Raw genomic sequence first — 72089 nt, forward strand, 5'->3', positions numbered from 1 at the left:
TCAGTAATTAGGCTATTTCTTAAGAATATACTCTTTGGTGATAACAAAGTCAATGTGTCATATAAAGTTTGGTAATGTAGCTTTTAATTGCAATGACCTATTTGCATAATTAATGGTTTGCAGTAATTAAGCTACATCTTCAAAATGTATACTTCAAATCTATATAACTTGGTACATACTTGGAACAACTAGCTTCAAATTGAATTAAATTTGGTACATACTTTTTTATAGTCACCAGTTCGTCAGCCATGTCCTGGCCTATCGAATAATGGAAACTGTGTGGAAAAATGTCCGGATCTGTTTATTTACGATCCAGTTACGTCCCAGAATGTTCCAAATCCAATTGGCAAATATGAGCATGGTTTAGAATGTGTCAAGAACTGTCCAGGTAAGAGATCTCATCAATAGTTACTTTCTTTAAATTTGATAATATTTCCTTGAAATTGACAAAAATAATCAGAAAAGTTATTACACTGCAAAGTAAATATCTACTATTTTCGTATCGCAACAGTCTTATATAATAATTGTCCAATCAGTTCTATAATTGGAACCTAGTAGCACAGAGGTTGCAATGTCATTGCTTTAATCCTATGTGCTTACAAAGCCGGAAATGGATTGTATTCTCCTCGGGGAGTAATTTTCTAACTGTCTGGTATACTTGGCTAGCATGAATCGTAACTTGAGGTTGCATACGGGGAATGTCCATTTTCATGGGGTGTGAGGTTCAGAGTGGTGACATTACGCTATGGCAAGGATTATTTAAAATTTCTTTCTTTCTACTAGTGGATATACTGATGATATTTCTTCCCTTCTCACTATTAGTCATGGATGGAATGATTCATAACTTGAGGTCACATAATTAGGAGCTTGTCCATTTTTTATGGGGAGGGGCCAGAATGCAGACACTACAATGTGACAGAATTTGTTTCCTTCGTGCATAGAGTTGAAGTCATAGAGAATGCTAATTTTTATAGGGGGTTCAGAATGCTGACATTTAATAATGGCTAGATTGTTTGCTTGCAACCTTAACAATCCTTACCGCTGTGCAATGTCAGCGCTCAAAATGGTCACTCTCAATTTTGTAGGAAATATAAAGAAATATAAAGTGCTACGAAACAAATGACCCTTGCAGTAGTACAAGGTCCATATTAGTTACTAATAGACAATAAGGTTTCGGGTCTGTGACTGACTATTGAAATTTCATTTTTCAAGAGCCCTTCCCATCCCAACAGCCCAGCCACCTGTTGCAGTATATGTCAACGGCATTATAGCTCTAAGAGTTACTGATTGTTGTTAATTTTCTATTTCAAAACGCCATAAATTATGTTAATGTGGAAGCGCTACTTACTGTTGGAAACTGTTATTGATGTCAATCTAAGCATACAGAGGGTGAGCCAACAATTCATGAGTAGGGTTAGCTATGTTTCAATCCGGGTCTTCGCATTATAATTAGTGTTTAATATCTTAATGAGGATATTACATGGGATTATCCTTTTGCTCTGGGTCAACCTTTCCCTAAAGCTCTTTCAAACAACCGGTGTTTACACATAGGAATTCATCCTAATTCAAGGTGCGCCTGTATGACTATATAGCTATGGCTATATGGCAGTTATTTACAGCAATTTTCTTCTGAATCGCTTAATTTACCTACCAAACATTTAATTGTAAGGCAGTCAAGTGAATGTGTGTATCTGCCAACATATCTCTTTATAAGTAAAGTGTAGACAGTATCAATTGCATATTGAGGGTAAAATTTTGCAATTGAAGACAATTTTCAAGTACTCTATGGCTTTCGATAATGTGTATAGTTTGAAATTGTATGCCACTAAATGGCCTCATACAAGTCCTTATTTTCACAAAAAGTGTTCAACGTGTGAGGGGGACACCCCTCGCACACCTTTCCCACTAGCTATCATGGGGAAACCCTGCTGGCTCATTATCTCCAAGTACTGGTTACAACCCAGTGTGAGACCTTTTTTGCAAAGCCCACATATATTTGTAAAGAAATCTTATTGTTATGTATGCATGGACGCCGAAGTTGATTGCCACTGTTATTGCAATGTAGTATACCATACAATTGTACATATCTAGAAAGCGTTAAGTGTATAATTGCCTTGGGCTGCGAGCACTCTTGGGTTCATTTCGGGTGGCCATGAAATGTTTTGAGAGCACGAAGGGGGGGGGGGGTTGACAAAAGCAATACTCCCCCCCCACAAACACACACTCCCGTAAATTCTTACCGCAGTCTTACAACAACCAGTCATGGCACACAGAATTAAGAAGATAAGACATTTTTCTTTTCTTTATAGAACATTTATTTGTGAACAGGAACAGATGTGTGAAGTCATGTCCACGGGGAAAAATTGCCAATAGCGAAAGAAAGTGCGTAGAATGCGAAGGACCTTGTCCTAAAAGTAAGTACTAGGGTTCATTTGTACCCAACTACCTACCAATCGACCTATATACACACGTTTGAAATGTTGATGTTGATGTTGATGTTGATAAAGTTAAATCTGTCTCGGAAATCATACAAATTATTGTGCAGACAAAATTGTAAGGTTTGTCTCTTTCTGTACAGCTTGCCCCGGATTCGGAAGTGAAGAACTCCAACGTTTTGATTATGTAGATGAACGTAATATTGAAATGTTTAGAGATTGTACAATAATAGATGGCAACGTCATTATCACATCCAATACTTTTGACGGGTAAGTATGTTTAACAACTTTGTCAATCTTATGAATTATTGTATAAATGAGCATTCTGAGGATTCACATTAGTGTCATAGATATGACAATGTGCCCATGTAGGCAGATGTTTAAATCTTGGGTTACCAGTGTGTGTGTGTGTGTGTGTGTGTGTGTGTGTGTGTGTGCCAAATTTCAAAACAACCGCTAGTGAGGTTTAATTTAGTTCAAATCAAGAGAAACCTATTCCGTTCTAATGGTTCCAAACCATCAGAATTTCCATGTCTCTCCCCATTCACACCCCATTTTCATCATGCCCTCCACTTTCCTCCTCCCATCCCCCTGCCGTAAATTGTGACCACAGCCTTACATAAGAACGTTAACAACAGACTCTGAGATAGCTGAACATTCTAAAAAATGAAAATACATGGCATTGCTTAGCATCAAGAACACGCCAGTATCACCAGCAAGATGATGTATATTGCAATGGTAAAATTTGGGATCGATTGGGATATGGAGAAAGACTTTTTTTCAATAACGAAAACTGTACAGTTATGCTACAACGCCATTGGCGCTATGTTTCCTGTGTCTGGTGAGATATCCATCTAACTGATTCCGTTTTGAATTGACCATTTCCAGTTCTATTTGACTCACTTAAAAATGGGCTATATTAGCAAATTTACTGCGGATTATACCTGTTTTACATGCCTGAAATGTGAAACTTGAAGCTTGAAGCTGAATGTGCTGGATAGCCAGTCGCAGAATACTATACAGTGGCTTAGTGTAGTGTAGGGTTGAAATTCAAGCCCAACCACAGAATGCTACACACTGGCTTTAGTGTAGACTTGAAATTCAAGTCTCTTACATGTTACATGCTGGCTTTAATTTCAGTGTAGGGTTGAAATTCAAGTCTCTCACAGAAAGTTACATGCTATCTTTAAATTCAGTGTAGGGTTGAAATTCAAGCCCAACTACAGAATGCTACACACTGACTTGAAATTTAGTGTAGACTTGAAATTCAAGTCTCTCACACAATGTTAGATGCTGGCTTTAAATTCAGTGTAGGGTTGAAATTCAAGTCTCTCACAGAAAGTTACATGCTATCTTTAAATTCAGTGTAGGGTTGAAATTCAAGCCCAACCACAGAATGCTACACACTGACTTTAAATTCAGTGTAGGGTTGAAATTCAAGTCCAACCACAGAATGCTACACACTGACTTTAAATTCAGTGTAGGGTTGAAATTTAATACAACGTTTGGCAGATTAACACGATGTTGGTGAAGCTAGATCATTGTAGGATCACACCCATAGCAAGAGATTAACAAGGGAATTGGAGCCGAAATAAACACGATGAGGGATATACTAGTTATACCGAGAAGCTGTCTAGTAATTATTAAGATTATTAATGTAAACTGATGATTAAAATGCTTCATGACAACTTTTTTCAGACATATTTCGACACGGACAACCAAAACTCTTTAGCAAATCTCGATCGGTTATCATCTCGTTCGATATATAGGTCTTAAATAAGATGTTCAATTTAATAGGATGAATCTCACTAGTTTTAGACGTTCATGTCTGTGTGCAGAAATCTTTGAATGGTGTCGTATATAAACAACACAGTCACAATTTATTTATTTTTAACATAATGTGCAAAATAAAAAGTCACAATCATTTTTGGGTTTTTTCAGGGACACGGCCACTGGTGTTAATGGTATACTTCCCACCGACTTGGAGGTATTTAGCACTGTAAAACAAATAACTGGATATGTATCCATCCTTTCTTCGGGGGAAGAGCAATTCGATCTGAGTGCATTTAGGAACTTGGAAATAATATCAGGACGAGACTTATACACGTGAGTAGGCATATTAACAATTCTCTTCATTTACATTTTTTTTCTGCTAGAGTGTATTTTGTTGTTCATACATATACAGTTACCTTTAGCACGCAAAGATATAATACCTGAGTGGTCTCGTGAATTGAAACACTCCTAAAAAGAAACAAATATTCCTAGTAACGAAGACAACCTCCATACCGACACAAAGTGCCAGTGTATTCTAAGAAGGTATTTCAGGTATGTGATATGAATCAGACATATACATCATAGACTATGCAAACACAGCCTTGCATGTATGAAAGGCTGATGTCATATTTCGTACATTTGATTGCAAGAGTTTTACTTCTCAATGCTAATGTACTTTAGGGAATTCGACCTTCTCTTAGATCATGTTTACAAGTAATATCATAGTAAATATTTATACACAAACATTAGTTTTGGTGCTCGTATCACTTTTACTAAATGACAGCAATAATTGTAGTATAACTCAAAAACTAGAATACATAGAGACTATTTTTTGAAATCTTGACCTTTAACCTTTACCTTCAGGGTTACTTATCAAAATCAAGCCAATTCCTGCCTATCACAGACACATTGTAGTGTCAATTTCTTTTAAATCATGTTACAAGTCATATGGAAGAAAAGAAGTATATACAAGCGTTATTGTTGTATTGCTGCTCATGTACTTTTTACTGAATAGCAGCCATATTTGTCGTAAAAAATCACTGTATTTAATGCTACATAACTAAACAACTTCATTCATAGACTCTATTTATAGACCATCAAAATTAAGCTATTACTTACATATTACAGACACTTTATAAAACGTATGTGTGACAAATGCCTTTTAGATCATGTCTATAGATAATGCAGAACGAGATAAATGTCATACATTACTTTTGATGTTCATATAACTTTTTATTCGATGGCAGCCATACTTTTGGTGAGCAATCATGATTTACAAATTAACTCAAAATACATGGGGACTACATTAAAGAATATACCCCTATATTGCCAGATTTAAACTTTCTTTTTAAATATTGACCTTTGACCTAGACCAGAACATTCATGTTCAATTACTTAAATTCAGCAATTCCCTGAGTTTGTTGGGGAGTGTATAGATAAACTATACTCCCAGTGTAGACTTGAGAAAACTTATACCGGAACAGAAACATGTGAATCAGTTCTGTAACATGTAACCCAACGTGGTTTATTCACTGAAACTGTACTAACACTGCTATACAGTACAACTGCTAGTTCAAGACTACCCAAAAACTTCGCATGAAACTACAAAAATAGCACACTGGAAGAAAAGTTGCCAATTAAGGCGGGAAAGAAATGCTCAACTCTGATGGGAAGAAATTAAAAAGACTTTCTGATTGGCTGAAAGAGTTTATCTCAGGATCCACTTGACAGACTAAAATGTCCTCAAAGTTTTGACTTTACTAAAGAGTTATCACAGACACGTTGCAGTATTTGTTTACTAAAATCATGTTTCCATTCAGTCACATTTAAGAGGAATTAAGTCTTCTATAACGATTTGTGCCTTTTAACATTGAATGCTTAGTAGATAGAGACTTTGTTTTAGTGTCTACACCCACATTATCAAATATATAATAATATATATATATATATATATATATATATATATATATATATATATATATATATATATATATATATATATATATATATATATATATATATATATATATATATATATATATATATATATATATATATATATATATATATATATATATATATATATATATATATATATATATATATATATATATATATATATATATATATATATATATATATATATATATATAGGTGACATGAATGGACCAATGTGCTCTAAACCTTGTTTAAATATCAGGTATAGTAGTTCACCTCTGCACATCACTTCATTATATTACCTTCGCGGTAATGTCCTGACGGCGGCAATTTTTCGCAAACAATCATTTTGACCGCTCACACTCGAAGCACAACATGTAGTGAAATCTCATATGAGTATCTGCACGCATGTTTTCCAATCATCAGGTTTCTATGAGACCCTGGTCGATCTTTGACCTTGCCCTTACGTTCAACGTCAAATAGCGAAAACGATTCAAAGTGTGTATGCACATTGTACACCTACATTCACTGTCTGATTTCAAACAAATGTGGTACTAATGTTAGAGACTGTAATTCAAACAACACTAATGGCCGAATGGTGGCCATTTTTTATCGTAAAAAACAATCACATTTTGTCCATTTACTCTAGAAGCCTTGTAGTTATGCACGAATTTGAATGTCTCCACGAAATCCATGATGACGTTTCAGATAACAATGTACCGTTTGACCATAACCACTTATTTCAGGGTCAAAAGACCCAAACTGTTCAATGTGCTCATGTGTAGCTTTTTAATGGTCGGATGTTTAAAACCAAATCTTGCACAAGTATCAGATTCTATATTCCAATAATACACTTCACTAAGGACCTTCATGATAAAGACCAAATGAGGTCATATTTTATCAGGAAGTTTCTAAGTATGAATGGGTTAACTTTAAATGTTGGGGGATATATCATCAATGGAAACGTATTTGTTTCTATCCTGCAGATCGTTTGCCTTAGTTGTTTTAGATACAAATCTAACAGCATTGGCAATGACATCACTGAAGGAAATTAGTATGGGCAACGTCTACATCGCAAATAACAATTATATGTGCTATGTGTCAAAGATGATGTTCAATAATATCGTCGTCAACACAGACAGCCAGAGGGCACAAGTTGAAAGTAACAGAAACAGAGAGTCATGTCGTAAGTATTGTAGTTTCCTTAACAAGAAATTACGCCTGCTGCCTGCACTAAAACAGATATGAGTACAACGATGACTAATTCAAACGAGTGTACTATACGATGGGTGGACACAGTTAGGTCCATACTGTAAACAGTGGGTCAATATTCAAACACCTTTATTGTATAAATCTTCATGATCCCATAAATTTTGCTTTATTTGCTTTTATTTGCTTTATTCTTACACAATGTAGATATATGTAACCGGTTTCTCGTCCAATCTCAATAAACACGAGTACTTGGATTGCATAAAGTAATTTCTCCAGGCCTGAGGTACTATTGTTGGCGTCACTTTGGATACAAGCTCTCTGTCTGGGGAATACAGTGAGAATGAAACACTCGCCACACAAATATTTTGGAGTTTCCACACTTGTATATATTATTATTACAACCAAAATAAATATACTTATATACATCAATATCGACAGTGAATATCTTACGAGTGGGATAATTAATAATGAAATAAATTAATTATCCAATATACAATATATGAAATATAATCTTACATGCTGAATAAATTAATCGCAATAGCACAATAACTAATTAAATTAATTGGTGAATGAGTTAAATGCAATGCGACAATAATATGATAATGAATTAATACTTAAATAATGTAATCTCTATATATCTTAAACTTAATTAACAATAAAGTTGATCAGTATCAAACACACAGTATAGCAATTCAATCAGTCATTGAATCTGTAATTGATATACAAGTAGACTGGAATAAATTAATTACAATATGGCAGTAATATTATGATGAACTAATACTTGAATAAATTAATCACTATATGTCTTGAACTTAATTAACAATAGCGTTGATCAGTATCAAACACAGTATTGCAATTCAATCAACCAGCGATCTGTAATTAATATACCAGTAGACCACTTATTATTTCAGTTGGTATAGTAAAATACCAGATTCAAGTTCAATTTCAATAATTAGTCAGTTGGTTTCCCAAGATTAAATAGATGAGACACTATACAATGAATTCAGAGTTTAGTTCATCAATATTCCCATATGAAGATTGCCAATCAATTTAATTAGTGTGAAGTGATTCGTCAATTAATTTCACAATGTACAAAATTGGATTTAAATGTTAGACAACTAAATAAGCACTCAATAATAAGAAGTTAACTCGCTTAGAAAAATACCTTAATTAATTGTGAATCAAGTTAACTACATGTATATTTATTCAATAATCTCAGAAAGAATTTAGGAACAAAATATACTCTTAATTACTATAGCTCAAATCAGAATCAGCTGTTCCCGAAGGAAATCAAAATACAAGCTACTAAATAAATAAACTCTTAATAATTACGAACTAATAATTAATGGAATAACTTTGGAAAGAATAGTACATCAACTACTTATATACATCCGGAATAACGGAAACACAATACAGGTATGTAAACATAGGACAACATGGTTCTAACAAAATACCCTAAATCAACAAGGATGCCAGTTTCGACGTCACTTTTACTGCACAATTACTAGTCCGTTATTTCCACTAAATGTCCGGAAGTTGTCAGGCTCAACGGTTAGACAAGTTCCGACATTCACTTTCTGGCCTCCAACACAAATGACACACAGCAGTTGAGCTAGACTGAACTCTTCTAATAGTACTGGATACACAGCAACACAATATTCTCAGTCACGGGACAGTGGAGAGTTCATGATACGGACACTACTAATGACTTCACCAATACAGACGTACCTCCACATTCTGGTTATCCCACCATAGCATAGTATACCAACATTTAAATCACTGTATTTCATGATGTTCTGATATTTCCTTAAATTGGTGACAGTGGTGGGATGTGGTAGCCACAGGATTTGGACCCAGTTGGAACACTTGAATCATGCCAAAATCACAACATAATGCAAAGTTTTGAAATGAGCCAATGTAAACTGTGACCTCTAATTTCCATTTTGCTAAAATGAGGCCCTCCCTCGAGGACTGATTTGTAAAAGGTGACCCCCCCCCCATGTTCCAGCTTGTAATTACTGAAGGCTCTCTTATTTAACTTCTTTATGATATTACTAATCGGTCAGATGTTACTTAAGCAAGTTTGTGTTGTTACTTGGTTTAATGTACCATATATTATATCTATCGTAGTTGATGGAAATTGAATGCCATAATATATTTAGCTGTAAATATAACTATCATCTGAACAGATGTTTATTATGCATACTATCTATGAAGTTTTGTGTGATAAAACAGATTTTGGCAGGGTGGTTGGGGTAGGTGAAACAATTTCTTGAATAGGCGAATTAGAATTTATATCATTATGGCATTACTGATTCAAACTACCTGAATATTCAAAATTGTGACAATTAAATGCTAGATTATTATTCTTCTTAATTTATAGAGGGTGATGGAGCTATATGTCATGAAGAATGTTCAAATGCAGGATGCTGGGGGCCTGGTGCCTCTGAATGCATCGAATGTAAACATTTCAGTCTTGGAGATGAATGTGTCGAAGAGTGTCTATTTGACCAGGGGTAAGCATCCAGTTATGTATTAATCCAATTGCATGTTTTGATGACTGCAAATATGTACATATTTCAATAAAAATATCTCACATCTATTTTTTGTTTGTGTTTGACTGAATCATCGTTTACACAAAAACGGTTTGAGAATTCAAACGAAATGTAGCGCCCATTTTGTATAGGGTAATGGCTAGAGGTGATTAGGTTTTGGTAGACATTCCGTGAATATTAATGTACCCTGCAAACCCGCCATAATTTGGTAGACACGTGATGATAACAAAGTCCATGTACTATATAAAGTTTTATAATGTAACTTCTAGTTTTACAAACTCATTTCCATAATTATTTATTTTCGGTAATTAGGCTTAATCTGAAGAATGCACGTTTCAAACTCAATACAATGTACTGTATACATTAACCATAACAAAGAGCAGAGCTTCTAAAAAGGGTTATGTAGCTTTTAGCTTTAATGACTCACTTGCGAAAGTAGTAGTTTTCAGCAATTAGGCTAGCTAGTAAAAAATATACATTCTCTCGAAAACTCTACATTAAAAAAGTACCGGAAGTTAAAAAAGTGTTCTCCATCAGTAGAAAATCTTGCTACCTCAGTTTGTGCCACTTTAACACATACATACCGTACTTAGTTACTTGTTTAAAAGATAACATAATTCAAATACTATTAACAATTTAGCAATCATGCAGTGCTGGATAACTCTACTATCTAATTGTTCATTTCTTAACTTTTTTCCAGACAATTCCTTGTTTCTGACAGATTGTGTGGATATTGTGATGTTGAGTGTGATGGTTCTTGTTCTGGTCCAGTATGTTATTTTATCAAGTCAACTTTATTATTGTTCACGAGTGCATTTGCTGCATGAACACCGTGAAAAATATTGTTAAATATCTGCAGTTTCTCATAGAAGTGTCTAAATTGAGATCGTAATTGATAGGTCTGTACATATAAAACTGTTTACCATTACCAAATACGGTACTGGTTCCATCCCTTCTTATTGAGTCTCAATATTTTCTTTACGATTTTTCCCATATTTCTAATTGTCATTTTGCCTACTAAGATATTATACACTTTTTATCAACTAGGGTCCTGGTAATTGTACACAGTGTAAAAATGTACTAGATCGTCCACTATGCAAATCTGAGTGTCCATTTGGCAAGTATGCAGACCATGAGAAGATGTGTAAGGTGTGCCATGAAAACTGCAAAATCGATTGGCCAAGTAAAGGGTAAGTCTTAAATCTGCTTTGATACATTACAATTCTTTAATAGCTTAGGGCGTTTCACGTCATATTAAACGTCTGATGCGTTCAAACGTCATAAAACTTGAATGTTCTTCTCACTTTCAACCAGATGTACTGGTCCAGAGAATATTATTGGTGAAAATGGCTGTGATGCATGCGAACAAGTCCGTCTTGATGTCGATGGCACATTGGTATGTCAGGAATCTATCCTTCAAATTAATTCTTTGTTTTTATTATAATGGGATGAGTTTTATTTCAAATTTATTACAGTACAGATTTGCCTCCATTCCATTGACCCTTGTGAATAACATGTAATAGTCATGTAAAAGGCCTATGTTGGTAGTAGATGAAATATACTATTGAAACTCTGTGATGACATCAATAAAGTCTCTCATAAAACAGTTTAAAAAGTCCAGCCGTGCTTTATTTATCTCTTTTGTATTGGTCTTGAAACTTTCAATTTCTGTATTTTCTTTCTTAGAAGTCGTTTGCTTCTAAGTTACATACATTTTAAATGTCAATTTCTGAATCAGCTCCATTGCATTTCGACATATTCAGTTCATGTTTTAAAATCATGGCTGTATGGATGAGGATTTGGTATTTATTGTTCATGTTTAATGCGTGAAACAATTTTTATCATGGCTTCATATTTCAACAAATCAATGAGAAACGGTATATTCCAAGTCCTTGATTGTAAACTCAATGAATTTGAGAAGATTAATAAATGTGTAAAATCTTTAGTCAATACATACAAATTCTTATAAAAGCTAATGATATGTGGGTGACGTTACATTAGTTAAGACGTCATCTGGTTGTCTTTGTTTACTACAGTGGTGGTATTGTATGTTACATGTGTTTATTTTGTGGTATATTCTTTGATATGTTGTTTTTATTGTTAGCAAAGTTGTTCCCTACACAGTGAGGCGATAATATTGTAATGAAACTAAGTTGAATTGGCGTATTGTATGTACAATAATAGACTTTTTGCTATTATTGAGTTACAAACAGGGATTAGGTCTATGTTGTTTCACAGTTTTCTTTCATTTTTCAAGTAGGAAGCCATTTTTTAAAAAAATCCTAAATCTAATGATTCAAAATAAGTAACAAATTCTCAACCATATGACCACTTTAAGGTAGTTTTGGTCTGAGAGGGAGCCCAGTAGAAGTATACCCAAAGCCTCACTATGAGTAACATCTTCCCTAGATGGACACGACTGTGGTACTTTCGTCAGAGGAGTATGGAAAATACAGGGTCACAATTTGATATTGTTCTAAACATTATTCGCTTGGTGGCACTAGAAGTTATAATATCGACTGGCCGGCCGAACCTTTCCTTTAGTTAAAACAACCTATTGCAATGGAAACTGTGATTTATTGGTTGTGAATGAATTCCAGAATGTTCGCAGCAGTCCTTTTATTTCACCAACAAAATGCTTAGTTTTATGTTATAACTTGAATCTTAAAATCACTTCAGATTATCGAAAAAACATTGTTGTTTCCTGCAGATAGAATGTATGGAGAAGGATAGCCCGTGTCCGAGCCGACATTTTCAAAGGGAACGCTACACTACAGGGACACAACGGGTAAGACAGGTGCCGCTCTTGAATTCAATTATACCTAATTATTTCTGAATACCTAATGTTGAAATTTCATTTTTGTGTGTGTGATTATTTAAGGAAACAAGTCTATTATATTTCAGGTATGTCAAGCTTGCCATAACCAGTGCCTGTCCTGTACTAGTCAAGGACCGCAGAGCTGTACTGGATGTGCTAACAAGAAGTATAAGGATACCTGTGTGTCCGAGTGTCCTTCTCTAACCATCTTAAATGAAGACAATGTATGTCATGAAGCAAGTAAGTTGAGACGTGAAACAATTATAGACTTTAAGTTTAGGGTGTACCTTATATGATACTCAGTATGTTTCGGTAATTGTTCATCGAACTTTCAATATAACTAATTAGCTGACAACATTGGTAAGTTTCGTCCGAGAAATTCCTGCGTTGCCTGTAAACGACAAACGGACATACCAAAAACAAATATGACGAATACGTTTCATACACATCATTCTGAAGTAACACGCCATGTTGTGTGTTGATATTCGATGACAATGTCCAAAGTACTGCAGTAAGACGCTACCTGAATGGTTGTGTGAATCACTTATCAGAACTGAGTGAACATGGGCTTGGGTTCAGATTTAGAGGCGGCCGGCAAGACAAAAACGTAAACACGTATCGCACGTGGAAGGTAATTCAAGCAAAATAACCGAGGTAAAATAACAAAAACGAACGATTAGTCGACATCTACATCGGATTTTAATCAGATTGCCTTCATATGTGCGTCACTTACGTTAGCGCATGTAAGACAAGTTATAAGAGTGCCACTTTCACAATGCGTCATTTGCCTTATGTGTGACATTTATATTTACTCATGCATCATTTCCCGTATGTCGGTAATTTATTTTCATGCGTGCGTCATTTTTGTGATGCGCCATTTACCTGTATGTGTTATTTACTCTCATGCATGCGTCATTAACCTTTAATGTGTGTCACTTATGTTAGCCTGTGCAAAGCAATTATTTTACATTCAGCAACAAAGTACCCTCATGATTGAATCTTTTCATCACGTGTACAAAAACGGTGGTGTGTAAATTTCTTACCATCTGATATCGTGTAAATTTCACCTAGCCAAGTATATGTGCAAATTTTCACTTACGTGACAAGCACCCTCATAGATATGAATCAATTATCATGTGTACAAATACGGCAGTGTGTAAATTTCTCACCATATCTTATAGTGGATAAATTTCACCTTACTGTTTGTCATTCATTTTCGTGTGTATGTCATTTACATTTATTGTGCGTCACTTTCATAGTGCCTCATTTGCCTTATGCTCATTTATATTCAAACATGCGTCGGTGTGTGTGTCATTTACTTTCACACGTACATCATTTGCCTTGTGTTTGTGTCATTTATTTTTATGATGCACCATTTACCTTTATGCGTGTGTCATTTATTTTCGTACGTGCGTATAGTTTGCTATTATGTGTGGGTAAATTACTATCATGCAGTCATTTACCTTGATATTTGTATCACTTTAGGATAGCACGTGTAAACCAATTATTTCACATTCAGCACCTCATAGTGGTCTAAAACTTACATGCAAATTATATCAAAATGATTAGGGGGTCAAAAAGTGTACTACAAACCCACAGCATTATTTTAGTCCAATATGATGTTTCAAAGCAAAATAATCTTCATGACGATGTGTAAATTAAGTGTAAAAATATTTTTTTTGTGTAAATATTTTTAATTACAGAGTACTCGTACTTTTTTCTCTCTGTACAGTTTGCCCAGGACTTGGCCATATTGCAAATAGAGGTATCGATCAGATAGATAAAAACAATATCAACAAGTTCAGAAATTGTACAACAATAGACGGTAGCATCATTATCACTCAGAGTAGTCTCGATGGGTAAGTCTAATCTTTTCAATCTGTTATATATATTTCTAAATATATTGACAAAACCCTAATTTCGTTTACTTGTAGTTAGCCCGCTATATTCCTTGAAGATGCCAATGCATTGGAGACTGTGTACTGTTACATACTAAGGTATTTTTTAAATATATATTACAGTACTCCATTGTCTGGTGTTAATGGAATACAACCTACAGATTTGGAGGTGTTCAGTACGGTCAAGAAAATCACAGGATATTTAGTCGTCGTCTTTAGTGGGACAAATCAAGTCGATCTCAGTGCATTCAGGAATTTGGAAGTTATATCGGGACAACAGTTATTCGAGTGAGTAGCCATAATTCACAAAGTACATGTACTATGTTTAGCCCCTTTCGTCCACTTGTAAATTGTAGACATTTTGTGGTACTTAATTATGGCAGCCCAGCAATATATATATATCAACCCTACACAAGATCTTCAACCAACATACAATGAAAGTTAGTTACAGCTGCATGCCAAACGTCGCCAACATCATCAAAACACGTAACAACAAAATCGCGAACAACAATACAACGACCAAAGAGAAATCCTGCAACTGCCGAAATAAAAGTACATGCCCCCTACAGGAAAGCTGCCTGACCACCAGTATAATCTACAACGCAGAAGTAAAAAGAGAGGAATGCAACCAACCCCCCAAACTGTACATCGGCCTGACTGAACATGCCTTCAAACAAAGATACATTAACCACAACCTAACCTTCAGACACGAAAAATACGCAAACAGCACTGAACTTTCGAAATACATCTGGCAGCTGAAAAGAAATAAAAAAACGTTCAAAGTAGACTGGTCTATATCACAGAGAGCACGCCCATACAGTAACGAAACCAAACGATGCGACCTCTGCCTAACTGAAAAACTCTGCATCCTCAACGCCGACAAACAAACACTTCTCAACAAAAAATCTGAACTCATCTCAAAGTGCCGACACGAAAACAAGTTCTACATAGCGAACTTCAAAAGTAACATCACCTGACAAATCTGAGGACCCCTTGTATGCATAGAAACAATACACAATTAACTGCCAATAAATTCTTTCACACCTTACACATATAAATACAGTAACACAACGAGTAGCTGACAGTTGTCTGATGAACGCATTGAGCGTGAAACTCGGAGTTACAACTTAGCACCTCAAGTTCCAACCAACTTACTTTGATTATATATATATATATATATATATATATATATATATATATATATATATATATATATATATATATATATATTAATTCATAGGATGTTACTCGTTTATATATACTCTACATCCGTCAGTTTTACTAGTAATTTGTCTGTGAACTAATACTATTTTTTTTTTAAATGAACATTGCAGAGGTTATGCTCTTTTTATTATGGGTACACATCTTAGATCCCTGGGAATGGTATTTCTGAAAGAAATCAGTACTGGCAACGTTTTGATAAGATACAATTCGTATATGTGCTACGTGAGAAAAAGTATGTTTAATGATATCCTCATTGATCCAAACACCCAGAGGGCAAAAGTTGAAAAAAATGGACAGAGAGGATTTTGTCGTAAGTATTGTCTCTTTTAAAGAATAGTTCAGTTTTGTGTATTCAGAGATACGTGTAAACACAATTATAAATGTCTTTTTTTTCAAAATAGCTTATTATTTTGTTAGTGTTCAGTCGTGCTACAGATATGATAAATATGTATATGTATGTGTGCTGATGACAAAACGTCCATGTCAACTTATTCCCAGGCTTGAAATGAAAGCTAACAAATATGATTAAATATTAACACTTCAAATACTCCAAATCTTATGTTTAATCAAGATGAATTCATTTTGGTTTTTTCGATTAACAAAAATGAAAGGTGATTCTTGATATGGAAATTGCTTGATTACATACCAACTAACCATCGGCCTGTGTGCCACTGTGTCGCCAGCAAAAGGAGCCAAAGTCTCTTATCCCTTTTGGAAAACACACTTCGCCCAAACGTAAAAGAAATTTTCCTGGCGTTTACAACACCCTTAATTGTCATATGCCCGTGCCAGCTAAACTTTAATTGTCCTTTTCATAAGATTAGCATGGGATGTCCTATACATTCAGAGTCTTGTATTACAGATCAATGGAGTCAATAAGATATCCACCATATATCTTAACAACCATGTGTTTTCCTTGAAAAAAATATCAACACAGAAAAAGATATGAGAATTTAATTAGCTGGAGTGAATTATGATGTATGTATTTTGCTTGTAAGGTATGTCATTATTTACATTGATACATATGGATTGCTAAAATTCTAGTCTATAATGCAATATAGATGTTGATGAAATGTACATTTAAGAAGGGACACAGTGAGGCTAAACTAACGAGTTTAAATGTAATTGAGTATAAGTCATTGAGATATTACTGATCAAGAATATCATAGCATACAGCGTTATTTCTGAAATATAATTGAACTACTGACTTTAATTTCTCAGAACGTGAAGGAGCTATATGTCATGAAGAGTGTACAGATGTTGGATGTTGGGGACCTGGTGCCTCTGAATGCAGAGAATGTAAACATTTCAGTCTTGGAGACGAATGTGTTGAACAGTGTCTACTTGACCAGGGGTAAGTATTCAAACATTTATTGAAACATTTGAAAACAATTGCTGGCAGGTAAGATTGATTTACTTGGGCAGACCTATCTTACATTTACATATCCACTTTTTGATTTTATTTAAGCCAGGAAGTTTTGTAAAGCTCTATGCATGACATCAACTTAAAATCTTTGACATGAAGTGAACATCACAATGCTCTGTTATTTTAAGTGAAAATCAATATGAAAATAGTAAATAGCCAACATACTTTGAAATTGACGAAGATGATATACACATAAATGAAGTTCAAAGTTATTTAAACGTATTATCTAACCCATTTATAAGACTCTCATTTATAAGTACTAAATCACAGTGCTAATATCTTAATCTCTTTTTCAAATCGTTTTCAGACAGTACATAGTATCTGACAAGGAGTGTGGATATTGTGATACTGAGTGCACTGATTCTTGTACTGGTCCAGTAAGTTAGTTTTCATACAAGACTTTCTTCTTTCTGCATTTTAATAATTCATTACTTCCCTTCCTGTATTGACATTTAAACCTTATGAAATAAATATCTAAAGCGTGCCTGTATATTGTAATTAGAACCGAATTTGGCGTTATGAGAATTTCCTGTTTTTCCAGTGTTGTTTTATTCATCTTGGATTGATGGACCACAATATTTTTAAATACAGCAGAAGAAAGTAAGCTGTGTGGGAATAAAATTCAGCGCTGATTACAATGTTTGCTTGTGTCTCGTCTGTTGCAGACTATGATTCATATACACAAATACTGTCGTTGCATGTGTCTGTCTCTTGCTGAGGGTGATTTACTAAACAAAGGCTACATATGAAAGACAGCAAGCGTCCCTGTCATAATTTTAATAGAACGAAAACAAACATGTGTGAAATAGCTGTATCACGATGGTACACTACGTGCAGATTGTACAGTGCAGATACTTGCAACAATTGCGCTGCATCACTATGTACATGAATCATCATTAGCAAGAGACAGACACAGGCAACAATTGTCACAGTGTCTGATCTGACCCTTTTCTTCCTGTATAGCTTATGTATGACACGACCTTACAATAGTAAAGTAATATTTCGTTGCCGTTTGGTCCTCTAAACTTGAATCTATATATAAAATATAACTTTATCATATTTGATTTTAAATATATTGAGTATATGTATATCACTAGTAATATGTCCTTTTAATAAATGTGTATGCCTATTTCATTATCCTAGGGTGCTGATGACTGTACATAGTGCTACAGCAGCCACCAGAAGGATGCTCATAGTATAACCAATGGCAACTGGAAAAGAACTTGATCATCATTTATCAAAAGCGACCGCTGTTTAGTAATGAGGCAATGCTTAATGCTAAAGCTCAAACCGAGTATAAACGAAGTAATGATACTTTTTTGTGAAATTGTGTAAATTGAATCAAACAGAAACCAAGCCAGATACATTATAGTCAGCGTTAATTTTGATGTGCTATGATTGGATTTATCTTGAATGTATGATAATATGGCTAAGCCATGCAAACAAACATTGTGGTTACCATATAAACAAATATTATACTATAACAATGATATCCATTATAATTTGAGAGGCATATCTTCTCTTATCAGCTACAGTAATTATGGTCGATTTTATGGGCACATATATCCTGCAATGCCTCGGAAAATCACCATCAACATTATCAGCTTATATTGTGCACGGGCTGACGGTAAGCCCCAATTGCTTGCAAGTATATCCCAGATGTTCTCATCTGATCAGTTTATATCATTTTGACATTTCCGTCATTTGTTTCAAAATTCGTACCGTGACTTGTTTTTTTTTTCTTGATAATTGAGAATGGGTTTGTGTTTTCTTGAATTCAAACAAAGTAAGATTAAAGTTTTACTATTTCCATGGCACTAACTACGTTAATTGTCAATAATTCTGCTACCCAAATCAATCGTAGCCAATAGCCGAACTAGTGACGTCAGTATCAATTTTTTAAGATCAGCAAGTATTGTAGTAAAATGATACATTGCATATGAGACGATGTATGTGGTGAAACTGGAATATACTTTATTTATCAAAGCCCCGCGAGTTCGGCCTCACGGCCTCACTCCAAAACCAGAGCCAGGAGAGATGCTCCACGGTCAAAACCCAAGTAGCTCAAACATGTGACTGTAAGGTCGTTACAATAATTAAATCACAATCAGTCACACATAGAAGACGAGCTTTCAAAGATAACAATAGGTCACGCATAACTATGAGCGTCATGATAATTCTTGCATAATGCAGAGACTACCATTGCCTCTAAGGTAGTGCAGTGGAAGATAACTGGGATTTCATCTGTTATTCTAAAAAGATAGGGCGCATGCGCACTTCCCCTACATTTTCCTGTAATGTGACAATAGTCTCTTACTTTAACATCAGGCTCTGTTGAATTTTGTCTATCAGCTGAAATGTTCTTTTTAAATCCGTTGGCAATATTTGTTGAAGAAGTATAATGACGCAATGACGTCATTGGTGCGGACCTGCGCTAATAGTTTCGGCAAGGTAGATCAGACCGCGCCCTCAACGGCTCATATGTCAGCCTACATAAACACCTCCTGTGTCGTTATATGACTGTGTCAGATGCAACAAATGTAAACTGCTTTGAGTACAGTGTGGAGAAAGTGCTTTATAAACCATTAACATTTGATGGAATCTAGGGAAGTAGCAGACATCAGCATCAGGTAGATGACAGTGACTTGGAAAATGTCTTGCTTCAAAGGGGTGCGACATGTGCCCATCCACAGAGCAACCAAATTTTCCGAATGGGAAGAAATTCACCCCAGCTTACTTTAATTATTATATATCTGATACCATTTAACACGATGGAAAACAACATATCGGAAAACAAATAACATACATTGACGTGTTACATCTGGTTGGTATCAACATGTCACCGACTCAACGCTGAGGGCGCGCCAAATTTAAGAAAGAAATTAGACAACTGGGACCTTTCAGCAATGTGCGCACCTCGATGTAGGATGGTAAAGTTAATACCAACATAACAACATAGGCAATGTTGGTATTATTTGTGTTCAGCCAGACTATAATATGTAGCAACGTTAGTCAGATGTTTTGTCGAGCAAGTCGACGACGTGTTTTTAATTGAAAATCTAACACAAGTAGGATACGACTTGAATTCCTGGACTTGTTATATTATCCTGGTGTGACCAACTCGGTATTGACTTGTACGTTACACTCGAATTCTTTCATTTAAGTGTGGCATATAACGGAGTTTACCCTTAGGAGGAGGACGAGGGGAGGGGGAGGAGGGGACATTTGACAATGGTGCTTCATTTTTTGTCGTGCCAGACTATATAAAATGTATTAATCTCAGGAAGTTTTATGTCGAGCCAAGCGATGATTGCTATCAACGTACGGTTGGCTTCCATTGTACCACAAACAGTTAAAAATCATGACAATGGCCATTTTTAAGATAAAATTAAGAATATCTAAGATTCTAAGCAATTTATAGTGAAGTAAGAAACATAGTTATAGTCTAGCCACACCGTACCATCTTTCATTACAATTTATTGTAATATGTGTATTTATTACCACGTAACATATAACAATTCCCATGGGAATTGGCAGGGGTATAACATTTAGAAAAGAAACTAACAAATAAAACAAACCATGAAAATACTAGAACGAACATCGTATGTTGCTTAATAATGGGTGTTTACGATTCATGCATATACAACAATAGTTATACAGATATTACAGAACTCTCTAAGTTATATTTAGTTCAAAATAAAGGTTTAAGAATACCAACAAGAAGTTGATAAATAAGTTGATTGATAGAGAGGGTTGTACGCCATAGGCTGTTATAGCAACTACGGTATGCATAGTCAGTAGAGCGAGAAGTACGCCGTCTAGTCGTAATACAGTACACAGCTTGCTGTTGCTGCCAAGCCCAACTGTTCAGCATTGGGTGTTATATACTATTCTTGATGAGTAAAGCGCTGGGTAAAAGTACAATTAGTCCACACATGATTTACCTGAGTTCCACGGTACCATGTCTCAAAGCAAAGCACACTCAGATAAAGAAAGACAAGTAGTTTATCTGTTTACGTATAAATGAACAGCAGTTTTAAGCAATACATTTAAAAAACAAGTCTCAGTGTGGGGCAATGCATGTGTACACAGCTAGAACGTAATTTTCATATCAAAGTTTTTGGAACGTCTCTTAGGACCAATTCTGGAGACGAATATCGCTGTTCTTTAATTTTCTGTGTGAAATAACATAAACATACATGAGGAAACGTCACGTTTAACCCAACGTATCTGCCAGCCCCGATCGAGCCACACGCCATGATCTTTTCAAAATGAGACAAGCCCAAGGTTAATGTATGAAGTTATCATTTAATTAAAAACCGAACACAGAGTTCATTATTAGTTAAACCGAACATCAGTTATCTGAATTCCAAAACTACAAATGATGCGATAGCAAATGTTCAATTGCACAGATAGTTAATCATACAATGTACAATGTATCTTCTCACTTCGTAAAAACATTGGAGTGTGTAGTATTCTGTCACCAATGCCGCTGAAAAATTGATACATGTACATTGCAGTGAGCTTTAAACCTAGCTTGACTGCCTGTACGTCTGATCTATTTCTATCAGCAAATTTATTTGCAACCTCAATGTACAACGACAATCATCCCCGGATTTACTTTCTTTTTGATAAAGGTGTGGACAATTTTTCAGAGGTCATTGTTAGGTTACAAATCACCTTTTCAATAAACGTTTGTGGTCCGTGACCACAATTGTCGTTTAGCACGTTTCTATTCTACATACTTGTAGGAACGAATAATGTATTCTATGAGAACTAGACAGATACATGCATATGTATAATGTTGGAACGCCACTTGGGGCAATACTTGTCAATTGTGGTCAAAAACGGTGTTAACAATTGATAACCTCATGCCATAAGAAATTATACTTGCAACCGTTTAATTGCAGCATACATCTCCACACTTTGGCATAGAAAGAGAGAAAGAGAGAGAGAGAGAGAGAGAGAGAGAGAGAGAGAGAGAGAGAGAGAGAGAACCCCATACATACATACATACATACATACATACATACATACATACATACATACATACATACATACATATATACATACATACATACATACATACATACATACATACATTACGTTATGTGAAATTTACATTATTGAACGATATTTGTTCTCACAGCTGGTGCAAACATTGCTTCATCGGTACACGCTTGAAAAGGGTCACGTGCATGATGACGATGAAGGATTATCTAACGCCAAGGCTTAACGAAAGAAACATTCAAGTTATTACTTAATTTCTCATACTAATAGCAGTAGCAAGTGTATGTATTTTCGTTTCTCATTGTCCCATGGAATAGAATTTGTAAGATTTGTGACAGTGGTGACGTAGAAGATATATATCACTTTTTTTAGTGTGTTCCTTCTACGCCGATGAGAGGAAAAAATACATCCCAATAGAATTCATAGCGAGCCAAATCTTAATAAATTCATAAGACTAATGAGAACAAACAAACCTGAACTTCTAACATCATTATGTAAATTTATATACAGTGCATTTAAACAAAGAGAGATGCTTACAAGTGAAATAATGTAATATTAGTATTTATTGGAAGCATTGATATGTGACTTTGACTTTGAGTTTGTTGTAAATCTCTTACGTTGTATATGGGCCGGAGGCCTTGTAAAGCAATAAACGTATTATTATTATGTGCCGTCCAAGAACGTACCAAAGGTTGAATATGCATTCTGGTCTGTATAGACAGTGGATTATAATTAGGCAACGGGGTATCTGTAGACACACGAATGTAGAGAATAAAACATTGGCGTTGATACACCATGTTTCTCAAATAAAATATCAAAAAGGTTGAGATTCATTACACACTAGCTGGAGAGTTTCAGGGGATATTGAATCATTGACAAAGGATGATTCAGAAAGTTTAAAGGGAGTTTGAAATAGAGGACCTATATATAATATCGTTTAATTCTGTCAATGTACTATCAAACATTTGTACATATAGTGTAAGGGTGTTTTTCCCATATATACAAGAAATCTCGAAACATTATATCCTGGTTACTGTCCCCCCCCCCCCCAAGGCGTACAAAACTGTGTTGTTCCGATTACAATTTTAAAATAAGTGGGGTAGGTAGATATTTTATTTCATTTTTTGTTTTCATGTGTGAGTGTCTAGTTCAGGTTTCCATCGTTTCCAAATAGTATGTGTTGTTTACTTCTTCTATCAGATGTACAGCCATTATAGATTGGAAGAATAGTTTTATATTGTCAGTTTAATTTCCGCACTCATTATTTCTTGCGAGACTTCTCGATTTTCGCGATTTTATTACTATTTTTCTCGAATACGTGAAAAAAAAAGTTTAGGGTCGGCGTGAAAAACTAAGTGGGGTTGGGTAACCGGAACCAAACAACTTTTTTTTTTATTTGGCCAAAGTATTTCATGTGTTGAATTTTTTTTCTGTAGTTGCCTTGGTATCTTGATTTTACAAATTGAATGTAGACATTTCGCATTTACAAAATTACAGCTTGATTTTAGGCGCAATTAAATTTTAACATTTGTGACATGTGTGTTCATGTATAATTATGAATAAAAGCAGAATTAAGTCTACAAATTGTATGTTTTATCATTTAAAGAGTGCACGTTTTCTAATAAAATACAATTTGTAAACATTACGATCATGTTGTAAATGTTAATAGCTGGGGTTATCTAGGAGCAACCACTTCAGTCAACTTACGCGTCGCTAGGTTGCAATATCTTCTATCTTGGAATTATATGTACGATTTGTCCTCGACCGTATGTTCACCTACTAATTAACATGATCAAAGTATGTCAACTTATAGTCAGGAAAGTCAAATTGGACATTGTCCTATCTATTTCAAAATAAGAACACCTGCTACAATTTTATATGTTTATGGTCGGTCGATCGACCGACCGACCAGCCAGCCAGTCAACCAACCCACCAACCAACCATTCATCCTACCAATTCAAGCAATCAAACTAACATGTCAAGCAACCAACCAATCAACCAACTTATCAACCAGCCAACCAACCAACCAACCAACCAACCTCCCAACGTGACCAACAAACCAACCAACCAACTAATGAGTAAACAACGCTAGAAGCAAATGTATTTTTGTTTCCTCTCCAGGAAAAATGAAATATTTTATAAAATATAGGAAAAGTAATACACGTTGGAAACCTCATCGACATTGCATTTGATATGACAATAACAAAAGTAATCATTACGTTCACAGTTGAACAACAGGAGTAAACCGAATGTTCCCAACAAATTATATGACCTACATTATATACCAACGCAGCAATATATTCATTAATTAGTCAGTCAGTCAGTCAGTCAGTCAGTCAGTCAGTCGGTCAGTCAGTCAATTTAGCATGTTTAAGTGATAGACCATTCCTTAAAGCCTACACTAGCGGCAATTGGTACGTTTTGAAAAACGTTAGGTACAATAACATCACCTGTGGGTAAACATATTTTTTGTAGCTGTCTACACGATAAATCAAATCAAATTGATTTTTGGGTCCGCACCCAAAAATTCGCACCCTCAATGGCGATCATAATTGCAACTGGTTTCTGTACTGCTCATGGATAATATCGACCACTGAATAACATGCACAATGAGTATGTCTGATTATTTGTATTTTAACAATTTTCAATAGTCTGATCGAAATTGCTACTGCAGTTGTAAGTATTTACACTTTTACACTTGCCACTACACTCCCTACAAATAACATTGACCACTAATTAACTGATATATAATATAATATATATATATATATATATATATATATATATATATATATATATATATATATATATATATATATATATATATATATATATATATATATATTGTTACGTGATGAAAACATGCCCCAGTTGCAGCTAGTGTAGGTTTAAAGTAAAACTAGGTTGTACATAAGATTGATTTATTCATGATCAGGTACTGATATGCACTCATTGCATTGTAGTTTATAACAATCGTGCAACAAAAACCCAGGAATATATTAGATGAACAACACAGTCAATATAAATTGCGCAGTGAATGTGTTTTTTTTCTGTCTCTCCTACATTCATCATGTTAAATTTTAAAATTCACCAACGTATGCTAGAATATCAATTAATAACTTCAACAAATATACAATACTTTCTTTTGAATCAAGTTATTGAAAAAATCGAGGTATCAAGCAGTTGCGTTCTTCATACACGGAAAAAAGTAAGTATGAAAGAGAAAAGTTGTGACATATACATACATAAACATATTATAAATGTACATCTTCTATACAAGGTTCAATATTATTGCATAGAGTGGTACAAGAATAATATAATATCCATCCATCCATCCATCCATCCATCCATACATACATACATACATACATACATACATACACACATACATACATACATACACACATACATACATACATACATACATACATACATACATACATACATACATACATACACACATACATACATACATACATACATACATACATACATACATACATACAATCCATGCATGCATGCGTGCATGCATGCATACATACATACATACATACATACATACATACATACATACATACATACATACATACATACATACACAGACATACGTACGTACGTACGTACGTACATACATGCATGCATGCATGCATACATACATACATACATACATACATTTGTACTTACATACATACATACATACATACATACATACATACTTACGTACGTACGTACATACATACATACATACATACATACATACATACATACATACATACACACACACACATACACACATACATACATACATACATACATACATACATACATACATACATACATACATACATACATGCATACATGCATACATGCATGCATGCATGCATACATACATACATACATACATACATACACACATACATGCATACATACATACACACAGACATACGTACGTACGCATGTATGTACGTACGTACGTACGTACGTACATACATACATACATACATACATACATACATACAGTGCTTTAGACTTCTCAAAATGGAGATTATATTGTTGGCGAATTAATTGGTCAGGTTTTTGTTAGTAAGACGCCATTATAAATCACATTTCGTCATAATTTCATTGCAGTAAAGAATACGTATGGAGGTCAAGTGTGTGTTAATGGAAGGGGTGTTTACCGCTTACGGCATGGGTTTCCTCCGGATTTCTGTAAAGTGTACATTCATTAAGAAAAGTTTACTGAAGTTGTGGAGATGGATTACTTAGGAATTTTAAAAGGTACAGCAAAGACTGCAAAATGAAAAATGAATTTGTTACTATATATCTTACAGAAAGAATTATCTGATTTCGCTCCCTTACATAATTAATTGTCAAAGTGTGTGACTTGTTATTAGGCATAATTTTCTTTTCTAGTCTTCACATTCATCCACAGGAGGAGATCCCGAATACAGCCCTGTAAGACAAGACAAAAATTCATCATCGTTGGAAAATAAATTGCAAATGAAAAATGTACGGACCATTTGGCTGTATTGTGCTTCTTTTACACAGAGAGCCTACGGGATCTACTTTGGTATAATAGATGGCACTAAAAACCAGTATATAGTTTTATTCAAATTGTTTATTAAATGTTTTAGTTCTTTGAGAGTGTGACACTCACTGTAATTTGAGTAGGTGTCCGTCACGTACTATTGATTCGCATGTAGTTATCTGGAAGGTTATGCAATTTATTATCACATTATAACCTTTGCTAGTTTGTGGCTTCGACAAGGTGACAAGTGTATTTTTATTGGATCTTGTGAAACACGATGCATTAGGTACTGATTTATAGACATCTTCTGTTTAACACGTACTTTTCTGGTAGAATGAAGATTTACTTCACACACACACACATACAGATAGATATATAGATAGATAGATATACAGACAGACAGACAGACAGACAGACAGACAGACAGATGCACGCAAACAAACAAACAAACAAACAATACAAATATTCATGAGCTAAGTCGCAGCATCATGAATATACATGAATATAGAATGGGGACGTTCATCACATTGGATGACAACTTAAAGACCTTCTCGGAGTGATTAGCACGTACCTGATTCATCTTCCAATAAACGAAAGTGTCCTATCCCTTCCATCACAATAACCTTTTCATGTCGTCTTGTTACCAGAATTCGAACTTCATATTGACCGATGTCTGTTACAGATACTTCTGTCACGAGAAACACGATCGCGATATCTCCCCTGTCATTACTGTAATCAATGCAGTAATTCCCATGACAACGGTCTTCACATTGGGAACGCTGATGCACTAAGACTGATAGAGATTGGTTACCGTTTTGGCGGGATACCATAATGCGCACGCCCAGTTTAACGCGGATAGGTCGGTCACTTCTCAAAAACATAGGGACACCAATTGTTTGCCCAAGACCTACTTCGTACGTGGCGTCATCCGGAAAGAAACTCATCTGATGAGAAACTGAACAGAGAATTGAACTTGATGAGAAACAACACAAGTCAGTCGTTACTGATCGATTATAGTAAAGGCAGAGGTTAGGCCAATCTTTACTGAAGATATTTAAAGGCAACTTCAGGAAATTTAGAAACGTTGTTTTCAACTCATTCCATCACTTTTATATTATCTTCGGTTACCGAGAAACATCGAGCTCGGGTTTAAACTTGTTTTCAATTCATTGTTGAGTGAAGTTCCTTGCAATGTACAAACTTTCAACGCATTCAGCAGATGACGTACACATGTAATAGCAAAACATATGAATATTCATGTTTCAATTGTTTTATTTCAATGTAATAAGCAGTCATGATGATGATGATGATGATGATGATGTTGATGATGATGATGATGATGATGATGATGATGATGATACAAACCTAAACAAACGAACATTATCAACTTCTGAGAATTTGAGGATACGTGTCATAGGTCACGCATGCGTCGTGACTTCGGAAAACACTAAAGTAGCCATGGTGGATAGTTGGCGATAGCTTACGTGAGCTTTAATATTTCATGGTGCAAAATGACGTTAAATTTAAGAACTAAGACTGAACGTTTTAGCTTTCTTCGTGATTAGATTTGTTTTAAACATTATTGATTAATTTACGAAACGTCTGAAACCAATGGTAGGTTTCCAATTTCGGATTCTCTATCATATTTGATTTAACGAAAGAATTCATGTAACTAAGCCTCTGGTTGTTTTTCAAAGTTGAACGACTAATCATTCATCTTATCTCAGTGCAGATCGATGACAAAGAAATTCAGCCGCCACTCTAAACCAAGGATGGACATTGTGATTACAATTTGACGTTTGACATGTACTGGTATATATCTTTCGACACACCAGAAGTTTTGATATCTTGTTGAAATACGGCGAATGTTTGGACTTGGGACGAATTGTACTACTTAGTCTAGTAATATTTATTTAGGAAACATACCTAGCATCGAACACTTAATTGTTCCTATGCTACTATCAATTCGACATCGCGAGTGGTACGTACTATCAATAGAAAATCACACAGTTACCAGATTAAAGTTCACAGGAAATTGTACCACAGAATTGGTGTCCTTATAGAGAGGTCAGTCGTGTGATGAATAAAACATATATATTTACTAGTGGGGTTTAAGGGAAAAAACAACGTGTACGGTACAGTACATCAGAAGTAAGCGAATAAGAAATTCAGACCTGAATGAAATAATATAAATGGCGCCACCTTTAATTCTTAGTTGTTTGATGAATTCCAAATCCGAATAACGTTTATACAAAAAAAGACAGGGAACTTGACACTTTTTGAACCCGTCATCGTTTTAATTTAATAAAAGAGAAACGTCGACTAAATAGGCAAATTAAGAGTATAACAAATCAAACAAACGTCGATATTCTATGCCAGGTTGGTGTCGTGCTCTTTTATACTAGTCTGCTTTCAGTACTGTTTGACAAAATTTCATGGTCTGAAGACGAACGCTAAAATTTCACACACTGATGGAGGGAAAAATAGATTACTTAAAAAACAAAATAATGTGTACGGGTAGTATTAGTGCCAAGTATTTCGGTCAAAATTATGATGGATTTGAAGGTCCGGGAGAAAACGTTCTCACTGTGAAAATTATTCTTGAATAAAGAAGGTGATCTACAGATGCATCAATTTGAAATATATTCAAAATGGCTGATAACAATAGAGTATATGCATGCCAATTCGATGGAAAAATGATAAACAAAGGTGGAGAAGAACCAAATTTCAGTATCGATTTTAAAGGGACCACTGAGGAGAAAAAATTCACATTATGTTTTTGATAATTTGGTTTTCAAAATACTGGGCCCATGTGCCGAGACGCATTCTTCCTGAAATGGAATATTCCATAAAACGTCATGGGTGCTTGAAATGGGTGATTTTCAGAAGTGATCATTGCACCGTTTGCACCCGTGTCTACAGTAAAAGTTTGCAACTTAACATACAATATATAGATTTACCTTTCAATATTGTCCTAAATGGAGAAGTAATAACAATACGAACCTGCTATAAAAAGAACAAGTCCGAATAACAGAGTGAGACCAACAGATTGTGAAATGTTCATGATTGTCAAGTATTCGTTCGTCTTTGTAACACGACCAAATCCGAGTGTCTCCTCTCAAGATTATCGCACAAAAAAACTTGATTGTGTTCGGAACCGGAGACTCCTTATATATTGTGTTGGGTGAAATCACTTCAAGTAGTTTGCTTTCAGTTTGGTGTTATGTTGACTTTAGCTCCAAATACACCATCCTTGAAGGTTTAGTAGATAGATAATGTTGTCGGTATGTCAGACGAGATTCGACAATATAGTCCTTGGCTTATGACTTTCTAAAGTAACAATTCCACTACACAAACAATATAAATCACATCAATTTGTTCGACGTCATCGCCACTCCTACTCCATGTTTAGAAATGGTAGCAGTCGTTCCGTGATCTTGTTTACTCTGAACACGGACTGAATCATTTGTCTATGCTCTGAATAAAGCCAACAGATAGAGCACTCTTAGGTAGTCTCCATTTTGAACAGGGGGGTGGGGGTGGAATTCAAATTTAAATCAAAATTCTTTGACATCTCTTCATCTCGAATCTGACAGATTGACGTCCATATGCGATCTACCAATATATCATACTAAAATAGATTTTGCCACTACATGTGAAAAGAATATTATGGAAGTAAGAAACCATATTAATTGTTATGAAATGGTTGTACACGTAGTAAAATCCTAAATACGAAAGAAATAAGCACACAAAACAAAACAAACCATGACAAAACAACTATCACGATACCTTTTTCCATGTTCTTTACTGTAAAACCAACCTTAACAATACAATTGCTTGTTTCTTATAGCAATTTCCAAACTAGACACATTGTAAAGTGATGATACAATTAATCTTAATATATATTTGAAATCAAAAGGCAAGTTGCCATATTTGAAAACATACATACATACACACATACATACATACATACATGCATGCATGCACGCACGCACGCACGCGCGCGCACGCACACACACACACACACACACATACATACATACATACATACATACATACATACATACATACATGTACATACATACATACATACATACATTGTACGTATATTAGACAAGCTCAGCAACTGTCTTTGTACATATATGAGATGCGCATCAAAAGGGGATGAGCAAGGCATAGTCAAAGTCAGATCTAGAACACATTTCACCCCTCTAAGTTACACCACACTGCATCCCTTTGTAAACAGCGGGGTTAAGTACCCAATGCTCCCGGAAGCTGTTTTATCTATCATACAGTAGTAATTTTAGAGTGGCCGTCAAAAGATAAACATTAAATTGATTGATTGGCATGGTTATAGTTAGTAGGTTCATGTACAGACGAGAAACTATGGTGATAAAACTAAATGAATCAACATAAATTCACAAATCGACGTAAATCGAGATAAATTGGAGGACAAACGACAACTTCAGACCTAGATAAACGAATATGTCAATAAATAAATAATGTATGTGAATGCACATGTCTATGTCTGTCTGTCTGTCTGTCTATATGTCTGTCTGTCGATCCCGTCCGTCCGCCCGTCCGTCCGTCTGTCCGTAAGTCTGTCTGTCTGTCTGCCTGCCTGCCTGTCCGCCTGCCCGCCTGTCCGCCTGCCTGTATGTATGTATGTATGTATGTATGTATGTATGTATGTATGTATGTGTACATGTATGTGTACATGTATGTATGTATGTATGTATGTATGTATGTATGTATGTATGTATGTGTCTCTCTGTATGTTGTTGTGTCTGTTATTTACAAAACGACATAAAACCGACTAAGCTGATCCGACCATCATCTAATATGGCGAGACCTAGTTAATTGTAGATAGGTGCACGTAGATTGTGAGGTTGCAATAGCCTTAATTGGGGGTCAATTTTCGGTCAATATTCTGACGTAGTCAGATACCACATAACCATGCAAGCAACTAGTTCACAACGTGTCTGCTTTACGGGGAACAAAATAACACCAATGGTCCAGTTCAATCACAGCCGACCTACTTATTGCCCCAGATATACACAAAAGAGTAAACGGGTATTGTTGGGTCGGAATATTTGACGAAGTCAAGACAAGTGAAGGTCAAACGTGTTTGTGAGCAACAATTAGTTTATTTTTTGCAATATAGCTATAACTTCAAGTCTTGCCTTATTAAAGGTTGAATGGATTCATTTTAACTTTATCAGTGCTGAAGTCCGCATAGTCTGTAAGGTACGCCGTGACGGGGCGCCCTCAACCATCGGCCAACCCCTAACACGTGTGAGAGGAGGCCGGTGAGGGCGAAACGTCACGACGTATCTTACAGTCTAAAGCAGATAGTCTAAAGTCCGCACCGACTCTACCATTCTTTACAGCTCCTTACAAGAGCCCCTCAACGTGCCATAAGAACATTAAAATTTCTGTCTATATGCGTTGTAACTCTAGAAATTCAAGCCTTCACAGTATTCAGTTCAGTTCAGTTCAGTTCAGTTGACAAAGGGACGACATATCCGCGGCTAATGGGGGATGGAGTCCCTCAGATCCGTCGTGCGAAGTAAAGTGCAAATCAATGGTATCCGCTTTGTTTCCTTGACGTGATTACATGGTTCGGCAAAGCGTTCGATTCCATTCAATGTTTTATAATGCGAATATTTGCTAGCATTTGTCTTGTTGCGAGGCCAAATATCTGACTTTTAAAGCGCACTTTAACCGTTCATTTTCCGTTGAACGAGGTATAATCTGTTAAGTATATATATTTGGTCTACACAATGGTAACTTCTGTTCAATGTTATGGTGGCCGAGCAGAACACAAGGCGTGCTCTATCATTAAAATGAAGGGTTCCAATCAAAAAGTGGCTTTCATAAAAATTCATCAGGACACCACCACGGCATCCAAGTCGGCCAACAACAAAAACCATTCAACTCACAATGTATGTGACCATATATAATAGGTGTCACAGTCGTGTGTAACTTTAATACAAGCGTAATAAAAGCCACTTTTTAATAAAATTACTTGTGTCTGCTTCGGTTTTTTTAATAGTGTGTAGATGTCCTTTTGTGTTTCATTTCGTGATTTACCGTAACGTATTCATTTATCTATGTACATTCATCACGTCACATTCATCACCTGGACTAATCTGCTAACTTCCCTTCATCCAATCACATACATCTTCAAATTCTAACATCCAGTCTCTTCCTTAATTCCTTCTACATATCTTTCATCACATGATCTTTCCCTTAAAGTATGCGCGGCAGGTTAGCTAAGGCATAAGTGCAGACGTGGCCAGTGCGGCTACGCAAGTGTAACTTTTGTGTATATACTTGCAGGTTAGTTCATACTTTATCTCTCCAGTTTTTTTTTTGTCATTTGTACCGGTACCTTCACTTTTACTGTTATTTATGTAGTCATTTGAATTTTGTTGTAGTTAAGCAGAAGTGCAGACGTGGCCAGTACGGTATACGTACAGTACAAGTTTTGTACTTTGTGTATATTCTAAGTCTTGTAAGTTGTAGAATAAAGATAAATCATCCTACAAGTTCAGAGACTTATTCTTGGTAAACCCACCGTGACACAAGGATAACATAAGTAAACATAGGCAATCGTGAATCGAACAATATGAAATTGGTTCCTTTTCCATCCGACGTTAAAGTAGCATACAATACATTGACAAGAAAATGCACATACAAGTAGAAGGGATATTGTCGTGGTAGATTCGATATCTACAATGTAAATGTATACGATATGTTTATGTATGTATGTATGCATGTATGTATGTATGTATGTATGTATGTACGTACGTACGTACGTATGTATGTATGTATGCATGTACATGTATGTATGTATGTATGTATGTATGTATGTATGTATGTATGTATTTGGGTTGATGTCGACGGTACCCAAGCGGTTAGCTCGTACGGCGCTTACATCAACTCCCGGGGATCGGAACCCGCCAAGCGTCGACTAGGGCTGATTACAATTTTATCACGTGTGTGTGTGTGTGTGTGTGTGTGTGTGTGTGTGTGTGTGTGTGTGTGTGTGTGTAACAAGGGTGATGCCCACGGTGTTACCATGCAGCAACGCAGATTTTCCCTGGGTACTCACCGGTTGACCCCTGCTTGTTCAACACCATGGGACTCTGCTGCTGTGGCGATCATTCAAATTCCATTGTATGAGTAAGTGACGAGATCCACAGTTCAATGTAGGATAAAAACTAGATGCATGGTATTAAAATAAAGTAAAGTGTCAGAAAAAGAACTGATGTTTCTTACGGTACGGTATGAGATCAATAGTTCAGTGTAGGATATAGAAACTAGATTCTTATACTAATAGGCCTCAGATTACACACACCCTTCTAATAAATTAGTTGGCCAAAATTGACAATTATTGTTTCAGACAGCATGCACAATAAATTTCAAATCGCTACGTAGTGGTATCAATAACGAACATTTTGGCTTTATGTTCAAAGACATAGTACATTATACTTTAATGTATCTGAGTGGCATACATTTTACTATTATGGTGAAAATTCTTCCATTTTCTGATAAGAAATATTTATATTTGATATCTTACATTGAAGTTTTCTACCCTTGAATTTAGAATGTGCAGGTTCTTAATTGGTTTCTGTGTCGTCGTATCACACAGAGTTAGTGAACACCCGCTTAGAACGGGCTGTATATTTTGGCTTCCAGCAAATATCGTCAATGACACTTTGCCAGTGTATATTCATGAGCAATTGTTATTCTAATATAGATGTAACAGTTGAAGGTCCTGAATATATACATGGAACAATCTGCGCATGTTTGTAATCGGGGTCATAAAAAACCATTGATGCCCCAAAGTAAACATCTGGTTAGTGTTACGTACAATAGCAACTAAGATGGACGGGGGCGATGTTGCCGACGAGCCGGGAAAGAGCGGTGCAGGCGAAAGTCTGCTACTTGACGACGATATTAATGAGGAGAAATCGTCTGTACACGTGGACTTTATCTTTTGGACACGGTGAGTCTTCACGACGCCGAGAATTTAACACAAACATTATGTTATTTTAATAACGACAAGGCTAGCTATAGTCCAAGGCTCTGAATTGACCATGGAGTCAGATAAATTTGGTCGGCCTGACAACATTCTCAGTCAGAGATCCAAGTGATCCCAAAACGTGAAGTCAATGCATCCGTGATTTAGTGACAACGTGGCACGTTTTTTTTTCAGGGATAAATCTATGCCGACTTCAATAGTGTCGGTATCGATTGGTGTTAATATAATTATTCACGGACCCGGAAGTCGAGTTTCTGAGACATAATCCGGCCCACCGCTGCAACCGTTTTACTCCTGTGAGATCCACTTCTCTCCCCAGATCAGAGAAATGAGAGATAATTGACATTGACACTGAACACAGCCACTACATAATTTGAACTCTGTATTTATTGATTTAACTGTTATCAGTCATTTGATACCGAAGGTCATTATGAAAACATGGCGTGACTCGCTAAGTATAATTCCACAGTGCTCGGTGTCATTACACATGTATGTATGTATGTATGTATGTATGTATGTATGCATGTATGTATGTATGTATGTGTGTGTATGTATGTGCATGTGTTTAGTGTAGTTAAGAATGCATGATGCAAATGCAAATATACCAAGATTTGTACAGAAACGGTAACTACCATATCTTGCGACGATTAAATCTAGTACCCATTTTCATGTTATGTGTATATGTAAGAGAATATATATATATATATATATATATATATATATATATATATATATATATATATATATATATATAGTTTTGATTTATAATATAAAAGTGTAATATAAAAGTGAGTAAATGTGATGTCTTTACTCTACTTTCATTCCATTTATATGTCAGGAAGGAGGAAATCAAAACTATATATATATATATATATATATATAAACTATTACGCTCTGCCACTGCGGTATAGAGCACTGTCTTATAGCAGATTGATACTCACCGAGTTATATATATATATATATATATTAGATATATAATACGGAAAAAGAATTTCGGCATCAGTTATAATTATCCGCACTGATAAAACAGATATCTCTAAATACAGACATGAATGGTGGTAAATATAATATAAAAGTGAGTAAATGTGATGTCTTTACTCTACTTTCATTCCATTTATATGTCAGGAAGGAGGAAATCATATGGGGAGGAGCGATGTTTATTTTAACAACTCTGACTATAGCTTGTAGAAATATTCTACCGGTGAGTGCTGTCGTGATGTCTGAACAGTTTGGCTGGGACAAATCGGAAACGGTGAGTGCAATACTTTTACATTGGAAACGAGGTTGATATGCCGTTTGACTCTTGGGACAGGATGGATAAATATAGACACATTCACTTCGTCATGTTGAGTCTTTGCATGTACCTGACATTCCCGTATACTATAGAGACATAACCCGGCATATACACTTTGATTACTTGTGTTTACTAGTGATTGCATATAATACTTGTGGTCACCCAGTTGAATACAAATCATTTACAGTGCATACAATATCTAATAACCAATTCAACATTTTAAAATTATTATTTTTATTATTATTATTATTATTATTATTATTATTATTATTATTATTATTATTATTATTATTATTTTCAAATTTTGCAAACACGTACTTGGTCTATGTTTGTGTGGAATGAAATCTCATAATGTAGTTTTATTCATAATAGAGCTGAATGGAACACCCCTTTCTCGTCTACACCATGACTATGTTACGTTTTATTCACAGGGTTTAGTGTTATCTAGCTTTTACTGGGGATACCCTACAACACAGATTTTATCAGGATATCTAAGTGATCGATTTGGTGGAGATCAGGTAGCTACTATAGCTGGCATTGGATGGGGTATACAGACAGTAATATTTCCATTCCTTGTTCACACATTTGATGGGAAAACATCACAACTGGCATTCCTTGCTGTAGTCAGAGTCATATTTGGTATGAATGAAGGTGAGTGTGAGATTGTAATTTTTTTTACATAGTAATTAGGCGTGTACAAGAATATGTATTTAGAGTATACGTCGCACCAGACTTACTTCTGTCCTTAGTACACTTGTATTGATTACTGCTACCAACTGAAACTCGTTGCATTTGTCAAAACGAGAGATTGGTGTATATACTGATGTCACCAGCCGTAGGTTTTCTACCAAATGGTTGTACACACGTGAAGTGCATAGAGCTCCTTTACAAGAATAGAAAATTAGGTAAGTTATTAAGGTGCTATAGCATCACCCAAAATCATATTTTAAGCAATAATCAATACAGTTGTACTCGAGGTATAAATAAACCTGATTAGACTTTGGAAGGAGCTGGTGGTGGTGGTGGTGGTGGGTGGGGGGTGGGGGTTGAAATCGTCAGCAATTATTATAATCAAATTGATCATATGATATGGCGTTCTGAAGCATAGAATGGTGACTCCATTAAAATCTTTATTGCACTTAACTTGTCTGACATGTTGACCTCGCAGACGAGGACGAGGTCTTCGCCGTGACTTAGGCCTGATACTAGTATTAATTACATGCGAGCGAATCGAAAGTGTGTAAATTAAATAGTCATCGACATCGATCTATGAAAGGTTAAGCTTAACATTGATAAAAGTGAAATTGATCTAAATGAGTGGAATAACAATACGAAACAACTTTAGCACACTTATACTGTTCTTTATTGCTCAGAAGGTTATTCACAAGTGCGTGGCAACAATGTTCAAAGAGCACCGGTATTTTGACCTGGTAAAATCAAACACATAGCGAAAGGTAAATGTTTTCCAAAACATACTTGTCAGACTAAATGTTGATTAATAATCCCAAAGGAAAGACATTTAGGCGCAAAAGGAAACCAGCAACATTTGAACAGAGTAACTACATGTATACTATAGTTATTCAAGGGCGACGAGACCAATTCACTCGGTGGTGTTATATAGTATTTTAAAATACTAACTTATACGTTCATATCCAGAATCGGGATATTGTAATTATGCCTATTCTTAACAACTGTTGATTGTTTATCTTTACATTTTATTTGTCCATATATCCATAGCTTTTCACTATCCAACCATTGCCAGTATAACTGCTATGAAAGTACAGGAGGATAGACGAACTTTCTTCTACTCAACAGTTGGGACAGGAACTTCAGTAGGGTATGTTACTTATGTAGTACTCAGTTCACGCTACAAATAATGTACATGTAATAATAGTGTTAATGAAGAGAATTAAATTTATAATGCGCCTGTCTAATCGCTATAGCAAAGCTCGAGGCACATACAGAAGCAAGATGGTAAAATTACTGTATGGACATGGGAAAATTGTATACACAGGCACTGGATATGCAGGGCAAATGAAGATTGGAGCTAATGTTTAATAGGATAGGTCTTGAGAGAGTGATGGTAGGATGTTATAGATTTGGGTGGAGGGCAATACATATATACTGGATACAGGGCAAACTGCGAAAGCTGAGGCAAATGTTTATTGAGATAGGTCTTGAGAGAGCAACGGAAGGATGTTAAGAGACATGGAGTGGCGCAGATTGACAGGAAGATTGTTCCATAGTGTAGGGCCGATGTATGGCCCAGAAGGATCTGTTTCTCACATGTATATCCCATTTCACATCATACATTAGAACTCCAAATGTTTGAACCTCCATAGTCGATCACCCAATCACATTGAAAGTATGACATTTATTTTAGAATATGCAATACATTATTCCCTAATAGTTTTCTACACCAAGTCAGGCAAATTATATGAGTGACATAAGGGGTCCTTCTCACTTCGAGTCAAATGAACGATGTGTAGTGACAAAACCCTTTTATTTAAAAAGAGGATAATGAATGAGGCTAGTTAAATAGGGCAATATCTGAAAGCAACCTTCAAATCTAATTTCACGTGACATGGTGCATACACTGACGATGACAGATCACAAACGTCCTATGGCATCCGTCAAATTTCGCACAATTCGGTATATATGTTAATGATAAGGAATGGACGGTATAAGAAAACCGAATCCTTACGGAAGGACTTCATTGTATGTACTTCTGGTTAGAAATATACGAGAATTGAAGAATTATACGATATTAAATTTATTGAAAATAGTGATGATTATTAACGTTCTGATCGAGTCCTGGCGTCAAATAAAAAAATTCTACTCACAGAGTTGAACAATTTCTTGGCAGCGAATCCCAAATTGTCGTCCACGTGTACATGTCAGCATCGCAAGTGATGTACTGCCATACATAGGCTGTTATCACATGTAGCTATAGTGCACCCCAATGATGCAAATAAGACGTGAGCAAATATTTGGCATTCACTTCCAAGATTTGTTTTGACTCTGTGAGCAGAAGTTTTCATTTGATAATATTAGCCCTGAGACCATGAACATTAATTCCCATATTTTGAGTCATGTTTCGGACAGAATTAGAATCAATGACAGAGACGCGCGTTGTCACGTAGGAAGACATGGTAATAATTCCTGTATTTTCTGTTCGAAGACATACAGAGTGGTTTAATATCCTTAAGCTTTAGTGTCAAGATTTATTGAATAATTGATTTGCTTTCATATCTCTTTCAGAACAATAGCAAGTGGAAGTATATGTTCTTTCCTTCTATACAAATATGGCTGGGAAATAAATTTTTATCTTTTTGGTGGATTCTCGATTCTCTGGGTTTGTTTAATGAGGATTATCCTTATGAAAAAGAGATGCATGCATCGATGTAAAACAAGGAAGAGAAAGAGGTCACAGTCTGAGATGACAACCTGGAACACTTGGAAAACATTACTGAGACATCGAGCATTCTGGTAAGTGGATCACTGCTAAACCTTCACCTGAGCGAACTATTTTGTACATTCATATATTTAATTTCAGCAGAATTTTTGATGTAGATATTATTTCTATCTTGCTTCGTTCAGCCGGGTAAAATGTGACTGACCTAAGGAACCTTGTCACGTCGAGTCAAGGACGAGTAGCGACAGCACCCTTAAGTCACAAGTATTCACCGACTGATAGAAGAAAGGTATTTATTTGGGAATAACAGAATAGAATTATATCTGCGCTCCCTGGTTTAGTTATAACAGAAAGTAGATAACGATGGCAATTCTGACGCGTTTTGAGTCATATTTCATCAGGCACTGCAGAACACATGGAGCAAACGCGTGTTGTCTTAATGTAGAACTACCAAGGTTTAAATAAATCCAAATTTTCTGTTTGAATGCATACAACTTGGCTTGCGCATGTCATTAAATAGTTCTTATATCTTTGAATCTTTGTTTGGAGCAATTTTGTGTATGGAAAATATCGAACCTGAGCAATACCTATTATGTTGTCAAATTTGTTCAAAGTATCACTTTCAGAGTTGTAATTAAAACATTCAAATAGATATAACAATTGTTCTATTTTGAGTCTGTGTCAGCTGGTATTGTATAAAGACTGTATAATTCAAAGCAATTTTTTAAAATAAAAGTTTTAAAAAAAAAGACATCCAATATTTTGTTTATTTCATACCTGAATATACAACCATGGCTGACGTGTTTAAAAATGTAATGTGTTAAGATTACCCCTCGTTCTCTTTATTTTATCCAGGGCCATGATCACTATCAGTTTTTGCAACTCGTATGCCTGGCATTTACTATTTAACTGGCTGCCAACATTTTTTACCGTAAAGTTTCCCGATGAAAAGGTAACTATCTACAAAAGCAGTTGAAGTTCTATTTCGAAGATTTAAGACACAAAAGCATTAAGGTAAACCTACTCGTCTCACAATGCTTCGTCAGATTTCATGATGACGTCAATGGTGGTTCAGCTCAAGGCGCAGCAGCCCCTGATTTACACACAAGCCTTGAATGGGGCCATGAGCAATAGTGAAATTGCATTTTCACGGTTAATATCATATTTAAAGTGGCCATATGGTTGAGAATTAGGTATTAGGTCTGGATTTTTAATTTATAAAAAAATTTACCATGGCTTCCTACTTGAAAAATCAACGTGAAACAACATGTGACGCCTTGTTTGTAACTCAACAGAAGAGCGATGAATAATAAGTAGATTTTTTGTTCTTGTACTACATATTTGAACACTGTATTGAGCTACAGACACGCTTAATCTACGTTGATTCACATTGATTTTTCAAGTAGGAAGCCATGATAAAATTGTTTTATAAATTAAAAATTAAAAATAAATACCCCACTCCTCATCCATACGGCCACTTGAAGTGTACATGGAATATTGATGGTTTGATTTAAACATTCGTAAATGTCTAATACTTTTTCTTCTCTAATAGGGTTGGGTGTTTAACGTAGTACCATGGTTGATTGCTGTACCATTTCACATTATAAGTGGATACATCGCCGATCGAATGATTTCGAAAGGAATCAGTAAAACCACAACGAGAAAATTCCTACAGGTAATCAAATTTATACTAAAGTTAACCAACAATAACAAAGTGCAATTGATCTATAACCTATAACCACAGAACCATCTCGCCGGAATATCAATTGTCATACTAGACTTTTTTTTACAATCAGACTACACATGCATTTTAAAGGACAAAGTCACGTTTTTAGGTGTACATTTGCTGCAGCTACTCGCAGTAATCTACATTTTGAAGCATTTATATACTTTACCATCATTTGACATTGACTTTCAAAACTGGTACTACAATTTTATAAACGTTTTGGTGATACATTATTAAAGATATCAAAAATGTGAAGTAAATGTGTACTATGCAGTCAACTGTTCTAACAAAGCCAGAGGTCAAGTATCGGTATTAACATAATTATATTAGAATACTGTAATTGAGGTTTTATGTATTTTCACATTGAGTAAAATGCATATAAAATAATTCAGCTTGTGCTTGATATAAAATATTTACGAGGTAGTAAAATTTGTTGTATGGGCTGTGGCTTTTGGTGTAATGTTCGTGTTTTCTGTTTTTCAGACTATGGCTTCATTGAGCTTTACTACTTCACTTATGCTTGTTGGACACATGACATGCTATGCTAAAACGTTAACAGCAGTCACATTCGCCATTTCTATGGAAAGCTTAGGTACTGGTGCGGCGTACGCAAATAATCAAGACTTGGCACCGACTCATGCTGGCGCTGTGTATGGTAAGGTTTGATTTTCAACCATAGCCTGTCTTCAGATAACGTTATTCTCTATCCTTTTTTCATTCCATGAACTAGAACGATTCAACAGTCATTATTTAAAATATATTCTAACGTACTATAATTCTCAGTGTTATAAGCAACATAAACCCATATTAAATCAATATACACTTCAGTAAAATCGTTCAAAAGGACCTTTTTCTATTGTTGATATCAATTTTACAGTAATCAATGCAATTTTACCATAGGAATATATCGAACTGGAAAGCAGTTCAAAATTTGATTGGTGTTACTTATCTGAGTGCATAATTTTAGAAGAACACCATTCACTTCATCAAGTGCATTATATATATATATATATATATATATATATATATATATATATATATATATATATATATCACTCGGCGAGTATCAATCTGCTAAGACAGTGCTCTATACCACAGTGTCAGAGCGTAATAGTTTTGGTAATAGTACTACCAAAGCTATATATATATATATATATATATATATATATATATATATATATATATATATATATATATATATATATATATATATATATATATCGCCAACTGACTAAACAATAGTATTCATGGAGAATATATAGCTATATAGTCTATATTGTACTGTCTAAGAGCATTTATATATATATATATATATATATATATATATATATATATATATATATATATATATATATATATATATATAATCACATTTCATTTACCTTTAATGTAGAATAATAACGAGTGTCTGAAATAAACTCTTCAAAGTTTTGCTGTTACTTTATTCAAGGAAAGTCCCCATTCTCAGTTAAAATCATTCAAATAAATCTGGGGTCAACGTACAACTTTAGAAAATAGAAATCAAAATATTACTGTGTTTCAAAAAAATGTCTATTTAATTTTATTTTAAAAATTGCTTTGAATTGCTTAGTTTATACAACACCAGTCACATTCACATTTGGAACATTGACTTTGAATGTAATTGCTGGCATGAACACAAAATAGACAATTGTTATATTATTATTTGAATTTTTTAATTACAACTCCGAAAGAGATACTTTGAACAAATTTGATAACATAGTAGATATTGCTCTGTTTCGATATTTTCCACACACAAAATTGCTCCTAAGATCCAAAGATATAAGAACTATTTGAATACCATGCGCAAGCCTAGTTGTATGGATCCAAACAGAAAATATGGAATCATTTAAACCCTTGGTAGTTCTACATCAAGTCAACAAGCGTTTGCAGACCTTGATGAAATATGACTCAAAACGCGTCAGAATTGCCATCGTTATCTGCTTTCTTTTATAAATAAGCTAGCGAGCGCAGATATAATTCTGATCTTCCTAAATAGGTTTCCGCAATCAGTCGGCGAATAAGGTAAAATAAAATGCACACATGAAATGTTTCTAATTCAACAAAGAATGACGATTATCTGGACAACAATGGACTTCTAGACCTACTCAACTATTTTGTGGTTTTGCTTATTTTAAATTTCAAAAATATGTTGTTATCCAAGTTGGTAAAAACTGGGGAAGGCAACAAATGATTCAAAACAATAAAAAACTAATACAACCAATTCTCCTCCTTTTTGAGGTACATTTGATTTTATTGTTTCTAATTCAACAACTTACCAAGTCATGAGCAAAAGAAATAACAATGAATAAACGTTTGTATTCCTGACGACATAAAAAGGAATAATAACGTGACATTGAATATGTCATAAAATACCATGATCGTAAAATTACAAATATTTGTTTGTGTACAATTGAACCGAGTCCTTTCGGCCAGGAGTCAGATATACAAGAAAGTATGATATCTCAGATGTATTATGTGTTTGTTTTTATTCAAACAGGAGTTATGAATTCCGTCAGTGCTGTACCAGGATTTCTTGGTGTCTACATCAGTGGTCACATAATGGACTATTTCAACAGTTGGAGCGTTGTCTTCAGTATAACAGGGTCTTTAACATTTTTTGGCTGGATTGTGTTTGTGATTTTTGGGACTGGAGAGCAAATTGTTTAAATTTGGAGATACCAAAACCAATTTCAGAGTTACTGGTACATGAGTAAACTTTATTCCACTGTATGACTGATTGGTTGTAAAAAAAACATTACAAATAACAAAGTCTTCCAGTAAATGCTCTACGTATGTGACAGACAACATGATCATTTTCTTTAAATCAAACTGCAAAGTTACAATTTAACGCAAGAATTATGCGAAAAGCCTTTGTTATGAGCTTACGTGGAAAGGTGCTATAGGAAAGATTTGACTTGCTACTGTAATGTACCAATATAGTAAACAAGAGAGGACATCTCGTAAATCATTTACATGATATTGCAGATAGCAAAATTTGGGGATTTCTGGAAATCAATGTACCAAATATAGGTTACTATATACTAATAGTGATATTCTAAACTGGCATGGCCGTGTAGATCGTATGAGAGGGATGGATTGATTTTTCTAACAATGCAGATTTGAAACAAGAGATAAATCGTATAGAGTACAACAATACCCAGCCAGTATCCTGAGTGACTATAAATACTCAAGATGCCACATTATTACGCTAAGAGTGAAGCAAAGACATTAACAATGGCAGCTGAATACAAGTGAATTTTACGTGCGATGTGTGGTCACGGATTTCACCCAAGTATTTTTTATTTCGTCTTTGACCTTAGATACATGTCACAATACACTAAAACAAGGTCACCTAATTTTTGCAAAATTTTTAATTTTTAACAGTACTAAGAAACACGACTGGAGGAGTTTCAGGACAGAATGATCTGATGGTTAGAGTGACGTCGGGTTTACAATTTGTCCAGAAGCTATGCCATTTGTTTGTGCATGAAAATGTTGTGCCCCGATCAATCCACAACCTGTCTGTATGATTGGGAAAGGCAGAGGTTGCAAAGCGGATGCTTTAATCACGTTACAGAGGCTGCAATGGACTGTATGCTTCTCAAGGAATTGAGTATGTTATGGGCCATTGTGCAATTATAGGTCTTTGCGTAATGATTGTATTTTGTACAGTACAGTACAGTACAGTACAGTACAGTACAGTACAGTACAGTAGAGTACAGTACAGTGACCATAGCATCCATTGTAGGATGTGCTTTATAAATGTGCACTGTTATAATTTTATCGATAAAATCATAATCGACAGAAATATATCTACAGTTTCCCAGAGATCAGCACTATTTCAGAAACCTAGGAATACACGGCACTTTTTTGAAAATAAATTGCTGTTATGTCAAAATGGCGATCTCTTTATTTGTGGCATTTTCGTTTTCATAGCAACAATACAATCCTTTTCTGATGATGCATTTTGATCTGCCTGTAACAAGTATATAGATGCAATTATTGAACCAATGTTATTGTGATGGGCGAATGGTTCGAGTGGCCGGCCTGGAATCTGCAGGTTAAAGGTTCGAGCTCCTTCGCTGCCGTTTGTTTCCGAGTGGCTAAAGTCTTTGGGCAATAATTTAACTAGTGCCTCAGTCAACCGAGCTATATAATTGTGCACCTTGGTAGGCTAGAGGTTGCACTATGAATGTGTTAATCATATGCACATATAAAGGCTGCAATGGATGCTCCCCAGGGAGTTGGGGAAGTACAAAGGGCCGTTGTGCCACTATAGATTCAGGGGTACTAATTGTAAAACGTTTTGAACACAAAGTGGGAAAGCGCTATATAAAAACAACATTATCATTATTAACACTATTATTTACTTTGGAAAATGAATGGATTTCATAGTGTTACACAATATTGGTTGCCATGGAATTAATTTTTGATAGGGCCATTTGGATCTGGCACTTTCAAACCCCTAGATTTACATGGAACTTTTGTTCACCTATGACGCAGTTAAATAAAAAATGATTTCCATATCTGTATCATGTTCGTCTCCATGGCAATAATAATACTAATACATTTCTGATGATGCACATCTATCTACCACACTGAATAGCCTGTATATAAGCTAAATGTTTCTATCATTGCCATTTATTTTGGCTAAATTAGCAAATTGCATATTTTTTTTCACAATTTTGATTACCATAATAATCAAGTAAGAAATGGTACAATTACTTCATCTAATGCTCAAACATAGAAGTATGGTCTGTATTATTGCTGAATAGATATGATCATTAATTTTGAAATAACGCTTTTGGTAATTTCCTCATATACATGTTTTAAGGGGAAGAAACACTTTGGTCCCTGGTTTCCATGGCAACAATAATGTTGAGTAGTACATTTTTATAAAGATATTGCAGGGGCATACCTAATGCTATACAACCAATTCTTTTTTCGTATATGATACCATCTCGGCACAGATTAATATGTTCATTTATATATTTATTAATTATTTACTATAGGGATACTATATATACACTGATGTTGATTTTTATTTATATATTTTAATGTCTAATCTGAATGTAAATGGTCGTAAAAATGAGGACAATATATTTATTAAAGCTGATTTATACATTATTGTACTTTCACAGTGTTTACTTCAAAGTGTAGAGTTATTGGATGTATCAAGTTTGAGGTGTCGCATGACTATCGATATGTTATCCATGCTGTTATCAACCTCTCAATGTAATTTATTGTTCAAAACATTACCAAGTGTGTGTGAGTATATAATACCGTTTTCCGAGCATTGACCTAGAAATGGAGAGACAAGCGCCCTCCTTCTATACCATGGTAAGCAATAATGGGGCGATACCCATCCATGCATATGGACTTTCATACTTTGTACAACCTCAAAGAACCTTAACACGTTAGTAATAATATTGATATATTTAGCTTCAGAAGAGGAGGCTATATTTCAAAGGAGAGATGTTTTTTAATGGCAAAAGGTTTTAAGTGCTGGTTTCTTATTAGACATACTTTGGAAGTTTACTCTCATGTAGATTGAAATGGATTGGAAGGATTACATTGCTGGCACAATAGGGCAGAAAGTGTTTTTTTCTACCATGAAGAAATTGGGGAAAATCAGACCACAAAGTTATAATGTTTTTTTTCTTCAAATATTTGATTCTATGATTTAACCTGTTTTAATTTACGATTCTAGGGTTTGTGGATTCCAATCATACATATTGCTCGAACGAATTCAGTACCGTGCATGTAAAATGTTTTATGAGTACTAGTTTCGAAGTGTACCGAATTCGAATATTGCCATTCTTGGGAAAATGTGGTAGATGCCCTATTTTCTTACATAGCATTGGTCTTTATCACATGGCCAATCTTTTAATATGCCAAGTTCTTCAAATATGCCATAATTTACAGCCTTTTCTATTTTGTACATCAACAATCACCATGGATTCAATACTTTCTACCTGGCCAATGTAAATAACATATATTGCATAACTGAATAGTGAAATAAAAGGCTGTTTTTAATATATACGATTCAGTTGCAAGATACTTGTCATTTACAAATATACTATATACTAATATTGCCATAATATTTTAAAATGTACTTGCATTTATTTTGCTGAACTATCATACAACAAAAAATGTACATTTCTTAATTGTACTAGTTTATGCAAATGTATGTTAATTTCTAGAGCTCTCCTGGGCCAAATTCAATAAGTAGGTCCTCAGGACCACTCATGCACAATGTGATGTTTTTCAGTCACCACAAAGTTCTGCAATTTTTAAGAGTGATGACCGCCAATGCTGAATTTCATTTAAATATGGAAATATTCAGAAGGACATGTCACCCCTTCTAAAATAAATAAGTAGGTCATCAGCAGCACTAATGCCTAATTTAATGGTTTTATTTCACCACAAAGGTCTGCAAAATATTTAATGTAAATATATGCAGATTTTCACAAGGGTTCCCCTTCTAAATTCAATAAGTAGGTGCAAAGGATCATTCATGCCAAATTTGGTGCTTTAATCCGGCGTTTAACAAAATAAGTTGCTAAACCACCTGACTATACGGCGAAGGTACACTAGCGGTACGCCTACACACAGTAGCTGAGACGAGAGTTACGTTCCGTAACCCCAACTCTCAGTTACAGAACGGAGTGTACTGCCAACTTTAACGTAACTCTGTACACTGAGTAACTCAGCAGAGTGTACTTTTGAAATAGGTATACCGGTATAGCAAATAAGAGATGAACAGCGAAGTTACACGAGAGTACATCTACATAGAGTTACGCTTGCAGGGAATTTGCGTGTGAATGAAGTTCTCTTCTTTGCCCGTACCTTGACCCAGAACACAGTCAGATCAGTGAACGTAGCCATACTTCAAAACCGGTTCACACACGATATGTATTGTAAGACTACGACAGCGAATCAAATACACCTTTGGCTGGAAAAAAAATCAGTTTTGGACTGTTTTCGTCTAAAATCGTTGGATTCCGAAGTGGCAGTACGTGGAAGAGCGATTCATACAACAATCATCACCTTGTCATTTTGAATCGATTCGTTCAATTGATTCGTTGTGTCAGTGGCGGCGTAACGTTCCAGTCGCCTCCGCCGCTGAGAGTAAAATACTTCAAAATATATATTTACATAAGCTTACAGTTGTGTCGTGTCTGGGCCACACCGCCACTTCAGTGAGTACAGCCAATCTTTCTTATTTTGACACGGAATGATTAGCAAATGGAAATCTAGTTGATGATTATATATTTGATAAATTAATAACAATGGTATTTGATATTTGGCGCCAAATGTAAATTTTCATTGTTCTAAAATAATGTAAACTGCACCCATATCAGATATATAACAATTGCATTTCTTATTCGACACGACTTCTGTTGGTCATGGCAGTTATACGTACAGCTTGATGTTTGCCTTTGGACAGAAACATGCATGTGATAGAGTATAAGGCAAATTTGCACTGACACTGCCATGAATATTGATATTTTTACAGAGTCAATTGTTTCTCTTTCACCATTCCATTGTTGTGCTAAAAATAAGCAGGGGGTGAGTAGAAACCATATGCAAAATACGTTGTAAAGTGATCGTATTGTGCTGGTGTGGAGAGAGAGCTAATCAGTATTCCACAATGTACGAAAAGATAAATCACCCACCTGGCATACTTTCTTTTCATAAGGCAGTAGACCATTTTGCTGGGGTCATTTTAAGGTTACATGCCCGATTCATTACGTTTTCAATAAACGTTTGTGGTCCATGACCTTAATTGTCCTTTCACACTGTTAATAATGTATTCTACGAGACCTAGACAGGTACGGGTACAAAGACGGAGCACCACTTGGGGCAAGCAATACCTGTCATATTTCGTCTAAAACGGCGTTAACATTTGATAACCTTACGTCATAAGAAATCTTACTTGTAATCGTTAAATTACAGCATAAATAGAGAGAGAGAGAGAGAGAGAGAGAGAGAGAGAGACAGACAGACAGACAGACAGACAGACAGACAGACAGACAGATGCTTTTCCGTCACCACAAAGTTCTGCAATTTTTAAGAGTGATGACCGCCAATGCTGAATTTCATGGAAATATGGAAATATTCAGAAGGACATGTCACCCCTTCTAAATTAAATAAGTAGGTCATCAGCAGCACTAATGCCTAATTTAATGGCTTTATTTCACCACAAAGGTCTGCAAAATATTTAATGTAAATATATGCAGATTTTCACAAGGGTTCCCCTTCTAAATTCAATAAGTAGGTGCAAAGGATCATTCATGCCAAATTTGGTGCTTTAATCCGGCGTTTAACAAAATAAGTTGCTAAACCACCTGACTATACGGCGAAGGTACACTAGCGGTACGCCTACACACAGTAGCTGAGACGAGAGTTACGTTCCGTAACCCCAACTCTCAGTTACAGAACGGAGTGTACTGCCAACTTTAACGTACACATGTAACTCTGTACACTGAGTAACTCAGCAGAGTGTACTTTTGAAATAGGTATACCGGTATAGCAAAGAAGAGATGAACAGCGAAGTTACACGAGAGTACATCTAAATAGAGTTACGCTTGCGGGGAATTTGCGTGTGAAATGAAGTTCTCTTCTTTGCCCGTGCCTTGACCCAGAACACAGTCAGATCAGTGAACGTAGCCATACTTTATTAAAACCGGTTTACACACGATATGTATTGTAAGACTACGACAGCGAATCAAATACACCTTTGGAAAAAAAAAAAATCAGTTTTGGACTGTTTTCGTCTAAAATCGTTGGATTCCGAAGTGGCAGTACGTGGAAGAGCGATTCATACAACAATCATCACCTTGTCATTTTGAATCGATTCGTTCACCGTTCGTTTGTGTCAGTGGCGGCGTAACGTCCCAGTCGTCTCCGCCACTGAGGGTAAAATAATTCCAAATATATATTTACATAAGCTTACAGTTGTGTCGTGTCTGGGCCACACCGCCACTTCAGTGAGTACAGCCAATCTTTATTAATTCATTATTTTGACACGGAATAATTAGCAAATGGAAATCTAGTTGGTGATTATACATTTGATAAATTAATAACAATGGTATTTGATATTTGGCGCCAAATGTAAATGTTCATTGTTCCAAAATAATGTAAACTGCACCCATATCAGATATATAACAATTGCATTTCATATTCAACACGACTTCTGTAGGTCATGGCAGTTATATGTACAGCTTGATGTTTGCCTTTGGACAGAAACATGCATGTGATAGAGTATAAGGCAAATTTGCACTGACACTGCCATGAATATTGATATTTTTACAGAGTCAATTGTTTCTCTTTCACCATTCCATTGTTGTGCTAAAAATAAGCAGGGGGTGAGTAGAAACCATATGCAAAATACGTTGTAAAGTGATCGTATTGTGCTGGTGTGGAGAGAGAGCTAATCAGTATTCCACAATGTACGAAAAGATAAATCACCCACCTGGCATACTTTCTTTTCATAAGGCAGTAGACCATTTTGCTGGGGTCATTTTAAGGTTACATGCCCGATTCATTACGTTTTCAATAAACGTTTGTGGTCCATGACCTTAATTGTCCTTTCACACTGTTAATAATGTATTCTACGAGACCTAGACAGGTACGGGTACAAAGACGGAGCACCACTTGGGGCAAGCAATACCTGTCATATTTCGTCTAAAACGGCGTTAACATTTGATAACCTTACGTCATAAGAAATCTTACTTGTAATCGTTAAATTACAGCATAAATAGAGAGAGAGAGAGAGAGAGAGAGAGAGAGACAGACAGACAGACAGACAGACAGACAGACAGACAGACAGACAGATGCTTTTCCGTCACCACAAAGTTCTGCAATTTTTAAGAGTGATGACCGCCAATGCTGAATTTCATGGAAATATGGAAATATTCAGAAGGACATGTCACCCCTTCTAAATTAAATAAGTAGGTCATCAGCAGCACTAATGCCTAATTTAATGGCTTTATTTCACCACAAAGGTCTGCAAAATATTTAATGTAAATATATGCAGATTTTCACAAGGGTTCCCCTTCTAAATTCAATAAGTAGGTGCAAAGGATCATTCATGCCAAATTTGGTGCTTTAATCCGGCGTTTAACAAAATAAGTTGCTAAACCACCTGACTATACGGCGAAGGTACACTAGCGGTACGCCTACACACAGTAGCTGAGACGAGAGTTACGTTCCGTAACCCCAACTCTCAGTTACAGAACGGAGTGTACTGCCAACTTTAACGTACACATGTAACTCTGTACACTGAGTAACTCAGCAGAGTGTACTTTTGAAATAGGTATACCGGTATAGCAAAGAAGAGATGAACAGCGAAGTTACACGAGAGTACATCTAAATAGAGTTACGCTTGCGGGGAATTTGCGTGTGAAATGAAGTTCTCTTCTTTGCCCGTGCCTTGACCCAGAACACAGTCAGATCAGTGAACGTAGCCATACTTTATTAAAACCGGTTTACACACAATATGTATTGTAAGACTACGACAGCGAATCAAATACACCTTTGGAAAAAAAAAATCAGTTTTGGACTGTTTTCGTCTAAAATCGTTGGATTCCGAAGTGGCAGTACGTGGAAGAGCGATTCATACAACAATCATCACCTTGTCATTTTGAATCGATTCGTTCACCGTTCGTTTGTGTCAGTGGCGGCGTAACGTCCCAGTCGTCTCCGCCACTGAGGGTAAAATAATTCCAAATATATATTTACATAAGCTTACAGTTGTGTCGTGTCTGGGCCACACCGCCACTTCAGTGAGTACAGCCAATCTTTATTAATTCATTATTTTGACACGGAATAATTAGCAAATGGAAATCTAGTTGGTGATTATACATTTGATAAATTAATAACAATGGTATTTGATATTTGGCGCCAAATGTAAATGTTCATTGTTCCAAAATAATGTAAACTGCACCCATATCAGATATATAACAATTGCATTTCATATTCAACACGACTTCTGTAGGTCATGGCAGTTATATGTACAGCTTGATGTTTGCCTTTGGACAGAAACATGCATGTGATAGAGTATAAGGCAAATTTGCACTGACACCGCCATGAATATTGATATTTTTACAGAATCAATTGTTTCTCTTTCACTATTCCATTGTTGTGCTAAAAATAAGCAGGGGGTGTGTAGAAACCATATGCAAAATACGTTGCAAAGTGATCGTATTGTGCTGGTGTGGAGAGAGAGCTAATCAGTATTCCACAATATACGAAGATAAATCACTCACCGGGCATACTTTCTTTTCATAAGGCTGTAGACCATTTTGCTGGGGTCATTTTAAGGTTACATGCCCGATTCAATATGTTTTCAATAAACGTTTGTGGTCCGTGACCCTAATTGTCCTTTCGCACTGTTAATAATGTATTCTACGAGACCTAGACAGGTACGGGTACAAAGACGGAGCACCACTTGGGGCAAGCAATACCTGTCATATTTCGTCTAAAACGGCGTTAACATTTGATAACCTTACGTCATAAGAAATCTTACTTGTAATCGTTAAATTACAGCATAAATAGAGAGAGGGTGAGGGTGAGAGAGAGAGAGAGAGAGAGAGAGAGAGAGAGAGAGAGAGAGAGAGAGAGAGAGAGAGAGAGAGAGAGAGGGGGGGGGTGGGTTGGACAAACAGAGACAGACAGACAAGGAAATATATACAAACGAGGAGTGAAACTTCAAAATCCTAGCAATGAGTGTCGAAACGTCAAATACAATGTACAATAAACTATCTTAGAAATTATTAAGCTAAATATCCACGATTCACAATTCAGTTATCGATGCATTAGTGAACACAGCACTTATCTTATTCAGTGCCTGGGGTCACTAAGTATGGCATATATTGTCCCCAGACACTACAACCCCCTAAACGTAGCACATGCCCCTCCACCCGAGATTAGGAACTCGACTTAAAGTTTCCAGTTTTTCCTACAATCCCTTAAGCTTGCTTTCCCCATTTATTCATAAATGCATTAACAGAAATTGTAAAATTTCAATAATTTCTATAATAATCGCATAATATGAACAATATAGGCATTTCTTTGAGACTGTATAAGATAGTCAGTGAAAATGCAGAATTTGTTAAAAATAGATCACGTGTGTGGACGATATGCATGCTACAATTCTATCCCTAATAGTAAACTAAGGATAGGCAGAAATAAACGATCAAAAATACGCTTTTAAAAATAAATTATAAAACATAAGTGGTAGTGGATTGTATGTTCCGAGGTGGGTTTTTTTTATAGGTATAATGGACCGTATAGGTTCATATAAAGGGCCATGTGGGTTCGTGCCAGGGGTGATACAATTGTAAAGTAATTCAAACACAGTGTGGGAAATCACTTTATCAGAACTAACATTATCATACAGCGAAACAAATGTAATTGATGTTTTTATTTCTATATATGATCTAACATATAAGGTGAAGAATGCTTTTCGCAAACTCCATACAACTGTCATTGCGAGAATTGGATCATTTGGCAGAAGAAAGCCACAATCCAAAATTGACACGGGATGAAGTGGAATTACTAGAAAAAGTTAATAATGGTGACGTGGAGGGAACGAAAACACTATTACATGTAAGGAGGAATCGACTATTAACATAACTTTAAAAGAAAAAACTTGTTTTTTCATCTTGAGGTTCAAACACATGTAGAGTGAAGAAAATTTTCACATGTTGGCGCCATCTTATTTTAGCGAATTCAAATATTTTGACTTCAATATGACAGCTTTTTGTAAATTGATTTATTGGTTGTCACAACATATAGTTACTCATACATTTCAAGTGATATCAATAGTTACATGTTAACGGTTATTTATATTTTGGTGCCAAACTTTTATGCAAAAATTGTAGCAAAATAATTTCAATTTATTTTAGCGCCGAAACAATACTATCACAGTAACTAAATTTGAAATGTTGTATATGCTGATTGTTTAGAGCAATTATGTGAAAATCTACAAGACCCATGATCGAAATGAGAAAAGTAAAACGAAATCAAAGTATATACCATTAGAGGAAACAAATCAATTATTCATTTTTCTTCATTCATTATATATTTTGACATTGACACAATTTTTAAAAAAATCATTTCTAGAATGCATCAGAAAATATAAACGTCAACTGCAAAGGCAAACACGATGGGAAAAGCACCACTCCATTACAAATAGCTGCAAAGAATAATGACTTTTATATGGTGAATTTACTGTTCGAAAATGGAGCAACACATCTGGACAAGCCATTCGTGATAGATGGTAGTTATGCATAATTTCTTTGTCAGGAGCACTTTCAATACGTAAAAATACAATTGTTTTCGTGTACAACATCTTGCAAGATATCTTTTTCTTAATTGCAACCCTTACACAATAGCAATTTCACAATAGTTAACAGCCACTCCCACCAATTACTTACACAGCAAATCAATAATATAGACGCAATGCATTACAAACGAACAATAAAAACGCACAAATACACCATAGAGATACCAGACGTGGAAATATATACGTGAAAACCATAATAGACGGAATTCTTTAAAAGTCATGCGGTTCTTGTCATGAATTTCAAGATATTCGCATACATTGATCTCAGAGATTTACACCAGGCTGGTATTAAAATTAGCTACGGCACGCTGTATAATATTAACAACTACCTTTTTTCTGAGCTCTCAATATTCCCTTGTTATTTCTGTATAGGTCAGACTGAAGACATCACTAGTGATGAATCCAGATTAGACACATATCAAGCTCTTTGTAGTCCTAGCTATATATGCCTGGCTTATGATGATCCCATCATTGCAGCTATGGATTTATCTGCTGAGTTAAGAACGCTTTCCAAATCCAGGGATATTGTTGATACATCAAAGGTAATGGAATATTTCGTAATTGGCGTTACATACGTAGGTCGAAAGATGAATTGAATCCATTGTGTATCGGTTGTTTACGTTGATTAGCAAGTATAAATTTGGTATTATAGTTTTCAATAAGTATTTAAATATATTCAACTATTCAATAACGCAACACGTGTTGTATAGCCTTGGATATCATTCGATTAAATCAATCAGAGTAGACCATGAAATGTTGTAAACATTGCTATAACAATATTGTACAATATTAGAATTGAAAACACATTATCATCATTTTATTCAGTAGCAAATATCAAACTAGTTAGTTCAATTGATCCATTGGCAAGGTCACCACTACTTTAGTTAAGGTTGTATTCTGGAAGATTACTCTCAGTGCTATAAACGTACCACATTAGCATATACACATCGAATTTCAATTTGTTTGTGGGAAAAAAACGCAACTGCTGATCTGCCCATTAGCCTATGACGTCACCAAGTAATGAGATTCGTGTTACTCGTACACTTGCTAAAGACTGTTAAACTGAATAGTATGAAACAATATTCCACACACAGAAATAAATAGTGAACATTGCCGAGAATCAAAAGTTCAACCATTATAAAACAATATTGTATTACTAAGATAGAATTTTAAACATGTTCTCGGGCACAACCCTCGCTTATATGAAAATAATTCAATCAAACAATGAATGTCCCTTAAAATGGGGACCATTGACATCGATGTCTCCTTTGGTTGTTTTTCATAAAAACATATTTAACTGAGCAGTAATGACTATTAATTGACAGACACCGGTTTGGCAAAACGTAAGGTTTATAACACTCGCTTATTTTTGTAACTATACGGGCAATGATACTCCAGGCCATTTGACTTTGAAAAATATCAAGCTTGAGTGGTTCTGTGTGGCAAGAATCAGTTTAGAATGTTAAATATGTAGGACAGTAATTCTAACTGCTACTCAGTAGGATTCACAAGGCTTAAAGACTAACAAGGTTGTGTGGCTCCGGTTACCCGACACCACCTAGATTTTCACTGCCGACCTTAAAACTTTTTATGTAATCGAGGAGAAATTAATAAAATTGCGAAAATTGTGTGTGAAGTCTCATGAGAAATAGATCAGCAACAGGACATTCCACAATATCATATACTAGTATTTAAAGTTAGCGAAGAAATGTGTAATACATTCAACGACGATTTATCAAATGGTGTATATGAACGTACAGTTTGAGAAATTGATGTGAACTTGGAGCATTTTGATGTAGATGAAGCTTTATTCAAATTCAATGATCTTTCTATGGACTAATTCCCAATAGCCTTACTAGATCAAATAAGAAGCGCCCCACACATCATGTAAGTGAGTGGTTTGACGGAGATTGTAGATGTACTAAAGATAATTTTACAGAAAGGTTTTGAGGTTGTTTAGGCGCACAACGTCTTTAAACGTTCTAGAATGTTACAAGAGGTCGAGAAACGATTACAAAATATTGATCAAGAAGAAAATACAACTATGTCGTAGAATTTCAGAGTTCACTAAAGCAGCACAAGACCGGGAAAATAAACGTTATTAGGGTTTTATCAGAGGAACCAGAGTTTCTATTTCGTCTTCCATTAGTTCACTTGGATGGCTCGAGTTTTTTCAAATCTCTATTTAATCCGGGTACCAATCATCTCAATTACGAATACTTCGATAATTCAACCAGTTGGAAACTATTTGAATCCACCGTTGCAAGTTTTGAGAAATGGAGATTTTTCTTCTACCCACAATGATCTGGATTCTGACGACATACTGCATTATCCTATTATCCTATCACATATGAGAAAGTGGAAACAGGTATATACACATTTGAAAACAGGAAAGTCACCTGGTCCTGACAGCATCGCTATATTTTACAAATATTCTTGTCAGAATTTAAATGACATACTTTGTCATTTATTCAACCATTCAACCATTATTTACCTTATCCACAAAAAAGGGTCGAGACAGACAGCAAGTAATTATCATGGAGTATACTTACTATCGATAAAAGTACAATATTTAAAAGAATATTGTATAGTAGACTGTAAATGGGATGGGATAATTGAATACAGGAGAGAGGAGCAAGCTGCTTTTAGGACAGGGTAGTGACAGTACTATAGACAATATTTTCATTATACAAACTCTCATTCAGAAGTACCTGACTAGCAAACGGAGTAGATTCTATTGCGCATTTATTGACTTTTGATAGGGTCGATCGGGTAGCTATGTTTTTCAAAATGCGAGTGTCAAGGGAAATATATATCGAATATTGTACTACATGTATAGTAAGGTAAAGGCATGTGTTTTAACACCCTCGGGACTCACCGAATTTTTAAATTGCCCAGTAGGGGATAGGCAAGGATGTATTCTGTCCCCCGTTCTCTGCTGTTTTCATTAATGATTGGCATGAAGAGCTTAGCTCTGATCATATCCTTGGTAATGATGTTGGGTGTTCAATTGGTTTACTCTAATTGTTTTATCTTCCTTTTGCTGATGACCACCTAGTTTTCATGTCATATAATGCAATTGTACAAATTGAAAGTAAGAAAGTAAATCTTAGTAAAACCAGGTTATAGCGTTGATGGGGGTGTTAACTGCGCATGCCTACCCGTGGCATCTGGACAAGGGGTCAAGAACAATTGACTCAGCAAGCTTCTGAAACTGTACATGCGCCAATGATCAACCTCAGAAATATGGGCCAAGTAGCAATTCCACTGTGTTTTGAAATATTTGACATTAAGAGTCTGCCGATGTTGCACTACGGAAGTGAGATACGGGTTAGCTTGAAGGGCAAGCCATTAAAAATATTCAAATTAAGTTTTGTAAATTTTCACTTTCATCACAGACATATTATATTCATGCAGCAGTACGTGGAGAGTTAGGCCGTCCAAGTTTAAGAGCAGTATATATAAATCCTACTATTATAAGAAACTGTGCAAGATATTTATTTTATGCTTTTGTAAAAAAATTAATACTAATTTTACAAGACGTGGAATAAGCACAAACGTTTTCTCTATCGTTAACTTTCGTATTATATTCTTTGAATCTCTCAGATTGTGTGCTATATTATATATTAGCTGTACCTTTGACCTTAGACGTTATCTTGATTTATGTTTATTTCGAGACTGTACAGTGGGCCAGTGGCCAAAATACTCATTGATTAATAAACAATATATTACACCAGTATATTGATGGCGCAAATTGAGAGATCTGATTGGTCTAGACATCGAACTAGCACGTCTAAAACAAGCGATAATGCACGGTTGGCACGCGTCCAAATTTTGTTCGTCTACGAGCGTTGAGTTGTAGTCCGCCTTGATATTGATAGTTAACTCTTTGAATTGTCAGAGGAGGATTTTCCCTCAATGAGACAATATTTTATGAGAAATTATGAAGGAAATTACGAAAGCAACCAAGTCATCGCGTATTTGTTCAAATCATCGCCTACTACATGTACTAAGGTAAAGGCATGCACGAGATCGGTCCCGGCCTCGGCGCGGCTGGAGTGGAAACATCGGTGAGCTTTCCTGTCCTGTCATAAAAATGAAGCAAGTGTAAGAGCTTACACTGGCCGACTTATCATTAATCTAAATATAAATTTGTCTGGGATCCTGTCCTAGAGTATCAGTCATCAATCCAAGAGGGAAATCCTCAAACCCAAAAATCTACTGACGTAACTTCCAGTAATCTAAATACATTGTATTAAATATCAACCTGTCTATCACTTCACCTAGTCGCGAATTCGGCCGGGAACGATCGAAGCACGCTGTATTCAATAAACCACTTCAAGTTTATACCTTAAGTCAAACAGGTTGTTTATTCATCACTATGCACTTTTAATGAGCCGATCAATGTACAGAATTGTTTATCCCGAATCCAGTCGCTGCACGACATTCACGTTGAGGCCAAGATCGGCTGTCTTGAAAGCAGCGTTATTGTTATGCAAATTAGTCACAGAGGCGCATATGAAACGAGAAAACGTTAGTTCTTGTCTTCTTTCCGATATTTTCAATATACTAGTATAATATAATAGCGATAAACCACCCCTTGGGGAAGGTATACCACTCGGTTTTGACCAGTGAATTCAATATATGCACTCGCTATCGCTCGTGCATATATTTCGTTCACTGGTCAAAACCTCTTGGTATACCATCCCCAGGGGGTGGTTTATTGCTTAAATATTATTATTATTATTATTATTATTATTATTATTATTATTATTATTGTTATTGTTATTGTTATTATTATTATTGTATCAGTAAACAGCAATTTAAAGTATAAATCAACCAACCCCTTTTACACTCTTGGTAAAACGGTGTTACATTGTACACTGTAGGCCGAATACGTTACGTTAAAACTGCAGACGAATAAATTTGTCGTGCATCTACTAGAATGCTGCCAAAGTTCAGAAGAAGTGAAAACTCTCCTGATGGGTAACCAAGCTGGGAAAAAGAGCAAACAACGTCTCCCTGTACTTTCAAAAGCCATTGAGACAAAGCAAATGCAGGTATAAAGTCATTTTAATTTATTTGGTACGTTGTCGAAATGTTAGTGAACAAATTTGCATTTGGATCTTTAGAATCTATTCCAGAAAGTTGTTTTTCTCATTATGGATATTAAGGATGGTCATTGATGAATAAGTTTCGAACATGCACCCCCCCCCCCCCAAAAAAAAGAAGAAAAAAAGAATAGATAAATCTCCAAACGTAAAATTGAATGATGTATCTGCATGGATTTCGACCTTAAAAGTGGTTATATCGATCTATTACACTGTTACATTTACAGTTTGTTGCCCACCGTAAGTGCCACAGAATAGCAAGAGACGAATGGTTGAGAGGCCAACCACGATGGCACAGGAGAGATGGTTTTGGATGGACACTTCTTTATCACATTTATTGTTTTTTCATTTATCTTTGCTTTCTGCCGTTCTTAGCTATTATTTATGTCATTGTTCCCTGCTCTCCAGTGCGATATGTGCTTGACACTCCGAAGGCTAAATTCATAATGCAAATACTTTCTTATTTACTCTTCCTAATTTCACAGCTTGTGATGAATATACACTTTGATTTTACAGCTAAAGATCCTAGGCAAATTTTTCTGACTTATGCTATTCTTATTCATAGTATCGCCTTACTTTGGACCGAGATATTAAGAATGTCTCATGGTATGAAAATGTACATGGCTGATTTATGGAACTATCTTCATCTAGTGGCTATATTTTCTGCAATGGTCGACACTGCATTACGGCCAATTAATGATCATGTTTGCTTAAGTGCCTCATTTATTGCCTACTGGAACAGCTCAACAGGTCTTTTTCTCACCTTGTCGAGTCTTCGCCTTCTACATTACCTGTTTTTAAATATTTATCTTGGTCCTATGCTTATGCTATTTGTTGCAATGATATGGGATGTCTTCAAGTTCATCATTATCTTTGCATACACTGTTCTGTGCTTTGCAATTGGATTCTTCTACTTGTATTACAAAAACGTGGAACAATTTTCAAAGTAAGTATACAGAATCCATAAACTAATTATTGTAAACATTCAACTCATTCTTAAGTTCTTCGCAGATTCATCATAACCTTATTACCTACTGTGACATGTATCCGATGGTAATATTTGGCAATAATGTTACACATGACGTAATATTTATAAGGTTAACACATTTTCACTTTCACGAGTGGTCGTTGGTCAATCAGTCGATTGATCAAGCGATTGATCGATTGATCCAGCGATCGGTCACTCGATCGATCGATCAATCAATCAATCAATCAATCAATCAAGCAAGCAAGCAAGCAAGTTCGTGAAGCCAAGTAAAAATAAACCCATCTACTTATCCATCCACCAATCAATCAACCCATCTACTCGTCTATCCACACACGCATACGTAAGTCCATTCACTCGTCCATGTCAATAATCCAACCAACCAACCAACCAACCAACCAACCAACCAACCAACCAACTAACCAACCAATCTACCAACTAACCAACCACCCAACCAACCAACCAACCATGAAAACAGTCAGTCAGATAGTTAGTCTACCTCTCTCCATGTTTATATTTACATTACTTCGATTACTTTGGTATATCAGCTGACAACATACATTCAATTACTACTCTACATTTGTATTTAACATTTCTGTATAGTTGCTTTTGTAGTTTGGCAAAAACCTGGTTTTACTTCCATTAAGGAAAGCCAGGGTTATATTATGCGTCTGTCTGTCTGTCTGCCTGTCTGTCTGTCTGTCCGTCCGTCTGTCTGACTGTCCGTCCGTCCGTCCGTCTGACTGACTCAGTTTGTCTATCTGTTTGACTGAGTCTGGCTGTCAGTCAGTCAGTCAGTCAGTCAGTCAGTCAGTCAGTCAGTAGTCTGTCTGTCTGTCTGTCTGTCTGTCTGTCTGTCTGTTTGTCTGTCTGTCTGTCTGTCTCTGTCTGTCTGACTGACCGACCGTCTGTCTGTGTGTCTCCGTCTGCCTGTCTGTCTGTCTGTCTGTCTATCTGCCTGTCTGATTGACTGTCTGTCTGTCTGTCTGTCTGTCTGTCTGTCTGTCTGTCTGTCTGTCTGTCTGTCTGTCTGTCTGTCTGTCTGTCGGTCTGTCGGTCAGTCTGGCTGTCTGTCTGTGTATCAGTGATTTCAACATATAATAAAAATATAACTGCTTTAATTCTAATGGAACTCGCCACATATTTGTCTTACGGTTTTGACCAGACATGATATGGTTTTGACTAGAATGTGAATTTCTAATTTTACATAATTTGGTACATATATTGATGACTATAAGATGCAAGGATCACACATTGGTTAAGAGTAGCAACTTCAAATTCCACAGAATCTTGCACATCCAGCGATGATAACAAAACACTCATGTCTAATTTGATTTTGTATTCCTCTTCATATATGTTGGTGTTTATGTTACACCCAATCTATGAAACTGCCTAATTCATGAAATGTGCAATGTAACTTTGCTTAGTTCATGGAATGGTTAACCTTATGCAAATGAGAGTACAGATTACGTTCTAAAAGGGCAAAATTAATTTTTGGGGGCAAAAATTTTGAACTAGGGTGTTGATAATCGAACTCTATTAAAACACATGCTACTCTGAATTATAATAAAATATAAATAGTGAAATGATGAGTTTGCAAATACATGATAATAAAGTTGTTTGGTTGATATTTATTTTGTGTGTATGTCCTATAAAAGATACTCATATCATGTACTGGACATATCTTACCATACCCACTTCATCACCAGGGCAACACAATTAACTATTTCATGAACTGGGCAAACTTACCTACCCATTTCATGGATTGGGCAATTTCACAGATTGGGTGTAACATATATATGGTGATATACGAACGGCCCTTGTGGAAGGCAGTCAGTTTAAATCTCTTTTTTTTTGTTGATTGTAGCATGGACGTGAGTATCATGACGCTGATGACAATGATTTTTGGTAGTGATCCCTCAACGAGTATTATTAATGTGAACCTCCCAGACAGCGTATCTCAAGACTGTGATGCGCACTTCGATGGAAATATATATTTTAAGATATTTGGCTATACATTATATGTGACATTCGGTCTATTGGCTTTGGTTATTCTGTTAAATATCTGCATTGCTATGATGTCTGATACTTATTCAAGGCTACAGGTGAGATCCCTTAAGGTTTTGTTGCTATAAAACTTGATCTTAGCAATGCATGACGAAGTAGGATGTATAAGAAAATGTCTGTGATTGATCACTTTTATTGACAATGAGAGATAGTCATTGATGGCAACAGAAACAACGAGTTATTCTACATGTTGCCAAGTGAATACAAATCGTGTACTGGTTAGGGTTAGGGTTATGGTTAACAAAACCATTCAGTATTATTTCAATAGATGTTATGTTGTAACAAATACTTTTAATACTCTCTGTATCAACTACGTACCTACACAGTGAATCTTATATTAAGGTATCTGGAATTTAAAAAAAATTATTCAGTGACTAAATTCCTTAACGGACTGTCAGTGTCTACAGTATGTATTAATTGTAGCACATTCAATTTTGAATGTCAAAAGCCTCAAAGGGTATTTCGGATGAGTTACACACGTAGCTAGGTCGACTTCTCTGAGGAGATTAGGGGTAACACTTGACAACACAAATTGTTTACATTTAACAAGTTTAAAATGACTTGTGAAACAATATCTGGGATTCACTGTCAATCATTTGCAAGACAAAAGTTCTCAGCGATATTTAATGTAATATAAATGGTTTGATTACAGCAAGATATAGATATCTACTGGAAGTTTTTCAGAACTACTGTTTGGCTAGAGTATATGCAAGATGACACCCCTGTATTGCCTGCACCATACAATATCATTCCATCTGTTTCTTGTCTCAAATATCTGTGGTCGAGGTGTAGCCATAATCATTCGGATACAATCCGGAATGATATCGAGGTAATTACGATTATATTCCGTAAAACGTTTTATTCTGTATAATATTGTCCAAGAATACGAAACAATTGTTATTGTTAAGATCTTGATATACTTGAAATTGACCTTGATGTTACAAAATGTTACGAATGTCTTGTAGAATATAGTTGTGTAATACACTCAAGACAATAAATTAAGAAAAACTTAAAACTATATATTTTCAGTGAATGAACTCTCTCTCTCCCCGTTAGTGTTATTCTGTAACATTATTTCAGTGCATTTTATATGTATGTATGTATGTATGTATGTATGTTTGTATGTATGTATGTATGTATGTATGTATGTATGTATGTATGTATGTATGACATCTGCATATATCTTTCTATTTAACTACAACATATACACTTAAATCTGTTTTTGTTATTGTTGCTGTTGTTGTTGTAGAACTATTACCACAGAGTTTTCCTACATAGAACTATTCCATCGCTCTCACCAGAATCCGTTTGTATTGCAGTCAAAAATTATAATGGTTTTTGGTAACTTTCTGGAGGAATACAGATCAAGCAGAACAATCAGTAACCACAGTTGTTTTTGGTAAACTGAATACTTCATGTAAAACTAGTTTTCTATATAACATAACCCTACCTATTATACTATTATCAGGTGTTGATTAAGAGATCAAGCTAATTTGACGCCATATTATTACCTATGAATGACATGAACAACAATATTGTTTGTCTATTTTTTTGAAAATAACAGATGGTCATTTCTGGAGAAACAGATTCTTCAAACAATAAAAGGAAAGATCTATCATATACAGAGGTGAGATGTAAATATTTTTTGTCTTTTCGTTAAGGTATCCAAATTCTTTTATTGTACATTCCAATTTACTTTTATTAATTTTTTCTTCCCAATATATGACCTGGAAATCATAGCTGACGAAGATATTGATGTGCAGATACCTACTAAAGGAAAAAATTACTGAAGGACCTACACAGAGATCCGATAAAGAATCAGACACATCGCAAACTGGTGATGTTCATGGTCATGGAACCTGGTTCTAACACCAAGTAAACAAAAGCAGTTGTGGGTTAGATCTACTCAACACAAAAACACAACATAGTGGTTGGGAGGTAAAGGTCAACTTTCTTTGCAGTTGACAATACAAATTATGCTTTACATAGAAATAAAAAGAGAAAGAAAATTGCTGCACAATGGATCTATAGCTATAGTAATAAAATTATGTAATATACCATGTGACAGCAGCCTAAGTCGAGGCAAACCATATCATATCATGTATCATGCTACATCACATCACATCACATCACATCACATCAAGTCATATCATATATATCATATATCATATGCCACATCTTATATATCATATATCATATCATATCATCATATCATATCATATCATATATCATATCATATATATCATCTCATATATCATCATCATCATCATCATCATCATCATCATCATCATCTTCTTCTTCTTCTTCTTCTTCTTCTTCTTCTTCTTCTTCTTCTTCTTCTTCTTCTTCTTCTTCTTCTCATATTCATAATCACAGCCTCGTACATGTATTTAAACTTCAATAAAGTATGTGGCTGTTAGTGTACACATCATTAAATTAACAAATGACTGATACATTGCAATTGGGAATGGACAGGTTGCTTACTCAGTAATTAAAAATGTTATTTAATTACTCAGGTAATTGCATAATAAACGTTCTGCAGTACAACTATTAGTTGTATTGTTACAGATGAGAGAATACAACTTTTTAATATTCGCTAAGTTTTGATGTTTTGCGAGGTCACCGTGAACTCTCAGCTGTCATGAATTAATACTTAGAACAAATGTTTGCATTTCGCGAATAGTATTCTTCTAAGATGACAACATTAAGTTATTATAAGACCAACAGTGTCTAATAATGACTAATTACAGACACTTGGAAGAACGATGACGTGATCACATTGTTTAGCTAGTTTTCATATTTGTCAATATCATTTGCATTGAAAAGGCGACACTGTAATACTTCCGTTTTAGTCATTCATGGTGCTGATCATTTTATTACCCAACCATTTGAGTGTTGTATATTTTATGTAAGAATTTAATGGAATAATAAAGTTCGGATTCAGTCTTTGGAAGAGACGAGCCGAGGTCAGGAGCTTCGATCTGCTCCCTGAAAACTTCTAAATGATCCAGATTAATTATGAACATTGTGTGTAGTTTGAGCTAATTCCCTAAAAGTCCATCTCGATCCCGTGTACAGAGTGGAGAGAGACAGAGAGAGAGTAACATTGAAGGAGGGTTACGTTAACTGTAGAGGCCCCTCAATTTGTTACATTGGTGGAAAAACCGGCCTTGGACTAGAAGGACCAATGTGTGCGTAATGAGACAAATTTAAACTTATGAAGAATAATTGACAACCTTTGAGAAGAAGAAAAAACAACACCACTGGGTGATCGTGAGTGACAAATCGATGACTCGAGAACTTTTCGAAGGAAACTTTTAATGATTATGTTACAATGCTGCAGGGAATTCAAGTCGAATTAGAACTCGTAAAATATTGCAGTGATGGACTAAGATATCTCAGAAGGAGGGATTGTGTTGCAAAATGTCGAATTGTGAATAAGTAGACAGCGATAGAGACTTTGACAAACGTTGTAGCAGTGAAATTTTCAACGGGGACCGAACAGCTGCCATGCGATTGGAGATATCACGTATCGCACGCTGATGCAGACCGAAGCAGTTCGCATGTGAACTACATGTTTAAGACTTTTGAAGGACAAACAACTCATTAATCATACGGTAGTAAAACCGTTTTCAAAGATTGACATTATTTTATTCCTCGAATTCATTTCTTTTCATGATCAGCAATTTTTTTACTGTGTGTACAGAGAAATGTGTAAGAAATAATAATTGTATGCTCGATTTAGTTTTTGAAATCTATTTCTTTTATCAGAACCATTCCAGTGATACTGTTTTACATATCAACGGTCGCGTACAAGCAGATATAATATAATTGATGATTTATCTATGGAGAAAATTTCAGTTTAATAAGAATATTTATCGGAATATGGAGTATTGGAAACTCCTCGAAGTTTTATTGATTCTGAGTTGTTGTGAGCTGAATACGCTACAGATAAATGCGTTGCTCACACGTTAAGTCGGACTTTGTGATTTAGGGTTCCTGCACAGTAAAGAAAGGAACCAAGTTGATATAGTATTTTATTGAATTTGCAGTACAAGATAACTATTTGAATTCAAATTTGAGTGTAAAACAGAGATCCGACCGAAATGAGCTGTATTATTGTCTATGCAAAAATTCCTTTCAAATTCCGCAAGAATTTCTGAAATGCCTCAAATGCTAAAAACCCGTATGATAACTGCTAGTCCAACTTTTTTTCAATCGTACATGACGTAAAGTTGTTGTTTTTTCACAAAAAAGAATGACACCACTTGTTTAATGAAAATATCATCTATTTCTCGATTTTTGAGTTGTCATTGAAGAGCACCTGCATGATAGATTTTACAAGTCAAAATTCAATAGGGTTTCATTTTTATCTGGGTAAAAGATAGGCACGGCTGTGTGAGTGATTGTATAGTCTGGCCAGACGCTGTATGATAGAGGAGCTGTATGACAGAGGACTCTAAAGGTACTTCTTGAATAACCACTCACATATCGTCAATCTTGAAAAAGATAATCGCTGCAATTCCAATCTTTAAAAGTAAACCGCCTGTCTCGAAATCAGACTGCTGTTCAAGAAATGAGCAGACATCCATAATATTCCAAGTTTAATTTCTGTAATTGTTTGTACTTTTCTCCTTTTCTATCGATTTACAAAATCATAAAAGTAATACATTTATGAAAGGCAATTATTTTGAATATTTTAATGTGTGACAGGGACGTCACACTTTGGGAGAAGGTGATAGTGTTAGGGATGAGAGAATACAACTTTTTAATATTCGCTATATTTTGATGTTTTGCGAGGTCACCGTGAACTCTCAGCTGTCATGAATTAATACTTAGAACAAATGTTTGCATTTTGCGAATAGTATTCTTCTAGGATGACAACATTAAGTTATTATAAGACCAACAGTGTCAAATAATGACTGATTAGGTACCGTTGGAAGAACGATGACGTGATCACATTATTTAGCTAGTTTTCACATTTGTCAATATCATTTGCATTGAATTAAGGCGACAACAATACTTCCGTTTTAGTCATTTATGGTGCTGATCATTTTATTACCCAACCATTTGAGTATTGTGTATTTTATGTTTATAAGAATTTAATGGGATAATACAGTTCGGATTCAGTCTTTGCAAGAGACGGTCCGAGGTCAGGAGCTTCGATCTGCTCCGTGGCAACGTCTAAATGATCCAGGTTAACCATGAACATTGTGTGTAGTTTGAGCTAATTCCCTAAAAGTCCAAGTCGATCCCGTGTACAGAGTGGAGAGAGAGAGAGAGAGAGAGAGAGAGAGAGAGAGAGAGAGAGAGAGAGAGAGAGAGAGAGAGAGAGAGAGAGAGAGAGAGAAACATTGAAGGAGGGTTACGTTAATAGTAGAGGTTACCCTCCAATTTGTTACAGTATATCAACTGTTTTTACAGTCATTAATAACTATGATTTACATATTGTAATATGTATAACCATTGCCTGTAGGTCAGAATAGCTATATTGTGAAATTTTACACTATTGATTGCGATTAAGGTTTTTGTGTAGGCTATTTTTCATCCAATTCTTCATTGTAGGATTATTTTTGTAACTTTATCGAAAATAAAGATACTAATCGGAACCACAAAGTTTCAGTGTTTGTTCTTTTAATATTCACTATAAAATTAAAACATTAAAACATACTCTGTTTACGTTACGGTTATGTCCATGTAGAAATTTGATACCTGGGTATATTATCATACCATATTTGTCATATTTTTCACGTTGGAGAAGGCAATTTCCTTTTTTTTAAAAATGTTGATGCAAATGCTTGTTATTGTTCTTCAAAAGAGCCATTTTTATTGAATCGTGTATCCCGTTTTATACAAAAGTCCAGCTGCCAGAGGTGTTTTTGTTTGTTTGTTTGTTTGTTTGTTTTGTTTTTGTTTTTTGTTGTTTTTTTTTTGGGGGGGGGGTTAACCTTGAAATGTGAGTTATATGATATTTTTTTGCAGATTCCACCTCAGAAAGGTGTCCTGTTAGCATATCTGACGGGTGCCACTCCTGGGCATTTTGTTATATCGCGAGAAAACCAAAATACCAGGTAGGCTTAATACTTACTGCCTATAAAACCATGTCAAAGTTACTGAAAAGTCATATTTACATGTTACACATGGTATGTTATGAATAATCAGTCAATTAGAAATATTTTGTCAAAAGTTCTGGATATTAAAATATCATAATTAGGCCAAGGTCAACAAAATGTCGCCATTTTCAGTTATTATGACGTATAGGTAGTGGATGTGTTTTCAGTGTATCGTGTGGGTACATCCATGTATCATCTAGATTCTATTTATCAAATCAGGTTATGACACCAGTTACACATTATAAGAGTCATGCTGATATTTTGTCTCTAAAACTTAATATATGTAAGTATTTTGTTGAAATTAGTACATATCATAAATCATGATCTGATACCTTAATTATTAGGAAAAAGTGAACACCATGTGTTGATTTACAGTTAGTGATCATAATATATCCACAACAAATCTTGAGCCAAGGTGTTTGAATATAAAAAAAGTTTTTGAACTTCAAGCGTTGTATAAATTAGACCATTTTGACCATAAATAAAATCTAGATGATACATGGTTGTACAAACACAATACACAGAAAACACAGTCACTAACTATAAGTCATAACACCTGAAAATGGCGTCATTTTGTTGACCTTTGGCCTAATTATGATATTTTAATATCCAGAACTTTTGTCAAAATATTTCTAATTGACTGATTATACATAATATACAGCGTGTAACATGTAAATATGACTTTTCAGTAACTTTGACATGGTTTTATAGGCAGTAAGTATTACACCTACCAAACCATGTGTTTACCGGCCCATAGCAATACATGATATTTCGGTTTTCTTGCGATATAACAAAATGCCCAGGGGTGCGTGAGTGGCACCCGTCAGATATGCTAACGGGACACCTTTCTGAGGTGGAATCTGCAAAAAAATATCATGTAACTCACATTGCAAGGTTAACCCCCCAAAACCACCTCTGGCAACTGGAGTACAAAGCAGTACTGACTGTTCGTTCAACTGTCGCAAAATTCCTCTAGAGAGTTTCTGGGCCTTCATCTCATTTATTTCCTCTAGAGAGTTTCTTGTCCTTCATCTCATTTATCCCTATATTAAAACGAACCCGAATTCGTAAGCTAGTAAACTTGAAATGTAGAGACGTTCAAAAACACAGCAAAAAACGGTGGTTTTTTGATAACTTCGTAGATAAATTCGCCTGACGTCCTAGCCCATACAACAACCTTAGGAAAAGAAAGTGCACACAGTATACATGTGTATATAAACACAAAGTGGACATACTAAACACGTCAAATGTATTATTAATATCAACATCCAGATATCTATGATAATAAAACCGGGTTTCTTGAGACATCAACTAAAATGAGTTTTCGTTGGCAAGTAATTTCCTAATCTGAAGGGCACTCAACCAAGAAAACTAATTCCAGCAATTCACCGGAAGAAAAATCACATAATTGTCGACAAAATATCCATCCAGGAAAATTAATCCAAATTAGGAATTTCAGCTATCGATATCAACCTTCACGTTAAACCTATATGACAAAAAATGACAAAAACGTATAGTCATATATCAAGTTTTCTCAAATTGAGAAGAAATAAAGAAGTGTTATTTTTGGTCGTAAATAGCAATAAATCCAATATTGACAATGACACATCTTATCTTGACCAAACTCCCGGGGGGGGGGGGTACTCGGGTTGGTAATAGGTACATATATACCCTGTTGGACAACAATTACAACCACAAGCTCTACTAAAAATTCACAAAGTAGGGGTCAAAAGTCTATATTCCTGCCAGAAACGGGTCAAATCGTCTGAGTTGTCATGAGTTTTGAACACCACGTGCATGCTTCAGTCATCTCTAGTTCATTGGCTGCTCGGGGGCCGATACAAATTAATGTTTGAAAACAATCCGAGGAAACAACCTTGTTCAAAATATGGGGTCAAAGGTCGTACGTGCATTTAAAGAGGTGGGTCAAACCTCTACATAATGCTTTAAAAATTAAGACTTAAAAGTCTACATGAGTCAGAAAGAGGGTCAAAACGGCGGTACATACGTATATACCCTTTCTATGCCCCCCCCCCCCCCCCGGACAAAACTACTGTTATGCTATACTACTCTTAGTTGCCATTTGTATGTCAACATTAATTTTGATTTACCGTATGGGCTGTATAACTTACACACACTAACATCGCTTTACACAGAAGATGTAACATGTATGCAGGTCATGAATTGAAGGAGTACTGGTGGTAGGTTTACCTGAAAGACATATTTTTCCCTGAAAAAATATTGAATCATGTTTACCAGCTAGCACAGTGTGCAATTAAAATTCGCATTTGCTATGGAAATGACACCAGTTTCTAGTACACGTTTTGAGTACCTTAGTTTTACTTGTTTGCTACCATAGCAACCACATTGTTCGTTTCTGATGATATACTTTGATTCACTATGCTTTTAGTAATTTAAGTCATAGAAGAATGTGATTTATCTGTCATGTTTGGTCATTCTCACAAAATGTCTAACGTAACGTATTAATTTGAAATTAATCAAATTACATTGCAAGCACTGCGTGCAATGGGAATTCTTAAACGCTATCGATATGTGTACTTTCTGAACAAGATTACATTGAAAGGTATTTTACAACAATAGTATCCTAACAGTTATGATGGATATTTATGGATTTAATGGGTAACATATTTATGTTTCAACAATTATATGGCTTATTACAAACTGTGATCATATCAACAACTTCCAATTGGAACCACCTCCGATACAGGTATTCATTTATAATATAATTGACACAGTGACTATTGTCACTTTGCCAGTGTAATTTATTCGCGTTATTCGGCGATAGCATTAGGCTTTACGTGAATGTGGAACAAAAGGGAAAATCAGCACAGGGATTAACCAATGGTCCCCGAGGGTTAACAGAACACTACCTAAAAATAGTTACTCAATCGAAACCTAAACAGCTGTTTGCAGTCGCTTTTGAAAATGCCGTCAAGTAACCATGTTTGTCACAGAAAATCAACAGATTGCAGTGAATTACAAAGGTGAGAATTGTACATGTGAATCTTTATCATCACATTCTAAGTAAACGTTACAAAGGATGTGGAAAATACTCAAATTCTGACATCCCAACAGCAGCTGGTCTCGTCATAATTGCAACAGTAAGTCTGTTTAT

General features: G+C 35.4%; 2 protein-coding genes and 1 long non-coding RNA gene across 3 annotated transcripts; all 3 read left to right on the top strand.

Annotated features, from left to right (window-relative positions):
- The first annotated feature begins 16139 nt into the window (after nt 1-16139).
- On the top strand, nt 16140-18469 carry LOC144453482 (uncharacterized). Its single transcript, XR_013482418.1, has 4 exons — nt 16140-16163; nt 17075-17207; nt 17587-17656; nt 18423-18469. It is a non-coding gene; the product is annotated as an uncharacterized LOC144453482 (long non-coding RNA).
- A 16240-nt stretch (nt 18470-34709) lies between these two features.
- LOC144434781 (voltage-gated purine nucleotide uniporter SLC17A9-like) lies at nt 34710-44989 on the top strand. The gene is made up of 9 exons (XM_078123279.1): nt 34710-34831; nt 35993-36119; nt 36593-36812; nt 37899-37998; nt 39423-39650; nt 40432-40528; nt 41129-41251; nt 41786-41957; nt 43821-44989. Exons 1-9 carry the CDS (start codon nt 34710-34712, stop codon nt 43988-43990), a joined length of 1359 nt encoding a protein of 452 aa, XP_077979405.1. The 3' UTR covers nt 43991-44989.
- Nucleotides 44990-51960: 6971 nt separating this feature from the next.
- On the top strand, nt 51961-65068 carry LOC144440848 (short transient receptor potential channel 4-like). The gene is made up of 10 exons (XM_078130278.1): nt 51961-52113; nt 53782-53938; nt 54455-54611; nt 55050-55219; nt 59567-59737; nt 60016-60734; nt 62641-62878; nt 63493-63669; nt 64405-64467; nt 64581-65068. The coding sequence occupies exons 2-10, from the start codon at nt 53789-53791 to the stop codon at nt 64707-64709; spliced, it is 1974 nt and encodes a 657-aa protein (XP_077986404.1). The 5' UTR covers nt 51961-52113; nt 53782-53788; the 3' UTR covers nt 64710-65068.
- The last annotated feature ends 7021 nt before the right edge of the window (nt 65069-72089 follow it).

This window comes from Glandiceps talaboti, chromosome 1 (assembly GCF_964340395.1).
Source record: "Glandiceps talaboti chromosome 1, keGlaTala1.1, whole genome shotgun sequence".
In the NCBI taxonomy this organism is placed as follows: domain Eukaryota; kingdom Metazoa; phylum Hemichordata; class Enteropneusta; family Spengelidae; genus Glandiceps; species Glandiceps talaboti.

Excerpts from the sequence above, each read along its gene's own strand:
- LOC144440848 (XM_078130278.1), top strand. The coding sequence starts at position 53,789 with ATGCTTTTCGCAAACTCCATACAACTGTCATTGCGAGAATTGGATCAT. Across the intron at positions 54,612-55,049 it reads CAAGCCATTCGTGATAGATG|GTCAGACTGAAGACATCACT; the intron begins GTAGTTATGCAT and ends ATTTCTGTATAG. Across the intron at positions 55,220-59,566 it reads ATATTGTTGATACATCAAAG|GCCGAATACGTTACGTTAAA; the intron begins GTAATGGAATAT and ends TGTACACTGTAG.
- LOC144434781 (XM_078123279.1), top strand. The coding sequence starts at position 34,710 with ATGGACGGGGGCGATGTTGCCGACGAGCCGGGAAAGAGCGGTGCAGGC. Across the intron at positions 34,832-35,992 it reads GACTTTATCTTTTGGACACG|GAAGGAGGAAATCATATGGG; the intron begins GTGAGTCTTCAC and ends TTTATATGTCAG. Across the intron at positions 41,252-41,785 it reads CAACGAGAAAATTCCTACAG|ACTATGGCTTCATTGAGCTT; the intron begins GTAATCAAATTT and ends TCTGTTTTTCAG.